At 45.5% G+C, this 53121-nt stretch overlaps 1 protein-coding gene across 5 annotated transcripts; it reads left to right on the top strand.

Annotated features, from left to right (window-relative positions):
• The first annotated feature begins 11215 nt into the window (after positions 1 to 11215).
• FBXO16 (F-box protein 16) lies at positions 11216 to 48991 on the top strand. Of its 5 annotated transcripts, none has more exons than XM_039697652.1 (9): positions 11216 to 11342; positions 17804 to 17839; positions 30222 to 30428; positions 31786 to 31950; positions 34318 to 34523; positions 40773 to 40866; positions 45015 to 45058; positions 45095 to 45222; positions 47429 to 48991. In XM_039697652.1, the coding sequence occupies exons 1-9, from the start codon at positions 11253 to 11255 to the stop codon at positions 47494 to 47496; spliced, it is 1038 nt and encodes a 345-aa protein (XP_039553586.1). In that variant the 5' UTR covers positions 11216 to 11252; the 3' UTR covers positions 47497 to 48991. The 5 variants fall into 5 exon arrangements, with proteins under 5 accessions (XP_039553586.1, XP_039553585.1, XP_039553584.1 ...); XM_039697651.1 differs by having other exon boundaries at positions 40773 to 40878; XM_039697650.1 differs by having other exon boundaries at positions 45015 to 45222.
• Positions 48992 to 53121: the final 4130 nt, after the last annotated feature.

Genomic DNA, 53121 nt, shown 5'->3' with positions numbered 1-53121 from the left:
CAATTCTGGGTTTTTCTGTGAGAGGGGAAAAGGGTTTGGCAGGAGCTTTTTGGAGACAGGCTGGTTAAAAACAAACATGCGAAGAGGTGGTGGGGGGGAAAAAAAAAAGACCAAGCTGCTAAAGAAAACCACGTTAAATTCAGTTTATTGACAGCTTTGCTTTCACAGGCTGCTTCTCCCTCTCAGTGGCTGAAATGAGGGAAAAAATAGAAACAGGAGAAGCTCCAGAGCCAGGAAAAACAAACCAGGAGCCAAAAAAAAAAAAGGGAAAAAAAGAACTACCTACACACGATGATATGAGCTTGAAAAGTTGTGTCCTTCTGATGGAAAAAATGGAATTTTTCAGGTTGAGTTTTCAGTAATTTGGGGGCTCTGGGCTTGAAAAGTTGTGTCCTTCTGATGGAAAAAATGGAATTTTTCAGGTTGAGTTTTCAGTAATTTGAAGAAGAAACAAGGAGCTGAGCTGGCCCCACCTGCCAGGGAGCACATCAGGAGTCACAGAAAAAGCAATTCCTGCTCGGTTTTGTGAAGTTCCCTGGCAGAAAATTTGGAAATAAATGGTCCCTTCCAAGCCAAAGCAGCCCGTGACCCCACGCTGGACAAGGTGCTTAAATCCCCTTGGGATCCATTCCCTTGGGTTTAACATTTTAGTAACAGTCCCCCCCAAAAAAACCCCCCCAAAAAAGTTTTTTGAGTTTGTTGGCATCCTCCAGAACCCTGAATTCACAATTTTTCTTTTGTTTCTCCTAAATTCACTCCAAAGGATTTTATTCCCCATTTTGAGTGAGGTCACCTCCCAGAATGGATGAGCAAGGGATTTTTCTTTTTTCTCTTTCTTTTTTCTCTTTCTTTTTTCTCTTTTTCCTCTTTCTTTTTCCTCTTTTTCCTCTTTCTTTTTTCTCTTTCTTTTTCCTCTTTCTTTTTCCTCTTTCTTTTTCTTTTTTCTTTTTTCTGTAATTGAGGTGTAATGGCAGTGATCTGTAAAAAAACCTGCCCAAAAAACCTTCAGAAGCAACCTAAGAGGAACTGTGCTCACACCACTTAGAGGATGCACCACAAAAATTGGGCCAATCCAGGTCAGGATGTGGAGTTTTGGGAAAAAGTCCAAGAATGCTCCATGGAAATCGTATGAAATGATTTCTCTGACACAGAAAACAGCAGGATCCAAACACATCCAGCTCTCCTGTGCCTCCCCCACAGCCTCAAGCTGAAGAAAACTCGCAAAAATAAAGATTCAATGAGCCACAAAGAAAAAAAAAGCAGAAAAAAATTTCCTATTTAAATAGAGTAGCATAAATAAAATTAAGACTAAGTCCAAGAATGCTCCATGGAAATCATATGAAATGATTTCTCTGACACAGAAAACAGCAGGATCCAAACACATCCAGCTCTCCTCTGCCTCCCCCACAGCCTCAAGCTGAAGAAAACTCGCAAAAATAAAGATTCAATGAGCCACAAAGAAAAAAAAAGCAGAAAAAAAATTTCCTATTTAAATAATTGAGTAGCATAAATAAAATTAAGACAGTATTTTTAGGAGGAGGGAAATCACACCAAAACGGACAACCCGGCCCTGGGCAAACTGCAAAGATTTTGTGTGAAATGAGGCAAAAAGAGGAGGATTCCCTTGCGAGAGGAGCCCGTGCAGGATCCATTAATTGGTGCAGACAGACGGGTGCTGTAACGAGCAGCCCTCGGTGCCAGGAGAGCTCCTCACCACAGATCCAGTTGGTGCACTCTTTGTTCAGCCTCTGCGAGGAGGTTTTGTGGTTGTTTTGGTGTGTGCAGAGAAACAAAACACTCTCGGTGACACGGGTGGTGAAAGGAGGAGGGGAGGCCTCTCCTCCCACCACAAGAAAACGCAGCTTGGTCCTGTGGTTGTGGATTTTTACATTCTTTATCAGCAGGAGAAGCCCATCCAATTCTTGCTGCTTCAACTGTCTTCATTAAGACATGCACAGACAATTATTACAACCAGTGAAAATCATGAGGAGAAAGGGTTGATTCCCACAAGGAGTTGTTTTTTTTTTTCAAATACTAAATATCAAAGTGCCTCGGGGAGCAATGAGGAAAAAGAAAAAAACTCATCGGGCTTTAGAATGAAAGGATGGGATTAATTCCCAGTTATCTATCCCAGGGAAATGGGGAGTTAAAACAAGAAACCAGACTCCTCCTAGAGGAGAGGAAAATGTCCTCTCAGCCATTCCCCACCCAACTCTGACCCTGAGAAAGGAGAGGAACTCATTCATTGCACTTCCCCAGCCACAAAAGGAGAATAAATTATTCTCCCAACTCCATTCTAATGAATTACTCAGAGGGAAGGAAACTCCAGCGCTGTTCCACTCCTGCACCACGCCGTAATCCCCCACATCCCCCACTTCAATTAGGAGCAAATAGGGAGGATGCAAAGGCAGAAACAACCCAGTCATTTTCCCGTGACTGTCATGGAATCGTGCAATGGTTTGGCTCGGAGGGGGCTGTAAAGCCCATCTAACCCGCACCTTGGGCAGGGATGGAGGGACAGGTCTGTCCCCTCTCTCCGCGTGTCCCTATTCCATGGGAAGGGCCTGGAGAGGGAAATGCTGCAGCTCCCCGGCAGGGGAAGCAGCCAGGCTGCCGGAAAGGCTCGAGGAACAAGTGCAGCGGCGGCACCAGCATCCAGCATCCCTCCCTCCATCGCTGCACGGCCGAAGGGGCGGTGAGGCTCCGGCACACCCGAGCCCTTGTGAGGGGCAATTGAGGCACCCGCATCCCCGAGCCCTCAGTAAAGCGCGGTGACACTCCGGCTCCCCTGAGCCCTCAGTGAAAGGCGGTAAGGAACCGGCACCCCCGAGCCCTCAGTGAGGGGCAGTGAGGGGCGGTGAGGGACCGGCACAGGGGGGATCCGGGGAGCGCACGGACAGAGCCCGAGCCCTCAGCGGAGAGCATTGAGGCACCCGCATCCCCGAGCCCTCAGAGAGGGGCGGTGAGGCTCCGGCTCCCCCGAGCCCTCAGCGGAGGGCATTGAGGCTCCAACACCACCGAGCCCTCAGCGAGGGGCGGTGAGGCTCCGGCACACCCGAGCCCTTGTGAGGGGCAATTGAGGCACCCGCATCCCCGAGCCCTCAGTAAAGCGCGGTGAGACTCCGGCTCCCCTGAGCCGAGACTCCGGCTCCCCTGAGCCCTCAGTGAAAGGCGGTAAGGAACCGGCACCCCCGAGCCCTCAGTGAGGGGCGGTGAGGCTCCGGCATCCCCCGAGCCCTCAGCGAGGGGCGGTGAGGCTCCGGCTCCCGCGAGCCCTCAGCGAGAGGCGGTGAGGAACCAGCACACCCGAGCCCTTGTGAGGGGCAATTGAGGCTCCGGCATCCCCGAGCCCTCCAGCAAAGGGCGGTGAAGCTCCAGCATCCCCCGAGCCCTCCAGCAAAGGGCGTTGAGGCTCCGGCACACCCGAGCCCTTGTGAGGGGCAATTGAGGCACCCGCATCCCCTCCCCGGGGCCGCCGTGCCGCACTACGGCACGGGGAGCCCGGGCCAGCATCCCCGCCCTCACGGGGAGCGGATCCGGCCCGTTCCCGGCGCTCAGGGCCGCCATCCCCCCGTCCTCCGCCCGCCCGCCGAGCGCAGCACCCGCATCCCCACGCTGCGCTGCCGGCCGCAGGGCGCTGGGCGGCCGCCCCGCTGCACGGCCGCCGACGGCGGCGGCGGCGGCAGCGCCCGGCCACGCCCCACGCGCGACCACGCCCCCCGCGCCATCGCGCCCCGCCCACTCCCCGCCGCCCAGCCAATCAGAGCGCGGCGGGCTGGTTGCTAGGTAGATCGGAACCCCCGGCCGCTCTAACCCCGCCGGGGGGCTCCGATTGGCTGGCGCCCCCCGCGGTTGCCATGGAGACGGGATGCGGACGGGCGGGGGGGAAGAGGCGGGAGCTGATTGGCTGGCGCCGCCCCCCCCAGCGTTGCCATAGCGACGGGATGCGGACGGGGAGGAGGAGGAGGAGGAGGAGGAAGAGGAGGAAGAGGAGGAAGGTGAGAGGACACGGGGGGACACTGAGGGGCTGGAGCGTGTCCAGGGAAGGGAGCGGAGCTGGGAAGGGGCTGGAGCCCCAGGGATGGCTGAGGGAGCCGGGAAGGGGCTGAGCCCGGAGCAGAGGAGGCTCGGGGGGGACCTGGTTTAAAAATTTCATTTTTAAACAATTTTCAAAATTTCATTTTTAAACAATTTTCAAATCCCAGCTCGTGCCGGAGCCAGGGGAGGCGCTCCCAGTGGTTTCCGAGTGAAATCCTCCTGCTGCTAGAACCATTCCCATCTCCTGCCCTGTGAACCTTCGTGTTTCCTTCACACCCAAATTTCTGGGATCCTCCCATCCCAACTCTGACCCTTTCCTGGGAACTCTGGCCATTTTTCTCTTTTTAACCCTGTACAAACTCACAAAACTTGGGTTGTTTTTAGTGGTTTCCGAGTGAAATCCCCCCCCTGCTCGCACCAATCCCATCTCCTGCCCTGTGAACCTTCGTGTTTCCTTCACACCCAAATTTCTGGGATCCTCCCATCCCAACTCTGACCCTTTCCTGGGAACTCTGGCCAATTTTCTCTTTTTGACCCTGTACAAACTCACAAAACTTGATTTTTTTCCCCCAAATCTCTTTCGCTTTATATTTTCATTCATATTTACCACACCTGCCACCTGCCCCTACATTTCCTTTTCATTTTTTTTTTTACAATGAAAATATAATTTTTAATGACAATGAAATGTCATTTACAACGAAAATTTTTAATTTTAATTTTTTTTTGGCCATCGCGTTCCAATATTTTTTTCCTCCCTGTGCGACAAAACATTTCCCTGGTGTCGGATCCCTGTGATCCTGTCCCTGGCTCCTGGAATGTTTTGGGACCCGAATTTCCAAGAAGGAGCTGGAGCAATCCCTGGAATGTTGTTTTGGGCAGCCAGCCCCAAAATGAGGAATTTTGCAGAAGAAAAGTGAAGATTTGGTGAGCAGCCTCTGGTCCCGGCCCCGCCCAGAATTCCTGCTGCTGTTCCATGGAAAAAGGGGGAGCTGGATGGGTTTAGGTCCCTTCCGTGAAGGAGCTCCTGAGGGAGCAGCGAGCCCCGGCTTTGAGGAATTCCACAAAATATTCCAAAATCCGGATAGTCCAGGCGGTCTGGGGCTTCTGCAGCTTTGTGGGATTATTATGGAGTGATGGAATTGTGGAATTGTGGAGTGATTGAATTATTGAATTAATTATGGGATGGTGGAATGATGGAATTATGGAATTGCGGAATGATTGAATTATGGAAATATGGAAATTTGAGGAATTCCACAAAATATTCCAAAATCCGGATAGTCCAGGCGGTCTGGGGCTTCTGCAGCTTTGTGGGATTATTATGGAGTGATGGAGTGATGGAGTGATGGAATGATGGAGTGATTAAATTAATTATGGGATGGTGGAATGATGGAATGGTGGAATTAATTATGGAATTATGGAATGATGGAATGGTGGAATTATGGAATGATTGAATTGTGGAATTATTGAATTAATTATGGAATGATGGAATGGTGGAATTGTGGAATGATGGAACTATGGAATTATGGAATGATGGAATGATTGGAATTATGGATTTATGGAATGATGGAATGTTGGAATTATGGAATTATGGAATTGCGGAATGATGGAATGATGGAATGGTGGAATGATGGAATTATGGAATTGTGGAATTAATTATGGAATTATGCAATGATTGAATTATGGAAATATGGAACGATGGAATGATGGAATGTTGGAATGATGGAATGATGGAATTGTGGAATTATGGAATGATGGAATTGTGGAATGATTGAATGATGGAATGATGGAATTATGGAATTGTGGAATGATTGAATTATGGAATGATGGAATGATGGAATGATGGAATGATGGAATGATGGAACGATGGAATGATGGAATTATGGAATTGTGGAATTATGGAATTATGGAATGGTGGCATTATGGAATGATGGAACTATGGAATTATGGAATTGTGGAATGATGGAATGATGGAATGATGGAATTGTGGAATTATGGAATGATGGAATTGTGGAATGATTGAATGATGGAATGATGGAATGATTGAATTATGGAATTATGGAATGATTGAATTATGGATTTATGGAATGATGGAATTATGGAATTATGGAATTATGGAATGATTGAATTATGGAAATGTGGAAATATGGAATGATGGAATGATGGAATGATGGAAATATGGAATTATGGAATGGTGGAATTATGGAATTATGGAATTATTGAATTATGGAATGATGGAATGATGGAATGATTGAATTATGGAATTATGGATTTATGGAATTATGGAATTATGGAATGATGGAATTATGGAAATATGGAATGATGGAATGGTGGAATGAAGATTGTCCCCAGATCCTGAACTTTCACACGGACCTCTCCCAGATCCCGAGGTTTCAGATTGTCCCCAGATCCTGAACTTTCACACGGACCTCTCCCAGATCCCGAGGTTTCAGATTGTCCCCAGATCCTGAACTTTCACACGGACCTCTCCCAGATCCCGAGGTTTCAGATTGTCCCCAGATCCTGAACTTTCACACGGACCTCTCCCAGATCCCGAGGTTTCAGATTGTCCCCAGATCCTGAACTTTCACACGGACCTCTCCCAGATCCCGAGGTTTCAGATTGTCCCCAGATCCTGAACTTTCACACGGCCTTCTCCCAGATCCCGAGGTTTCAGATTGTCCCCAGATCCTGAACTTTCACACGGCCTTCTCCCAGATCCCGAGGTTTCAGATTGTCCCCAGATCCTGAACTTTCACACGGACTTCTCCCAGATCCCGAGGTTTCAGATTTTTCCAAGATCCTGAGGCTCCAGACAGAATTTCCCAAATCCTGAAGTTTCACACAGACTTTTGTTAGATCCTAGTGTCAGAATTTTCCCAGATCCTGAAGTTTCAAACAGACTTTTCCCAAATCCTGAACTTTCAGACAAATTTTCCCCAGATCCTGAACTTTCAGACTTTTCCCAATCCTGAACTTTCAGATTTTTCCCAGATCCTGGATTTTCACACCGATTTTTCCCAGATCCTGAAGTTTCAGACTCCTCCCATATCCTGAAGTTTCTCATTTTTCCCAAATCCTGAACTTTCAGACAAATTTTCCCCAGATCCTGAACTTTCAGACTTTTCCCAAATCCCAAAGTATCAGATTTTCCCAGTTCCTGAATTTTCACACAGATTTTTCCCAGATCCTGAAGTTTCAGACTCTTCCCAAACCCTGAAGTTTCTCATTTTTCCCAAAACCTGAGGTTTCACACAGACTTGTCCCAGATCCTGAGGCTTCAGACTTTTCCCAATACCTGAATTTTCAGACAAACTTTTCCCAGATCCTGAACTTTCAGACATTTCCCAGATCCTGAGGTTTCAGATTTTCCCCAAATCCTGAACTTTCACAGAAACTTTTCCCAGATCCTGAACTTTCAGACTTTTCCCAAATTCTGAACTTTGACAGACTTGTCCCAAATCCTGACATTTCAGACTCCTCCCATATCCTGAAGTTTCTCATTTTTCTCAGATCCTGAACTTTCAGACAAACTTTTCCCAGATCCTGAATTTTCAGACTTTTCCCAAATCCCGAAGTTTCAGATTTTCCCAGTTCCTGAACTTTCACACAGATTTTTCCCAGATCCTGAATTTTCAGACTTTTCCCAATACCCGAATTTTCAGACAAACTTTTCCCAAATCCTGAACTTTCAGACTTTTCCCATATCTGAACTTTGACAGACTTTTCCCAGATCCAGAAGTTCCAGATAGAATTTTCCCAGATCCTGAAGTTTCACACAGACTTTTCCCAGATCCTGATCTTTCAGACTTTTCCCAAATCCTGAAGTATCAGATTTTCCCATTTCCTGAATTTTCACACAGACTTTTCCCAGATCCTGAACTTTCAGACTTTTCCAGTTCCTGAGGTTTCAGATTTTCCCCAGATCCTGAACTTTCACAGAAACTTTTCCCAGATCCTGAAGTTTCAGACTTTTCCCAAATTCTGAACTTCGACAGACTTTTTCCCAGATCCAGAAGTTCCAGATAGAATTTTCCCAGATCCTGAAGTTTCACACAGACTTTTCCCAAATCCTGAGATTTCTGACAGACATTTCCCAGATCCTGAAGTTTCAGACATTGATCTAATCCTGAACTTCCAGACTTTTCCCAAATCCCCAAGTATCAGATTTTCCCAGATCCTGAACTTTCACACGAATTTTTCCAAGATTCTGAGGTTTCAGACAGAATTTCCCAAATCCTGAACTTTCAGACATTTCCCAGATCCTGAAGTTTCAGACTTTTCCCAGATCCTGGATTTTCACACAGATTTTTCCCAGATCCTGAAGTCAGACTCTTCCCAAATCCTGAAGTTTCTCATTTTTCCCAGATCCTGAACTTTCAGACAAATTTTCCCCAGATCCTGAACTTTCAGACTTTTCCCAAATCCTGACCTTTCAGACAAACTTTTCCCAGACTCTGAACTTTCAGACTTTCCCCAGTTCCTGAAGTTTCACATTTTCCCAAATCCTGAACTTTTAAACAGACTTTTCCCAGATCCTGAAGTTTCACACAGACCTTTTCCAGATCCTGAGCTTTCAGACTTCTCCCAAATCCTAAAGTTTCTCATTTTTCCCAAATCCTGATTTTTTAATAAATTTATTTCCCAAGCATGGAGAGAAAAATGCAACTTTTTTTTTTTCTTTTTTAAATTATTTTTGGAGGTTTTTTGTGTTTGGTTTTGTGTCTTATTTTTGGGGGTTTTTTTTTGGTAGTTTTTTTGGGGGTTTTTTATGGTTTTTTGGGGTTTTTTTTTGTCTGTGTGTATTTTTTTGTTCCTTTTTTCCCCTCATTTTTCAGGGTTTTTTTGGGTTGTTTGTTTGTCTATTTTAAAAATATTTTACTGACTCCATAATAACTTCAGAAAGGGAGGACAAATTAAGCAGAAAATCGACGTTCCCAGACAAATCCTGCAGTGAATTTTGAATATTAATCCATTGAAATAAAGAGAAATTTTACCTGGGGAAGGAACGGGGGTCTGAGAGCAGCTACAAAAATCCTTTTTTTGGGTGGGTTTTGATGGATTTGGGTTCAGCACGGGCTGGTAACTCAGTATGGGATTTAATTCATGGATTTGCCTTTTTTTGGTCCCAAAAATCCCATTATCCATCCTTCCACTGTGAGGCTTCCGAGTGATTTGAGGTATTTAGAGAAAAAAAAAAAAAAGCAGAATAAATAAATGCAGGAAATGGAGATTTTTTTAATGTGATAAAGAAATTATTTGGTTTTCAGGCAGCTTAAGGTGAGGAATTATCCTGCAGAATCCAACTGCAGAAAAGAAGATTAAAGGGAAAAAAAATTCCTTTTTCCTATTTTTGGGCAGGGATTTGTGGAGAAATTGCTTTGTCTGGACAAAATTCACACATTTGGTGTCCCAAAAATGGGGGATTTTGGGAGGTTTTGGTGAATGTGTGATTTGGGGGATGTCTGATAAATCCATATTTCTGGGGATTTTGGTAAATATCTGATTTATTTGATGGAAATTCCTGCAAAAATCACGGAAAAAACCTTTGGGATCACCAAGTCCAACCGTGGTCTGCAATTTTTTTGGGAAAACTCCCAAGAATTGTGAAAAGAATAATTATTAACACTTGTGATGGGGAAAAACCTTAATGATGAATTAATTATGGATTAATGAGGAATTATTTATGAGGTTCCAGTGGGAAATCCCAAAATCCCAGAAGGGTTTGGGGTCGGAAAAGAATTTAGGGACAATTCCCCCTCTCCAGGTTTTTCCCACTGGTTCTTGGGCATTTTAGGATTAAACTTCACGGATGTTGTGGTTACACAAAATAAAAAAGCTTCAAGCAACCTGAATTTCAGATTGTTTTTCCATTTTGTGTCGTTTAGGTGCTATAAAAGCATTGGATTCCTTGCTAAAATTCTGATTTTTTCCATGCAAATGAAGGAATGGCACAGGGATAACGTTCATATTTCTTCCATAAAATCATTGAATTCCTTGATAAAATTCAAATTTTTTCCATGAAAATGAAGAATGGCACAGGGATAAGGCCCATCTTTGTTCCATTGAATTCCTTGTTTAAATTCTAATTTTTCCCATGAAAACAAAGGAATGGCACAGGGATAACGCCCATCTTTTTTCCATTGAATTCCTTGTTAAAATTCTAATTTTTCCACAAAATGGAGGAATGGCACAGGGATAACATTCACATTTCTTCCATGAAATCATTGAATTCCTTGTTAAAATTCTATTTTTCCATAAGAATGAAGGAATGGCTCAGGGATAACGTCCATCTTTGTTCCATTGAATTCCTTGTTAAAATATTATCATTTTTCCATAAAAATGAAGGAATGGCACAGGAATAACGTTCACATTTCTTCCATGAAATCATTGAATTCCTTGTTAAAATTCTATTTTTTCCCATGAAAACAAAGGAATGGCAGAGGGATAACGCCCTTTTTTTTTCCATTGAATTCCTTGTTAAAATTCTAATTTTTCCATTAAAATGAAGAAATGGCACAGGGATAACGTTCATGTGTCTTCCATGAAATCATTGAATTCCTTGTTAAAATTGTATTTTTTTCCACAAAAATGAAGAATGGCACAGGGATAACGCCCAGCTTTGTTCCATTGAATTCCTCGTTAAAATTCTAATTTTTCCATGGAAATAAAGGAATGGCACAGGGATAACGTTCATGTTTCTTCTATGAACTCATTGGATCCCTCGTTAAAATTCTAATTTTTCCATGAAAATGAAGAATGGCACAGGGATAACGCCCATCTTTGTTCCATTGGATTCCTTGTTTAAATTCTATTTTTTCCCATGAAAATGAAGGAATGGCACAGGGATAACATTCACGTTTCTTCCATTAAATCATTGGATTCCTTGCTAAAATTCTATTTTTTCCATGAAAATAAAGGAATGGCTCAGGAATAACGCTCACATTTCTTCCAGGAAATCATTGAATTCCTTGTTTAAATTCTAATTTTTTTCCATAAGAATGAAGGAAGGGCTCATGAAAAACGCCCACCTTTGTTCCACTGAATTCCTTGTTAAAATATTATCATTTTTCCATAAAAATGAAGGAATGGCCCAGGGATAACGCCCACCTTTGTTCCATTGGATCCCACATTAAAATTCCATTTTAAGGGAATTTAGAGCAAATTCACCTTTTCCTTTTTCCGTTTCCAGGCTCCGGTGAAGGAGGATCCCCCCCATGGCCTTTGCTCCCCCCAAATTCCCGGCTGGCTCCCAGCTCCGCCTGAGCTCCTGGACCCCCCTCAACCACCGGCTCATCAACGACAAGGCAAGCTCCCAAAAAAACCTGAAATTCCCCAAATTCAGGGAATCACAAATCCCTGAAATTCCCCAAATTCAGGGAATCACAAATCCCTGAAATTCCCCAAAATTCAGGGAATCAGGGAATTCCTGAAATTCCCCCAAATTCAGGGAATCACAAATCCCTGAAATTCCCCAAATTCAGGGAATCACAAATCCCTGAATTTCCCCAAAATTCGGGGAATCTCGGAATTCCTGAAATTCCCCCAAATTCAGGGAATCACAAATCCCTGAAATTCCCCCAAATTCAGGAAATCAGAGAATCCCTGAAATTCCCCCAAATTCAGGGAATTACAAATTCCTGAAATTCCCCCAAATTCAGGGAATCACAAACCCCTGAAATTCCCCAAAATTCCCCAAAACGGGAATTTATGGATGGATGGAATGGGAATTCATGGATGGAATGGGAATTCATGGATGGAATGGGAATTCATGGATGGAATGGGAATTCATGGATGGAATGGGAATTTATGGATGGATGGAATGGGAATTCATGGATGGAATGTGAATTTACGGATGGAATGGGAATTTATGGATGGAAGGAAAAGGAATTTACGGATGGAAGGGGTGGGAAAGCAGGGAGAGATGGGATGTGTGGGGAATGAACCGAACAGGGAGTGGTGAGACTCGGAGCTGGTCCAAGGTGGAAACGTCCAAATTCCACGGTTGGGAGCAGAGCTGGGGGTTTGTGGTGCCCTGAATTTGCTGCTTGACGGATTTTGGGTAATTCTGGGGGTGCTGCTTTGGTAGCTCCTGCAGATTTTTCTGGATTTTCGTGGTAGGAGTTCCAGAATTCCAGAACGGTTTGGGTTGGGAGAAGCACAAATCCCACCTCATTCCACGGGCAGGGACACTTCCACTGTCCCAGGCTGGCCTTGGACACTCCCAGGGATCCAGGGGCAGCCAAAACTTCTCTGGGAATTCTATTCCAGGAATTCCACAGCCAGGAATTCCTTCCCAAATCCCATCCATCCCTGCCCTCTGGCAGTGGGAAGCCATTCCCTGTGTCCTGTCCCTCCATTCCTTGTCCCCAGTCCCTCTCCAGCTCTCCTGGAGCCCCTTTCGGCTCTGGCCCAGCTCTCCCAGCCTGGATCCATGGGAATTCTTCTCTCCCGGACACGCAGCCATGGGAGGTGCCCCAAAAACTGAACTTCCCACCTTGTTAATTCATTAATTTCATTAATCCTGAAATCCTGCAGGGATTCAATCCCAACCCAGAGCAGCTGTGGCTGCCCCTGGATCCCTGGAAGTGTCCAAGGCCAGGCTGGACGGGGCCTGGAGCAACCTGGGACAACAAAAGGTGTCGGGGACGGAACTGGATGAGCTTTAAGGTCCCTTCCCACCCAAACCATTCCATGATTCCATGGCTGATTTTAAAGGCAGGATCACCAGGAGGGAAAGGCCAAAGTCAAGGAGGCAGAATCAGGAAATCCCAAATCAGGAAATCCCAGATTCAGGAAATCCCAAATCGGGAAATCCCAGAATCAGGAAATCCCAAATCGGGAAATCCCAGAATCAGGAAATCCCAAATCAGGAAATCCCAGATTCAGGAAATCCCAAATCGTTCACGCTCACAAAACCAGGGATGAAATCCCAGCTACTCCAGAGTGAGGACGAAGCAAGGGCAGGACTGGAATTTGGGAGAGGATTTGGGCAGGAATTCAGGATTTGGGCAGGAATTCAGGTCTGAGGCAGAGGAGCCTCTCTCCAGTGGCACTTGGAGCGAAGGATGGAGGGATTTTCCAGCCACTTGAGCATCTTAAACCCCCTGAAGCCGTGGATGTGAGACAGCAGATCCCAAAACCCTCCCGGAGCACTCCAAGGTGTAGCTCCAAGGCCTTGGAGCAGAGGACATGATCATCACACCAAACTGGGGCCGTTCTGTCGCTAATTAACGCTCCCAAGTGCCTGGAGAGGCAGAACTTTGGGAGAGCCTCGGCTCAGATGTGCCTCCAAGAACGCCGACAGCAAATCCGCGCCTGCCTTTGATCCAAGGCCACAAACAGCTCCCTCCTCCTGGAATCCTCCAGCCCAAATCTCAGATCTCCGACTGCGCATCACCTCCCTGGGGCAAATCCTTTTTCCAAGTTCAGCTTCTTAGCTTCGTTAGGGTTTTTTTTGGGTTTTTTTTTTCCAACGTCCCTCACAAAATAAAACAAATGATAATTGCCAAGGCGCAAATAAAAGAAACGTCATTTCCCAGCCCTCGGCGGAGCCGCTCCTGCTGGTGTTGTGGTGTGTTTCTTACACGTTAGCCTGATGAAGTTGTAAATTGGTTCGTTCTGTGTCCCCCTTTAGCTGTAAGGGTTCTGCCTCGGTTCTCCTTGAGTTTCTTTCCTCCCCGTTGCCATTGACAACAAACGCATCAGTTCCTCAGTCCCTCCCTGGTGCCCTGTCTGTCACTCGTGGCCCATCCTTTCCATCTAGAACCTTCCAGCCAGGGCATCGAGTGATTGGCTCAGGGCCAGGGTCCCGCCCCACACCTTTCCCTATTGTTTTTCCCATTGTGCCTGTCTCTCTCTCTTCACTCCCACCCTCACGTTCATAGGCTGGAGACCAAACTCCGTGTCTGTACCCTCCCCTCTCTATAAGCTCGCGTCGGACCCCAGCTCGGGGTTTTCGTGGGAGTTTCCCCTGGAATAAATCCGGGCTGTACTACAGCTGGAGTCCAACTCTTCCCTCCTGTTGGGCAGCAGCCTTTCCACCGCGGATCCTCGGCTGAGGAGAGCTGAGTCCAACTCTTCCCTCCTGTTGGGCAGCAGCCTTTCCACCGCAGATCCTCGGCCAGCCGCCGCTCCTGCTGGCAGAGGCAGAGCTATTCTGTGATTCTGTGATTCTGTGATTCTGTGATTCTGTGATTCTGTGATCTGCTGCAGCAGGCACCAGCTCTGATCATGTCCCTCTCTGCAGGAGCCACCTCCGCAGAACGTCAGAGCCTGGAGTTCACAACAATCCGGTGTTTTCTGTTTAATCGCCCTTTTATGTGCCGGGCTTTTTGTCCCTTCTCTCTCTCTTTGATCTGGCTGCTGGAAAAATCACTTCCAGTGTTCCCTCGCTTCCCAGGTCACGGTCCCGAGGTGGATTTGTGGTGGTGGGAGCCACGTGTTGGTGCTTCGGGATAAAGGTCGGCACGAGAAATCCTGCTCTGGATTTTGACACCGATCGTCCTCGTGGGAACAAAGGCTGCTCTCGCCAGCCCTTCCTGAAGGTTTTGCTGAGCTGGGATTGAATCCCTGCAGGATTTCAGGATTAGTGGAATTTCTGAAATAAAGAGGTGGGAAGTTCAGCTTTTGGGGCATCTCCCATCTCTGCGTGTCCAGGAGAGAAGAATTCCCATGGATCCAGGCTGGGAGAGCTGGGGGTGCTCACCTGGAGAGGAGAAGGATCCAGGGAGAGCTCAGAGCCCTTCCAGGAGCTTTGGGTGCTCACCTGGAGAGGAGAAGGACCCTCAGAGCCCTTCCAGGGGCTGGGAATGTTCACCTGGAGAGGAGAAGGATCCTCAGAGCCCTTCCAGGACCTTTGGGTGTTCACCTGGAGAAGAAAAGGATCCAGGGAAACCTCAGAGCCATTCCAGGAGCTGGGAATGTTCCCCTGGAGAGGAGAAGGATCCAGGGAGAGCTCAGAGCCCTTCCAGAGCCCAAAGGGGCTCCAGGAGAGCTGGAGAGGGACTGGGGACAAGGCCTGGAGGGACAGGACACAGGGAATGGCTTCCCACTGGAAAAGTGAGATTTAGATGGGACATTGGGCAGGAATTCCTGGCTGTGAGGGTGGGGACACCCTGAGATTTCCCAGAGAGGTCGTGGCCTCCTAATCCCTGGATATTTTGTGTTGGAGGGGACCTTAAAGCTCATCCAATTCCAGCCTTGACACCTCCACTGTCCCAGGCTGCTCCAAGCTCATCCAGCCGGGCCTTGGACACTTCCAGGGATGTGGCATCGGATCCAGGAGTTCCAGGAGTGAGGGGATGAAAAATTCCCAACAGGATCCCCAAGGAACAGTCAAGGGAGGAGTGTAGGAGGCAGGAGAGGAATTCTGGGCCCATTTCTGGGCTCCTTGGTACAAGAAATACACGGATTTATGGAATAAATCCATGTAAAATATGGAAATATCCAAATAAATAAAAATGGATTTATGGAATAAATCCAAATAAAATACAGAAATATCCAAATAAATAAAAATGGATTTATGGAATAAATCCAAATAAAATACAGAAATATCCAAATAAATAAAAATGGATTTATGGAATAAATCCAAATAAAATACAGAAATATCCAAATAAATAAAAATGGATTTATGGAATAAATCCAAATAAAATACAGAAATATCCAAATAAATAAAAATGGATTTATGGAATAAATCCAAATAAAATACAGAAATATCCAAATAAATAAAAATGGATTTATGGAATAAATCCAAATAAAATACAGAAATATCCAAATAAATAAAAATGGATTTATGGAATAAATCCAAATAAAATACAGAAATATCCAAATAAATAAAAATGGATTTATGGAATAAATCCAAATAAAATACAGAAATATCCAAATAAATAAAAATGGATTTATGGAATAAATCCAAATAAAATACAGAAATATCCAAATAAATAAAAATGGATTTATGGAATAAATCCAAATAAAATACAGAAATATCCAAATAAATAAAAATGGATTTATGGAATAAATCCAAATAAAATACAGAAATATCCAAATAAATAAAAATGGATTTATGGAATAAATCCAAATAAAATACAGAAATATCCAAATAAATAAAAATGGATTTATGGAATAAATCCAAATAAAATACAGAAATATCCAAATAAATAAAAATGGATTTATGGAATAAATCCAAATAAAATACAGAAATATCCAAATAAATAAAAATGGATTTATGGAATAAATCCAAATAAAATACAGAAATATCCAAATAAATAAAAATGGATTTATGGAATAAATCCAAATAAAATACAGAAATATCCAAATAAATAAAAATGGATTTATGGAATAAATCCAAATAAAATACAGAAATATCCAAATAAATAAAAATGGATTTATGGAATAAATCCAAATAAAATACAGAAATATCCAAATAAATAAAAATGGATTTATGGAATAAATCCAAATAAAATACAGAAATATCCAAATAAATAAAAATGGATTTATGGAATAAATCCAAATAAAATACAGAAATATCCAAATAAATAAAAATGGATTTATGGAATAAATCCAAATAAAATACAGAAATATCCAAATAAATAAAAATGGATTTATGGAATAAATCCAAATAAAATACAGAAATATCCAAATAAATAAAAATGGATTTATGGAATAAATCCAAATAAAATACAGAAATATCCAAATAAATAAAAATGGATTTATGGAATAAATCCAAATAAAATACAGAAATATCCAAATAAATAAAAATGGATTTATGGAATAAATCCAAATAAAATACAGAAATATCCAAATAAATAAAAATGGATTTATGGAATAAATCCAAATAAAATACAGAAATATCCAAATAAATAAAAATGGATTTATGGAATAAATCCAAATAAAATACAGAAATATCCAAATAAATAAAAATGGATTTATGGAATAAATCCAAATAAAATACAGAAATATCCAAATAAATAAAAATGGATTTATGGAATAAATCCAAATAAAATACAGAAATATCCAAATAAATAAAAATGGATTTATGGAATAAATCCAAATAAAATACAGAAATATCCAAATAAATAAAAATGGATTTATGGAATAAATCCAAATAAAATACAGAAATATCCAAATAAATAAAAATGGATTTATGGAATAAATCCAAATAAAATACAGAAATATCCAAATAAATAAAAATGGATTTATGGAATAAATCCAAATAAAATACAGAAATATCCAAATAAATAAAAATGGATTTATGGAATAAATCCAAATAAAATACAGAAATATCCAAATAAATAAAAATGGATTTATGGAATAAATCCAAATAAAATACAGAAATATCCAAATAAATAAAAATGGATTTATGGAATAAATCCAAATAAAATACAGAAATATCCAAATAAATAAAAATGGATTTATGGAATAAATCCAAATAAAATACAGAAATATCCAAATAAATAAAAATGGATTTATGGAATAAATCCAGCACAGGGCCTCGGGAACGATTAAGGAAATGGAGAACCTGATGTTTAGGGAGGTTCTGGAATCTCCATCCAATAAAATGCACAAAACTCATGGACTTGCCTGAGCTACTCCTTTAGCTGATCCTCTCAGGGAGTTTGGATTAAGGGAACTCCATAATTTTTTTCCAAAATCATCCATTCTGTTGATATTTTGCGGATTGTTTTTCAAGCTGTTTTTTTCTCAGCAGGTACTGAGTCCCCTCTAAATTCTCAATTTTCTTTTTTTTTTTTTTGTCTGTGTTTTATAGGTATTTGAAGAAAGAAGAGCCCTGCTTGGAAAATGGGTAAATTTTCTCTTTAAATAAATATTTGCTAGAGGCAGATTTTGGAAGTGATCAGGCGTTTATCTCATGGGAATGTAAATTTTCTCCTCTTTGCAAAATTGATTCACTTTCCCTGATGTGACTGCTGTGCTTTTGAGGAGAGTAAAGCTATCAATTCCCTCAGTTCCCACATTCTGCAAGTTTTGAAGTTGGGAAATCACATTCCGTCCTTGGAATGAGCTGAAATGAGATAAAAAACCTGGGAAATGTCTGTGAATTCTTCAAAGGAGATGCTGGATGTTCACATGCTTCCATGGCCTGCTGGAGGGTCTTTGAAATCTGTAATAAATGACATTTTATCTACCAAGTGCACACAGAGATTGGTTTGGGTTGGAACTGATGATTCTTTGTGCTTAATAAGTCACTCATGAATTTTTTTTTTTTGCGTCTCAGATGGTCTTTACAGGCAAATATTTTGATTTTATGGATTATTTGTCTTGATAGGAAATAATTTTTTCCGTAATTTGTTGTGTTTTGGTAATAAGGAATTTCAGGGACACCAAGGAAATTAAATAATTTAGTGATTATTGTTCAAAACCCAGCTTTTAATGGGATAGGCAGCAAGTAGAAAACATAAAACCCATCAGCAGCAGACGTCGTAGGCAAGAACCTTCTTTGTCTTCTCGGTCCAGTGGTCGCTTGCAAAACTTGCTTTGGTCCCCACGCACGCCTTCCCTCACCCTACGGGGGGGATTTCAGTCTCAGCCCTTTTGGGAAGAAGCCGGGAGCTTTTCCACGTAGGGGTCGTACGTCCCAGTCCTCGAGGGAGAACCTTCTCCCATCTCAGTCCCTCTGTCACGGTGCTTGGTGCACGGTGAGTGGAGGGTCCTTTAGTGGTGACCTCCTGACACGATCCGTCCCCAGGACGTGATTGGTGAAGGTTCTTTCTCACTGATCTCAGGGTGCAAAAACCGACACGACAAGGGGGTTCGCAGTGAAATCAAAACAGAGATACTTTTATTGAGGAGCCACAGCAGAGATGCGTTAGAGAGAAGGGGAAGGAGAAAAGGGAAGGAATAAAGAAGAGAAGAGAGGAAAGGCAAGGAGGTGTACAGCTACCAGACGTGGATGACAAAGTCCCTCGAAGTGCGGTCGACGAAGAGCCTCTCGTCTTCACGTCAGGGGAGATCTCAGGGTATCAGTCAGCTCTAACCTCTGTTACAGTCCTTTTGGAATGGGGGAAGGGGACACATTTCAAAATAGTCTGTTGATAAAGGGTACAAGGAGTCCATCAGGAGTCCATCAGGAGCAGGTGTCGTCAGCAGCAGATGTCGTAGGCAGGAACCATTGTACGCATACCTTCCCTCACCCTACGGTGGGGATTTCAGTCTCAGTCCTTTTGGGAAAAGAGGGGAGCTTTTCCATGTAGGGGTCGCACGTCTCAGTCCTTGAGGGAGAACCTTCTCCCATCTCAGTCCATCTGTCACGGTGGTTGATGTATGGTGAGTGGAGGGTCCTTTTGTGGTGACCTCCGGGAAGGTCATTCCAGAGAGAAAGTCCAGCCAAGTCAGAAGGGTGGAGAAATTCCAGCACTAGCGTTGCTAGGTGATGCAGGCGAAGGAGAGCACACTGCCCCTTCTTGGGTGCAGTGTTCCATGAGTTGAGCAAACACACCCGTAGGCAATAATCTGGCTTGGTGGACCAGACAGACCTGGATTTTCAGAACAGGATCTTTCCCTTTCCCCGGTGGTCCTGGCTTTCATGACGATCGAGAGGCAAGAAATGAGGGAAGTTTCTGACAGACACTCACAGTTGGTTCCCATGACCTTCTCCAAGTGGTCTCGGGAAATTTGGACTAAATGGAGCTGCTGGAGCTTGGATTTCCTGGCTGGGATCATGCTCAGGGTAGTGCAAGGGATTTATTCTCAAACTGGAAGGCTGTCCCAACTCCTGTTAAGCATTTTCAGCGATATCCAGGCGATGGAACGGAAAACAAATCCTCATTTAATGCTTGCACTCCATGATCCGAGAGCTTTTCCAACCTTGATGATTCCTGGATTCCATCTGCAGATGATTTCCTGAATTTTGGGGGTTTAGAAATCAGGCTGGAAAGGTCTGCAGATGGAAAAGTGCTGCACGAAAGAGCGACACCCAAAAACTTCACATTTGAGAGAATCTGAGGATGCTGCAGCTCTGCAGAAGAAATCACTGGGAATGAGGGCGGGTCACAAACTGAACACAGGCTGGGAGAGTCTTAAACAAAGGGAAATATCCCAAAGGCAGAACCATTCCCAGCTCTGCTCCCTGCGTTTTGGGAAAGCTGGGAACAAGCCAGAGGTGCAGAAAACATGGAAAAACATCCCTGTGCTGCAGGGAAAATGGAGAAGAGGTGTAAAAACACCTTTCAATGAAACACAGAAGATGCCAAAAAAGAGGAAGGGAGTGACCTGACCCCTGTGCTCGCTCTGGAGAGGGCAGGAGATCCTGGGCTCGCGTCGCAGTTACGGAGACACAGTTTAGACACGAGGAAAATCCAGTGCTGCAGAGAATTCCCTGCTGGAACAGCTTTCCTGGGGATTGAGGGTGGAATCTGGAGATTCTGAGGTCCCACAAACACTGCCAGGAGTGGTTTAGGGAGAGCAGATCCTGCCTTGTGGCGGGAGGTGAACCAAATCTGTGTCCTTCAACTTTTTCCACAGAAGGAGCATCCAACCTCCTGGAAAAGCAGGACAGGAAACTCCTCGTGCAGCCTTGCCACGGTGGTTTTCCTTTATTTGGTTTTCTGAATAAAGATTGGGTTAAACGCGGGATGCTCGTTGTTTATTTGATTTTTGCTGATTTTACTTGCGTGCATCCAGGGATTTACATTTTCATTTTGTTATTTTTTTCCCCCGCTGGTGCCACATCTTTGATGTCTCCCAGGGTGTTGTGGTCCGTAAAACAAGGAATGAGGTGACCTGAAGGGATTTAATTTCTGTTTCTGGAGGCTGCAGCCAGGCAGGATTTGTCTTTTCCTTCCAGGGAATAAAAGACAGGACAAGAGGGAACCTTGTCAGGCTGGACAGCAGGAGGAATTTCTCCATGGAAAGGGTGGTCAGGGGCTGATCAGGGAGGTTTGGGGTCCCCAGGGAAGGACTGGACGTGGCACTCAGTGCTCTGGGCTGGTGACAAGGAGGGACTTGATGGTCCTGGAGGTGTTTTCCAACTTTATTTGATTTTTGCTGATTTTACTTGCGTGCATCCAGGGATTTACATTTTCATTTTGTTATTTTTTTCCCCCGCTGGTGCCACATCTTTGATGTCTCCCAGGGTGTTGTGGTCCGTAAAACAAGGAATGAGGTGACCTGAAGGGATTTAATTTCTGTTTCTGGAGGGTGCAGCCAGGCAGGATTTGTCTTTTGCTTCCAGGGAATAAAGGACAGGACAAGAGGGAACCTTGTCATGCTGGACATCAGGAGGAATTTCTCCATGGAAAGGGTGGTCAGGGGCTGATCAGGGAGGTTTGGAGTCCCCAGGGAAGGACTGGACGTGGCACTCAGTGCTCTGGGCTGGTGACAAGGTGGGGATCAGTCAGAGGAGGGACTTGATGGTCCTGGAGGTGTTTTCCAACCCAAATGATTCCGTGATTCTGCGACCGAACCTCTTGTTTCTCCTTGTGTCACCTCTCTGTGTGGCACTGAGCCCTGCCAGGTGAGGGACACTCTTCCAGGGTGGTGGCCATGGACCAGCTTCTTGGGCTGTTGGATTATGCTTTGTGAAAACTGAGAAGAATTTTAAAACATTTTATTCTATTTTCAGCCTCATGTGAAAGGTGAGACAACACAGATGTTATAATTCACGCCATCAAAATTAACTATTTCTTAATTGCAATATATTATAAGCGTTTCTTGGCCTATTGGCTTTTCCTACACTAAAATTACTCTTTGTGAATGCCTTTTTCATAGTTTTATTTCTCTGGATAAAAACTCTCTCCAAATCCATCTCCTGCAGGGGCCATCTCTGTTCACCTTGCAGTAGAGCACAAGAACACCGCCCCTAAATCTGCTGATAAAAATTTCTCTTCCCGTGGCAGGGTTGTTCCTGGTCTAGTTTTCACTTTTATCACCCCATCAAACAAACAAACGTGACATTTTACAGGGGAATCACAAAAAGATTTGGGTTGGAAGGGACCTTAAAGCTCCTCATTCCATCCCCTTCACTGTCCCAGGCTGATCCAAGCCTCATTTCCAAGAGGAAATTCCTGGGAAGGCTCTGAGGAAGGGAAGTGGCCTGGTGACAAAAATGAGCCATTGCATTGTCACCTGCCACGGGCTCAGCTCCTGGATGGACTTTAAGGTCCTTCTAAGCCAAATGTTTTCAGCATTCTCCTGTAAAATATCAGTAATGCCAAATTTTTTTTGTGTAACTACAGAGCTACAGAAGGAAAAGTGAAACCAAACGGATCCCAAGGGAGAGAGTTCCTAACTGCTGACCTTGGCAGCAGAGATATTTGGGATATTTGGGATTTTCTTGGGTGGATTGAGGGTTTTTATGGATATCAGGTGCCTCGTCTGCTCCTCAGCTTCTCTCCCAGCTCCTGGGTGTCCAACAAATCCTTTCAGCAGGACTGGGAGAGGACGGCTGGGGAGGGAGGCTGTGGAAATCTCTCTTGAGGTTCTCTTGGTGGGGAGACTTTTTAAAAAGTTTTGTGTTAGGATTGAGACTTGAATGGGACTTTTGGGATTTTTTTGCTTTTAAGTTGTTGTTTATTTTTTTAATTAACAGTTTAGTACGTTGTTTATATATTAGATTTAGTGTATAAAGAGAAAGGTACCAAAAAAGTCACAAGACACACAGGTTCAAGGTCTTTTAAACCTATTTTGTCTAATTGACTTTTAGAATGCATTTTATTTCTACTTTTCTACTCATAATTAATTATTTATCTGTTTAAGTCATAATTGCATTGCAGCTCTTTGTAACTAATCACTTTGTGCTACTGATACTGTAGAAAACGGAGTAGATGAAGAACAAGGAGATCAGACAACACTCAAAATTTTCCCTCTTGTTTTCTATCTACTTCTAGACTAAAAACCTAAAAAGTTTTTATCACCCCGTGATAAAATATTATTAAATAAATAATATTTAAATTAAATAAAATATCTATTTTATACACTCATAGATTCTAATTTATCCTAAAGTTTTGGAAGTTTTCTCTATGGATAAAAGTTAAAAGCAGTGTTCTCCTGGGATTAGAACTTCTCAGGACAGGCAGAGAAATATTCTCTGTGCCCTGGGTTCCTGTGGGTTTGTTTGTTTGTTTGTTTGTTTTTAATTTTTGTTGGGGTTAGGATTGAAGGTATTTGAGGCAATAGTTTGTGTTTAGATTTAAACAATAAACTATTGTTTATTGTTTTTATTAGTGTTATAGTTTTATCATTGTCAATTTTGTAGTCTTTTATTAGTAAGGTATAAAATGGTTAACTATTTCGTGTTGTAAGATCTTTTAAGATTAAATTATCTAATTAAGAAATGATACTAAGATTATTTTCCCTTTTAACTCAATAATTGATCCTTTGAAGTCCGCACTGCAGACTTTTTTGTCCAATTACAAAATACCACCCAAACCCATGACGAAGAAGGAAGAAGAAGGTGAAGAACAAGGGAAAAGGAAGAAGGTGGTGAAGAAGAAGGAAGAAGATGAAGAAGAAGGAAGAAGAAGGTGAAGAAGAAAGAAGAAGAAGATGAAGAAGAAGGAAGAAGAAGGTGAAGAAGGTGAAGAAGAAGATGAAGAAGAAGATGAAGAAGAAGATGAAGAAGAACGAAGAAGAAGGTGAAGAAGATGAAGAAGGTGAAGAAGAAGGAAGAAGAAGAAGGAAGAAGGCGAAGAAGAAGGAAGATGGTAAAGAAGAACAACCTGTCTCCACCCTAAAACCTCCATCTTGCTTCATCTTTATTCCTATATCCCAAAACCCCAAACTCTAAGTTTTCCACCCTGTGCTATTACACCCCTCTAACCAACTACACACTCGTAATCCCAACGTTATTAATCAATTTTGGAGGTCTTCTCCACAGCCTTCAGTCAAGCGCGGTGTCTTTTGTGGGTCTGTGCCTTTTAGCACACAAAGTTTGAAATTCTCCAGGCTTCCAGCAGGTTCCAAAAAGAGGGAAAAGTTGTTTTTCTTCTGCAGAATCCAGTTTCGCAGAGCCCAGGGATGCCAGCCTGGGCCGTGTCCCCCTCCAGTTGGAGCCAGTAAAACCAGCAGCGCAGGGGCCTCTCCCCGAGGTCGGGCTCCCTCATTTGTGTGTGTGCACTCATGGATTAATTAATTGCAAACCGATCCGGCGCTGCCTGATGTCACCCAGTCCCCGCGGTGACATTGTTGTGGGGAAGGCCCCGGCCGGAGGAAGAGCTGCGGGGAGAGGGAAGGAGAAGCCCGGGGAATCCAGTCCGACTGGTCGGGCTGCTGGAATCGCATCCAAGGGCAGGATCTGTGCAGGATGGGGACTCGTTAATGCTGGAAAAGAGACAAATCCTGACGATTTAACCCCTTGGCTGCTGCTGCTGGGCCTTCCCAGTGCTCCCAGTGCCGCGGCTCTGGTTTAAATGGAGTTTAAGGCAGGATGATGGAAGGAATTCCCCCACGGCGGGGTGGGAAGGGTTAAAAAGGAGCAGCTCTTCCGTCTGCTGGGAAGTGAAGCTGGATTTGTTTTGACTGGTTCACTTAATCTCTTGATGTGGAAGAGACTGAGCCAGCTACTCCCTGCTCTGCGGAGCTCACACAGAAATTCAGCAGCAAATTGGGGATCGGGATTGTTTTAACGAGCAGAAGCTTTCCCCCTTCCTGTGGCACAGATTATTAAATTCAATATTTAATTTCAAGGGGTTTCAAACGGCAAATTGGGGATTGGGATTGTTTTAACGAGCAGAAGCTTTCCCCCTTCCTGTGGCACAGATTATTAAATTCAATATTTAATTTCAAGGGGTTTCAAACTGCAGGTTTCAAGCCAAGGGTGAGAAGGGGGCAGGCAGCCCCCTTCCTGTGACACAGATTATTACATTCAATATTTAATTTCAAGGGGTTTCAAACCGCAGATTGGGGATCGGGATTGTAGAAGCTTTCCCCCTTCCTGTGGCAGGGATTATTACATTCAATCTTTAATTTCAAGAGGTTTCAAACTGCAAATTGGTGATCGGGATTGTTTTAACCAGCAGAAGCTTTCCCCCTTCCTGTGGCACAGATTATTAAATTAAATCTTTAATTTCAAGGGGTTTCAAGCTGCAGATTGGTGATCAGGATTTTTTTAAGGAGCAGAAGCTTTCCCCCTTCCTGTGGCACAGATTATTACATTAAATCTTTAATTTCAAGGCATTTCAAAGCGCCAATTGGTGATCGGGATTGTTTTAACGAGCAGAAGCTTTCCCCCTTCCTGTGACAGATTATTACATTAAATCTTTAATTTCAAGGGGTTTCAAACCTTTCGTTTCAAGCCAAGGGTGAGAAGGGGGCAGGCAGAACCTCCTCTGTCCCCCTCCGGTTCATCTTTGTCGGATTTCATTCTCAGGGAACATTTCTAAGTCCTAAATCCCCAGGTTCTCCTTCAGTTTTCCCTTAACACCCTGCTAATCATCATTAGAATTGAAAGTTATATGAAAAATAGGGATTTAAAAAAGGGGAATATTCCTTATTTCAGTGCGTCTGAAAAGACAGGGAGCTTTTTTTGTTTTAAATTTATTTTTTCATCTCTCCAGAATCTCAGGAATGCCAATCCCACACTCTCTTCATCCTGACCTTCCTGAAGGTCTTGCAGAGGTGTTGGTGAGAAGGAGAAGAGCTTTTTTTGCTTCCTGGAGTTTGTTCTCCAGCACTGGAATTCATCCAAGGGAAAATAAATAAATAAAAAAGGAGTTCTTAAAAAATAGTCAGGAAAGAAAATGCTTCTCAATTACCTTCGTCTGCACAGTGCATTTTAAGCTGTTATTCTGCCAGTTCTCCATTTGAGCACAGATTTGGGGTGGGGAGGAAGCAGAGGAAAAAAAAATCTGCATTTGTTATCTGTCTTTTGAATTATTTTTCTAATTTCATTCTGACAGGGAAAAGAATGGACACTGAATATTAAACTATTTATTTACCCATAATATTGAAAAAAACACTGGGAGAACTTTTTTTTCTTCATTTAAAATCTTAATTTTATATTTATATTTATATTTATATTTATATTTATATTTATATTTATATTTATAGTCTTATTTATATTTGTAGTCTTATTTATAGTATTATTCTTTTTTTTCTTGTTTTTTTTTTTTTTTTACTTTTTTTATATTTAATTTTTGGAGGTCACATTTAACAAAGGATTGAAAGCTCATCCCATTCCACTCCCTGTCATGGCAGGATCACCTTCCACAATCCCAGGAAGCTCCATCCTGGTCTTGGACATTCCAGGGATCCAGGGGCAGCCACAGCTTCTCTGGGAATTCCATTCCAGGGCCTCCCCACCTTACAGGGAAGGATTTCTCCCTAATCTAAACCTCTCCTCTCTGAGTTTAAAACCTTTCAATGCTGGAACTCTGGATATTGAGAATTTTAAATTTTATGCGCTGACAAGCACTGACCCCCAAAAGAACAACACTACATTTGACCTGAGGCTGTGGAGAAAACTTCCAAAATTAAATTATAAAAGTGGGATTATGGGTGTGCAGTTTGAATAGAAGTGTGTAATACCACGTGGTGGAAAACTTATAATTTAAAGTTTTAGAATATAGCAATACACATATAGCAAGATAGAGGTTTTAGGGTGGAAACTAATCCTTCTTCACCTTCTTCTTAATGGATTTGGGTGGTATTTCTTATAATTTAAAGTTTTAGAATATAGCAATACACATATAGCAAGATAGAGGTTTTAGGGTGGAAACTAATCCTTCTTCACCTTCTTCTTCATGGGTTTGGTGTGTATGGTGTAATTAGATAAAAAAGTCCACATTGCAGGCCATAGGTAGTTATTAAGTTAAAAGTAAAAATAATTTAAGTGTCATTTCATAATGAAACAGTTTATCGTTAAAAAGCCTTGTAGAGAGAGATCTAAAACCTCCTTTTTTAGTTTGTTAAAGCATAGTGCTGTAGAACTCCCAGTTTGTGAGATTAACATAAATAATAACTAAAAAAATCTGAGTCTGAACAAGAAATACCACCTCACACATTTAATCCTGACCTTAATAATAAAAAATAAAGAATTTAAAACACTCTGGTAAGACAGGATGAAGCAAAATCCAAATTTCCCCTCAGGAAAACCCTCTCCATAAAAAATAAAGAATTTAAAACACTCTGGTAAGACAGGATGAAGCAAAATCCACGTTTCCCTCAGGAAAACCCTCTCCAACCACCCCGCCATTCCCACTGGGAATTCCTGCTGGGCTGGCCACAACCATGCCAGGGCTTTTCCTCCCTGCAGGTTTGGAGCCAGATTTGAACCATTTGAGACATCCGTGGGCACAATTTGAATCATTTGTGGGGAGAATTTGAGTCATTTGTGGGGACAATTTGAGCAATTTGCGGGGCCTCCTCCCAGGAGATGGCTGCTGACAGGCCCTTGTTGTCACTCCCACCCTGTTTGCCCAGCTCTGCAGAGCTTCCCTGAGTTCCTCCCACACAGATTCAATCCCTGAGGATTCAATCCTCCTCTTTAGCTACCTGCCATCAGCTGTGGAAAAATCTTTCTGACTCTGCCGCCACCGTGGATTTTTCCTTGTTTGGTTTTTCTCTGCGCCGCTCTGCGTAGCCTGTGCGGGGGGGTTGTGAGGAAAAAATACTTCACAAATTGTGAGGCACTCTGAGATGGCAGCAGTGGGAGCTGTGGAAGTGTCAGGGGAGAAGGAATCAGCAATGAATTCATAACTGGGGCCTGCTCAAATGGGTAAAAACCATGAATAAAACCCATCTGAGGCTCGTCCTTTCCGTGCAGGAAGCCAGTCCCAGCAGCATGAGTGAGTCCTGGTCTTGGCTGTCCTGGATCCTTCGAGGGTTAGAAAGTGTCAGGGAGAAGGAATCAGCAATGAATTCATAACTGGGGCCTGCTCAGCTTGGTAAAAACCCATCTGAGTCTCCTTTCTGTGAGGGAAGCCAGTCCCAGCAGCATGAGTGAGTCCTGGCCTAGGCCGTCCTGGATCCTTCAAGGGTTTGAAAGTGTCAGGGAAGGAATCATCGATGAATTCATCACTGGGGCCTGCTCAAATGGGTAAAAACCCATCTGAGTCTCCTCCTTTCCGTGCGGGAAGCCGGTCCCAGGAGCCTGAGTGTGTCCTCGCCTAGGCCATCCTGGATCCTTTGAGGGTTAGAAAGTGTCAGAGAAGGATGCAGGAATGAATTCATCACTGGGGCCTGCTCAAATGGGTAAAAACCCATCTGAGTCTCCTCCTTTCCGTGGGAAGCCAATCCCAGGAGCCTGAGTTCATCCTGGCCTAGGCCATCCTGGATCCTTTGAGGGTTAGAAAGCGTCAGGGAGAAGGATTCAGCAATGAATTCATCACTGGGGCCTGTTCAAATGAGTAAAACCCATCTGAGTTTCCTCCTTTCTGTGAGGGAAGCCGGACCCAGGAGCATGAGTAAGTCCTGGAGCCTAGGCCATCCTGGATCCTTTGAGGGTTAGAAAGCGTCAGGGAGAAGGATTCAGCAATGAATTCATCACTGGGGCCTGCTCAAATGGGTAAAAACCCATCTGAGTCTCCTCATTCTGTAAGGGAAGCCAGTCCCAGCAGCATGAGTGAGTCCTGGCCTAGGCCATCCTGGATCCTTTGAGGGTTAGAAAGCGTCAGGGAGAAGGATTCAGCAATGAATTCATCACTGGGGCCTGCTCAAATGGGTAAAAACCCATCTGAGTCTCCTCATTCTGTAAGGGAAGCCAGTCCCAGCAGCATGAGTGAGTCCTGGCCTAGGCCATCCTGGATCCTTTGAGGGTTAGAAGATGTCAGAGAAGGAATCAGCAATGAATTCATCACTAGGGCCTGCTCCTATAAAAACATATCTGAGTCTCCTCCTTTCTGTGAGGGAAGCCAGTCCCAGGAGCCTGACTGAGTCCAGGCCCAGGCTGTCCTGGATCCTTTGAGTATTAGGAAGCATCAGGGAAGAAGGATTCAGCAATGAATTCATCACTGGGGCCTGTTCAAATGAGTAAAACCCATCTGAGTTTCCTCCTTTCTGTGAGGGAAGCCGGACCCAGGAGCATGAGTAAGTCCTGGAGCCTAGGCCATCCTGGATCCTTTGAGGGTTAGAAGATGTCAGAGAAGGAATCAGCAATGAATTCATCACTGGGGCCTGCTCAAATGGGTAAAAACCCATCTGAGTCTCCTGATTTCCATGAGGGAAGCCAAGGCTCGGAGCTGGTCCCAAGAGCATGAGTTAATCCTGGCCTAGGCTAGAAAGTGTCAGAGAAGGAATCAGCAATGAATTCATCACTGGGGCCTGCTCCTGTAAAAACCCATCTGAGTTTCCTCCTTTCTGTGAGGGAAGCCAGTCCCAGGAGCCTGACTGAGTCCAGGCCCAGGCTGTCCTGGATTCTTTGAGGGTTAGGAAGCATCAGAGGAGAAGGATTCAGCAATGAATTCATCACTGGGGCCTGCTCAGATTGGTAAAAACCCATCAGAGTCTCCTCCTTTCTGAGGGGGAAGCCAGTCCCAGGAGCCTGACTGAGTCCAGGCCCAGGCTGTCCTGGATCCTTTGAGTATTAGGAAGCATCAGGGAAATCCTGGCCTAGGCTGTCCTGGATCCTTTGAGGGTTAGAAAGTGTCAGAGAAGGATTCAGGAATGAATTCATCACTGGGGCCTGCTCAGATTGGTAAAAACCCATCTGAGTCTCCTCCTTTCTGTGAGGGAAGCCAGTCCCAGGAGACTCAGTTATTCCTGGCCTAGGCCATCCTGGATCCTTTGAGAATTAGGAAGCATCAGAGGAGAAGGAATCATCGATGAATTCATCACTGGGGCCTGCTCAAATGGGTAAAACCCTTCTGAGTTTCCTCCTTTCTGTGCGGGAAGCCAGTCCCAGGAGCCTGAGTTAATCCTGGCCTAGGTTGTCCTGGATCCTTTGAGGATTAGAAAGTGTCAGGGAGAAGGAATCAGACATTAATTCATCATTGGGACCTGCTCCTGTAAAAACCCATCCGAGTCTCTTCCTTTCTGTGAGGGAAGCCGGTCCCAGGAGCGTGACTGAGTCCTGGCCCAGGCTGTTCTGGATCCTTTGAGGATTATAAATAATTCTGTGGCTTCAGAGTTTCTTTTCATGTAGCCTCTCCATTTGCTCCCAACGCTCTGCTCCCTCAGAGTGAGTCACCAGAAGCTGCTCCTGTGCTTTCCCTCGCCTCGTTTTATTTTAAGAAGCTGAATCTCCGGTTTCTCTTCACCTGAAACTCCTAATTTTTTTTTTTTTTTCCCTTCAGTTTGACAAGTGGACAGATGGCCAGAGGAGGAAGATCCTGGTGGACCTGCTGGAACGCTGCTCCCTGTCCCAGCAGAAATTCTGTGCCAAGCAGCTCCAGGCCCGAGTCCCCACCGAGGCCGTCGATTTTACCACGAGGCTCCCTCGAGTCCTGTCCTTGTACATCTTTTCTTTCCTGGATCCGCGGAGCCTCTGTCGATGTGCACAGGTAAAAAAAGCCAGCACCTGCCTGGGCTTCAGAAAGGCAGGACAAAGCAGTTAAAAAACCAAAACAAAAAGCAAAAAACCAAAAAACAAACAAAAAAACAACCCAAAAACCCCACTGATTTTTAGTGAAGACAAAAGGTCTTCTGACTTGGCCAAATGCTTAGTGATGCTCATTCCTCAGATCCTAAATTAAGCCAGATTGTTCAAGATTTACAGAACTGATGAGTAATTTTAAATGCTCAGTTCTAAAGTATTTTAAAAGTGGCATTTTCAAGGCTAATTATTCCCAGAAAGGAAGCCTGGTACCTCCTAAAAATCACATTCCTCTAAAATACCTTGCACTGTGTGCAGAGCCCTTAATTCTTTGAGAGATATTGGCTTGTGCTTTTGCGAAGAACACTTGATCCTGAAAGGAAAACAGATCCTTTAAAATGCCTGAAGGTCAAGTGTTGCATGTGGAGAAGCAGAAAATTACAGATGGGCTTTGGAGCAAAAGGATTAAGACTCCAAAAATCTGTTTGCATGCCATAAAATGCTCTGAGATGCTGCCCACAGTGGTTTTAAATTAGTAAGTCAGTTTTCAGTGACATTATTACTGTGCTAATGAAATATTCAATTTTATTTAAGAATATATAATAATCTCAGCATGGCTAAGCCTTGCATTAGTAACTTGCTTTAGCATTTCATGTGGATGCAACTCAAACTCTCCATGACAACAGGTTAGAAAATTCCTCAGAATCACAGAATATCTTGAGTTGGAAGGGCCCCACATCATGAAGGCCTTGAAAGGTCTAAATCCTTTAATCAAAGTTTTAAATGGAGCATTAAAGAAGAATTCAATTCATTTAAGGATATGTGGGAATTATATCCCCGGCACAGAAATCCAAACCCTCAAACTCTTTAAACCACCAAGTTTCCAAGTGGCTGGGAATCCACAGGTGAGCTGGCACTGGAAGTACCTGTCGGAGCTGGACCAGCTGTCGATTCTGAAATGAAATTAGTAAGTCAGTTTTCAGTGACATTATTACTGTGCTAATGAAATATTCCATTTTATTTAAGAATATATAATAATCTCAGCATGGCTACGCCTTGCTTTAGTAACTTGCTTTAGCATTTCATGTGGATGCAACTCAAACTCTCCATGACAACAGGTTAGAAAATTCCTCAGAATCACAAAATATCTTGAGTTGGAAGATATAGGCCACATCATGAAGGCCTTTAAATCCTTTAATCAAAGTTTTAAATGGAGCATTAACAGCACAGAAGAATTCAATTCATTTAAGAATATTCCCGGCACAGAAACCCAAACCCTCAAACTCTTTAAACCACCAAGTTTCCAAGTGGCTGGGAATCCACAGGTGAGCTGGCACTGGAAGTACCTGTCGGAGCTGGACCAGCTGTGGATGCTGAAGTGCCTGCGTTTCGGGTGGCTGCTCAACTTCTGCCCCACGCCCTTGGAGCAGGGCGTCTGGAAGAGACACTACGTCCAGATGGTGAAGGAGCTGCGCCTCACCAGGCCCCAGGTACGCTGCTGCCTGCAGCCCCAGCTCGCAGGTTTTGCACATTCTGCACTGGTTTTGTGTGCTGCTCTTTCCTCTGCCTCTGTTGGGGTTGAAGCACTCAAGAGTTTATTTCGTGTCCAGGCTCAAATGTTTATTTTTTATTGTCTGTGTTGTGTCTCGCAAGAAGTGAGTTCTGCAGTGTCTCACTGACAAGCCACAAAATGGCTGTCTTCCTCTGCAAGGTCTTTTAAGGCTAAACGATCCAATTAAGAAATGACACCTACATGATTTTCACCTTTAACCCAATAACGAATCACTCAAATCCCACAGTGTGGACTTTTCTGTCCAATTACAAAATTGGACAGAAACCCCTGGAGAAGAAGGATCAGCCACCACCCTAAAACCTCCATCTTATTTATATACATTACATATTCTAAAACCTTAAACTCTTAAGTTTTCCACCCTGTGATATTACACACTTTTATTCAAACTCCACACCCACAATCCCAGTTCTATCATTCAATTTTTAAATTCTAAAACCTTAAACTCTAGGTTTCCCACCCTGTGAAATTACACACTTTTATTCAAACTCCACACCCACAATCCCAGTTCTATCATTCAATTTTTGAAGCCTTCTGCACGGCCTCAGGTCAAGTGCAGTGCTGTCTTGTGGGTCTGTGATTTTCAGCATAGAAAGTCTAAAATTCTCAGCATCCATCTTGTTTATATATATTACTATGTTCTAAAACTCCAAACTCTAAATTTTCCACCCTGTGAAATTACACACTTTTATTCAAACTCCACACCCACAATCCCAGTTCTATCATTCAATTTTTGAAGCCTTCTGCATGGCCTCAGGTCAAGTGCAGTGCTGTCTTGTGGGTCTGTGCTTTTCAGCACAGAAAGTCTAAAATTCTCAGCATCCATCTTGTTTATATATATTACTATATTCTAAAACCTTAAAATCTTACGTTTCCCACCCTGTGAAATTACACACTTTTATTCAAACTCCACACCCACGGTCCCAGTTCTATCATTCAATATTTGAAGCCTTCTCCACGGCCTCAGGTCAAGTGCAGCGTTCTCTTGTGGCTCTGTGATTTTCAGCACAGAAAATCTAAAATTCTCAGCACCCAGGGCTCCAACGGTGTGTAATTCTGAACTTCATATAAAGTGTTAGCAAGTTCTCCTCACAGATTAGTTAGACAAAACAACCATTTTCCAACCCAAGAACCAAGGACACCATTGTAGCTTCAAGCCCCAAAAGTGTCAATTGATGGGAGCAAACTGGGAGGATGTGACTTCGTTACCTGAAGCTGTAATTGAATAATTAACCCCCAATATGCAAATGCACCAGAACTTATAGAAGTGTGAAAACTCGTGAGCTGTGGGAAATGGCTTTGTAGAGAATTCTCCAAGCCTGGCAGAAGGCTCACACATCTGTGTGCAAACTTTGAGCCAGGAAATGCTGACTTAGAAATGCCATGGAGCAGGACAGGCATTGTTGAGAGAGAAATGGAGCTAGAAACAAGTTTCAAAGGATGCAAATAAGACTGGATACTTCAGAGAAATTAAACTGTGAAAGGTGCATTGTAGTAAGACCCATGAAGGGTAATTTTACATGATTGCTTTTGAGGTATTTACAGCATGGTGAGGTAAAAGTCGATAGGTTAAGGAACACTTAAAATGTATTTTGATTAAGAAATAGTTGGCTTCTGATTGTGATGGCGTGAATTATAACATCTGCATTGTCTCACCCCTCACACGAGGCTGAAAACAGAATAAAAGTTTTTTAAAAGGCCCCATCCCTGGGTCAGCAAAGAGCTTAATCCAACAGTGACATCCATCAGCAGTGACATCCATCCTCCATCTTGGGTGTAGCCTTGGCCAGGCCCTTGCACTGCCCAAGGTGTATCCTTGGAAGGCCTTTTTAATGAATTCTTCTTTTATTTCTCTAACTCTGTCTATTTCTATGTCTTGTTTTATTTCTCTTGTTTTATTTCTCTAACTCTGTTCTAGGTAGCCTCTCCAGCCACCACACCTCCTCCACTGGGACAACTGTGGGGTCTGGCTCCCAGCCCCTCTGCCTCGTGATCTTTTTGGGGATCCTCCTGGCTTAAATTCAAAGCTCAGCCCTTTAATTTAATTCAAAGCAAAGTCTGGCTTTAAATCAGGCTCTCTGTAGTTGATAGAGAGAAGCTGATGCAGCTCAACAGCAGCTCAGCTCATTTTAATATGGATGGCAGGGCTTGGGTGGTGACAAGCCCTGCCAAGGTGCCTCTTTCTGTCCAGAGACCAACTTTGAGTCAATCCCCAATTACTGTAACTCTAAATCTGATTTTCATCTCCGTCTCAAACTCATTTTCTCCTTTCCACCTCTCCAATTAGACTCCTTCCAAGGACGAGTTCATCGTTATCGACGTGCAGCCGGTACAAAGCAACGTCCCAGAGAGGAAACCTTCTGTGGCAGGACTGGGGACAAGCAGGGGGAAAAAGGAGCTCCCTCCCTGGCGCTCCTCCGACAGGAACCCCACGGACACCATCCGCTACAACTACCTGGACAACTGGGACCCCATCGAGCAGGCCAGGCAGGCGTAAGAGCTTCACCTCCTTTCCTTTTTCCCCTGTGCAACCAGATTTTCCATATCCTTCCACCTTTTCTGGTTGCAAACCCACTTTCCTGCTCTTTTTTTGGCTTTTTTTGGCCCAAAGCCGCCGCTGCTTTGTGTCCTTTCTGCACAACTCGATTTTTGGTGTAATTGTATCTCAGTTTTCAGAGCCGAGTTCGGGGTGGAACTCCTGGGGGATGTTCCAGAGCTGGAGCAGGAGGAATCAGGCCAAGGGATTGTTGGAGAGTTTTTAAAACCAAGCTGCCAGGCTGAGAGGAATGCGTGGGTTTCGCAGGGGCAGAGGCAGAATGAATGAATTGTGATGAAATGTAATTCTATCTCTCGGAGGATCTGCTGGCTGAGAGGAGGTTGGGATGATTGAATTGCGGGGCAGGTGTAAGAGGATGTCAGAGCATGGAAGTGATGAATGGTATTTGTGTCTGCTCTGCCTGGATCCAGCACTTCCTGGGCTCCCAGGATTATCCACATGGGAAAAAAAAAAAAAAAAGGCATTTCCCTCCCAGAGCAGAGCTTTGCACATGGATCTGTGTTAGAACTGCCACAGGTGTTCCTTTGTCACCTCTGGCATCAGAGATTTTCCAAATCTTAGATCCAGGGTCAGTTTTCTGGGCATGAACAAGCCCAGGGAGGGTGTGGGGTGACCTGTGGGAAGAGCTCACCCTTCTCTTGTGTAAATCCTTGGAAATGCCACCTCTGACTTTCCCAGGGGTCACCTCAGCCCGGCTGGCGTGACAAGGGTGCCACTGCCATTAATCCAAGCCTGGCAAAGAGGCACTGGATCCTCCTGAGCATTCCCTGTTTTCTGTGGGAATCCACGGGCTCGCCGCGCCGAGCAGGAGATTCCTCTGGGCCGTGCCAACAAAAACCTTGGGAGCCGACAGAGCCACGACAAAAAGCACCCAGGTTTTGTTTAAATAAACACCCAACAGAGCCCAGATCATCCCTGCACTCAGGAGTTACCCCAGCCAGGGATTGTTTGGGAGCTCTTTCCCAAACCCACCGCTCCTCCGGGGTGTTCCGCGGAGCTCCCCGAGCAAAAGCCTTGGATGAATCACGTTTTAATCCGCGTCCCCCGGCCCTTGGATGTTGCACTACTTCAAAGAGCTTCCCAGTTTCCACCTCACCCTCTTTCTGTGGGGTGTTTCCCAACTCCAACACCGCTTTTGGGTCGTGTTCTTTGAGGTTTTTAAGGGAATATTTTCACCGAACGTTTCCTGCTGCAAACAAAATATTATTTTCCAGCTGCTCTCAATGGTTTTCTGTAGCAGCTCCCAGAGGTTTCTGTGAGGTTTAGGATTTTCTTGTGCCATTTTTGTGAGGTTTAGGATTCTTCTGTGCCATGAAAAAGTGGGACAGGCCTTGTCTGAAGAGTTTAAAAGTCGCCCTGTCCCAGCGTTGAGCTGGGGAACCAGGTGAAAACAATTCACCTGAAACAATGAAACAGCAAATAACTGAAACAGCAAATAAATACACTCCCTGTTTGCCTCTCCCCAGTGAGATCCCAGCCTGTCTCCATCTGTGGGGAATGTTCTAATGCAAAGTGCTCCTGCAAATCTGCCATTTATCCTCAATTACAGAGGATTATTGCCAGGAGAGAGAGGAATTCTGTGAGATTTGCCTGTTCATTGAGGATCTGCCTTTAATATCCCTTAAGCTGCAGGTAATTGCTGCTGCTCAGGCTCATCTGTGCTGATTATTCAGCAGCACAGGTGCCACATTTCAGGTGCTGACCCAGCCTCCCACTCCCACAAGGATGTTCTGGTGCTTCTTTTCCAGGGACACGTTGCTGTGCCTTCCCAAAAAATCCTCCACTGATGCTGTTGTGTTCTCCACCTTTTGGGAATGGGAATTCAGCTCCTCAGCTGGACCCCTGGAGCAGGGGGACACCACCTTGATGACCCCCAAATTTTGGTGGGGGTGGCAGGAAAATGTCACCGTGGTCCTGGTGTCCCTCCAAGCCTTGGTTTGGAGTCTCCCAGGAATCCACCTGCCTGACCAGGGCTCGGCTTGGAAGGCAGAAGAGAATCCCGAGATAAAAATCTCCCACCCCGCCGGCGATCCCAGCTTCTCCTTCAGAGGAGCCGGATTCCAGGAGCTCAAGGGCAAAACAACCTCTCCTCAGGTAAAATGGATGTCGGGAGGAAGGAGATCGGTGTAAAACGAGACCCTGCAACAACAGAAGCGATTTCCAGGCGTTTGCCAAAGGGAATCTGGGAGGGGAAATGGCTTTTTCTGCGGTCTGGGTTTCGCAGAAACCCAAATGAGAGTGCAGAGAAAAGGACTGGAGGGAGCTCTTCCAGCCCAGCACCTTGCCTGGGAGTCCCTGAGCCAACAAAACCTTTTTTTCCCCATTTGAGTGCCGAGGAAGCTGCGGAGAATTCCTTGTGAATAAACAGGATCACATCAAAGGAATACCTGACGCCACCATCAAAGCGAGGTGTGAGACCAGTCACTGGCTACTGCCTCGACTCCGAGTTAATCTGTCTAATTCCAGCTTGGATTTTGCAGAATTTAAGAGGTAATCAACCAAAAAAAAAAAAGAAAAAAGCTTTTTGGGCCTGGTTAAAATCTCCTCGAGCTCAACCTTGCTCTGCAGTTGTTTTCTGGCCCAAAGGGAGAGGAGGACTGTGCTGCTCATCACATCAAGGTGAAATATTGATGTTTAAATGGCAGAGTTCATGGAATTCCAGAATGGTTTGGGTGGAAAAAGGCATTAAAATTCACCCAGTTCCAACTCTGACACCTTCCACTATCCCAGGCTGCTCCAAGCCCCGTCCAGCCTGGCCTTGGACACTTCCAGGGGCATCCACAGCTTCCCTGGGAGTTCCTGCTCCTCACAGGGAAGGATTTTTTTCCTAATATTTAATCGAAATCTCTTTCAGTTTAAAACTGCTCATGGAAAAAGTCACTTGTTGTCATCTGTGATGCCGCAGAGTTTCCATCAGTTTCTTGGCTGGCCTTTTTGAGTCATCAGCTGCCTTCTCCCTCCCACAGCAGCACCAAAACAACACTGCTGAGAATTCCTAGCAGGGTACTCATCCTTGTTTAGCCAAAAAAAAAAAAAAGGGAAATATGGGAAGCAGAAGCAGAGCGAGCTGCAGTCAATTCTCAATTAGGCAGCGCGGTGGAAATGGAGTCCTCTAAGTGGAAACACAAAACACATTCTGCAGGCTGTGAGACCGTAATTGGCTCTTTAGCTTTGAAAAACAGATCGATAAATCTCCAGACAGTGCTCACTGGGGAGAACAACAGCACTGGGCCACAGCTGGGGAGTGCCCAAAAAACGGGGTTCATTTGGAGTCTGGGTGATCGCTGAAACATATTTTTTGTTTCTGCTGGATTTCTTTGCTGGTTACTCAGAAACGCAGGAGTTTGTACCCTAAAAACTGTGCCCAGGAGCTCAGTGAAAACCCCTCTGAGGGAGTGAAGGAGGTGGGACAGAGATCCCCCAGTAATTTCCATGGGAGGTTTTGGGTTTAGCTGGGACAGTGTGGGAAAAGCTTCCCAGTCACTGAGCAGGGAAATGAAGAATAGCAAGGATCAGACGCGCAGCCAAGGGAGTGGCGAGGTGATAGAGAAGAGATACAGACAGGCTTGGATTACAAATTGCCTGGAAGGGGTTATCAAAATCCCTCAATAGAATTATAGCTGTGACTATCGGTGGTGTAATTTATCACAGCGATGATTTCTGGTAGGTCTGGTTTGTTTTCTGCCTGAATTGTCCACGCAGCTTTTTGCTGTAGACAAAAAAAAACCCAAAAAACAACCCAACAAAAACCCTCCAGAGATCAGCAAGGAAGGATCTGCCTCTCTGGGCACAAAGAAATATTACATAGGGGAAGTGAAAGATTTTTATCTGCAGCGAGTTAGGAAATTTTTCTGTGCGGCTCTGATCTGCCTACAGAGGCCCAGGAGGGCGTTTCTGTCAGGCCCACTTCTGCTGGAAGGCATCTGCTGTTTGTGCTTCTGGTTGCCAATAAATCAAAAGATTTGCCTCCCACTTGATGATGAATAATGAATTCCGATTCCAGCGAGCGCTGGAGCCGCGCCAAGGCCGCGGCCTTGTGCCTCAAGACAGGGCCCTGCTCCTTCTCACGGCCACGTCCTTCCCCCCTCCCCGGCCCGGCGTAATTTATGGCCACGGGCTGGCTCTAAAAAACAGTTGCATATTGTCCTGGAGTGTTTACCCGAGGAGAAAATAATTATTTGGGTAATTGTTGTGCCGGCGGCGCAGGCCGCGTCTCTGACAAAGAGGGGCTCGCTCGCGTGAGAAGGACTCGGAGCGGCCTCCCTCAGCCCCTCGCTCCTCTCTCCCTCTCCGTGCTGCTCAAAAGCCAGCCCAGCTCCCTGGGGGAATCAAAAATATTCCTTAAGGGGTGAGAAACAGCGAGTTCAGCACTGGGAGTGAGACCTTCCCTCCTTTTTCCTCGTCCTCGCTCCGTGCGTTTTCCCGACCTGGAGCTGGGGCTGTGGGGCTGACCTGACACCACGATTTGGACACCAGAACAGAGCTGCAGATACCTAAATTTGCACTAATAATTTACACTAACAATTTACACTAACAATTTACAATTATATTTTACAATTATATTTTACAATAATATTTACAGTCACAAGGCCAGGGCTGCCTTCTGCCCAAAGGTCACAGCGTGATTTAGGATGGAAAACACCTTTAAGATCACTGAGTCCAACCATAACATGGACGCTGCCAGGTCCACCAAAATGACCAGTTCATTCCCAGCTGGAATATTTTGGATGGAGTTTTCTCCCTTGTGGTTTTTTTTTTTTTTGTTTTTTTTTTTTTGGTTGGTTGGTTGGTTGGTTGGTTGGTTGGTTGGTTGGTTGGTTGGTTGGTTGGTTGGTTGGTTGGTTGGTTGGTTGGTTGGTTGGTTGGTTGGTTGGTTGGTTGGTTGGTTGGTTGGTTGGTTGGTTGGTTGGTTGGTTGTTTTTGTTTTTTTTTTGTTTTGGTTTGATTTGGTTTGGTTTGGTGGTTTTTTTGGTTTTTGTTTTTTTTTTGGTTTTTTTTTTTTGGTTTTGGTGTTTTTTTGGTTTTTGGGGTTTTTTTTAATTTTTTTGGTTTTTTGTGTTTGGTTGTTTGTTTTTTTTTTTTTGTTTTGGTTTGATTTGGTTTGGTTTGGTGTTTTTTTGGTTTTTGGGGTTTTTTTTAATTTTTTTGGTTTTTTGTGTTTGGTTGTTTGTTTTTTTTTTTGGTTTGGTTTGGTTTGGTTTGGTGGGGTTTTTTGGGTTTTTTTGTGGGTTTTTTTTTTTTGGTTTTTTAAAATTTTTTTTGGTTTTTTGTGTTTATAAACAGGTTGTGCTTTTCCTCAGTTCCCTATTTGAAATAATGCTGGATTTGACTTTATGATCCTGAACTGGGATGAGGGAATGCTGGACATGTGCTGGTGGTGGGATCCTGTTTTTTTCCAGGATTAAAGCTGTTTTAGAGTCCATTTCCACCCTTTATATCCATGGTTTTGTATTTCTGCTGTGTTTTTTTAGCTGCCCACAGACACTGGGAAAACTCCTCAAAGGTTCTACTTTAAATTCCCAGATCCCATATCATGGAATTTGCATGTGGAATGAATGCCTTTGGATAATGAACCTGCCTGAGTGCTTAGAAATAATAATGCCTCAGAGTCTGGATTTTACTCCTGATATTGGAAAAAAATGTGGCTGCTGGCCATATTCCAGTGCAATTCACTTAATTTTCACACTCTGGAATATTCCTGTTCTGCCAGTTCATTGTGTTGAATTTCACAGCAGCTGCATATATAATAGCAAAAATACACAAATTCATGTGTAGAATTATTTGGCTACAGAAAACACTGAATAAACCTTGCTGGAGGGGCAGCCCCCAGCCCTTTTTTACACTTCAGGTCACACAGACTTCACTGAAAACTCCCAAATTGATTCAGCTCAACTTCTTTTCTGTGAATTTCCCCAAGGAGCTGTAACATCTTAGGCAGTCTTAGCTTAAATCACTGAGTCCTGAGCTTGTGTTCGAGTGCCAGAATTTATCACAACTTCAAAAAAAATCAAGTTCCACCTTCCCCTGAGCCCTGCTGGCTGATTGTGCTCTTCGGGGCAAGATAAAAAACTCGTTATCTCAAGGCACGTCTTTTCAGGTGGCAACACCCCAAAGGATTTGACTTTTATCACCCCCAGGGCAGCAAGTGCACGGCATTTATTGGAATTATTGTGTCTGCTCTGCAGGAGGAGGAAGGGAGGAGGGCACACCCCGGACCTGAGCAGGCAGGCGGCCGAGAGGAAGAAGAGAGGAGGTCGTGGATCCACTCAGCTGCGGAAGGTGACATCCCTGGCAAGTGTCCCCAGGGGGGGATTCCAGCACCTGGGGAGGCGTCAGGCACCCCCAGGGATGGTGGAGCTCGGAGATTTTCCCTCAGGGAAAAGCCTGGGAAGGAGGAGGACACCAAACCCCTCCCTGTGGGTGGCTGCTCCGAGGGGATCTCGCTGCATCCCAGACGTCGCTGTGGGTGGGAAAGGGACAGCACTGAGAGCACTGCAGTGACCCTGTTATTTATCCTCTTCTCTGCCCCCAAAAATCCCTTTCCATGCTTTTTACAAAGTGCTGCCACAGCTCTTTTATGACTCTTGCATCTCTTCCCAAAATTTCACAACTTTGGATCGCCGCGGTTCGAAGTTTGTTCGTCCCACGCGCCCTGAGCTGAGCAAAGCAGCCCCAAACCTTAACACTGAGGGCTCTTTGTGCTTGGGGCTGCTAAAATAGGACATCCTCCCATGAAAGGAGCCCGGGGAAGTCACTCCAGAAAGTTCCACGGGCTGTGTGGCTCTTCCCAAAATTTCACAACCTCGGATCGCCGCGGTTCGAAGTTCGTTCGTCCTGTGCACCCTGAGCTGAGCAAATCAGCCCCAAACCTTAACACTGAGGGCTCTTTGTGCTCGGGGCTGCTAAAATAGGACATCCTCCCATGAAAGGAGCCCGGGGAAGTCACTCCAGAAAGTTCCATGGGCTGTGTGGCTCTGGAAACAAAGGAGTGCCAGGATTCGGCCGCGCTCAGCAGCGTGTCGGGTGCTGGGAGCAGACCCGGCGCTCCCCGAGCACGGAGGGCAGGGAAGGGCTGGGAGCTGTGCTAAAAAAGGGTTACACAAAAGAGAGGCTTTGTCTCCCAGATGGGGAGGCATCCTCCTGACCCAAATACAGCCTCGCGTGCAAGGAAATAGATTCTGGCACCGTTAGAGCACGGAAAATGTCATCATTCAGCCTCTGTCTTGGGGCTTGCACTCTCTGCAGATCAGTGTCCTCACACTCTGGGTCTCAACTTCTTTTTGCCAGGCTCAGGATTAAATGCTCGAGATGTTATTTCTTGTTTGGACTCAGAACTTTATTAGTTCTTATCTGTTTTACAATCTCACACGCAGTGAGTTCTGCAGCACTTCAACAAATTAAAAATTGAGCCCTATCTCTCTCTCTCTCTCTACAAGGCCTTTTAAGGATAAACTGTCCAAAGGCCTTTTAAGGATAAAATGTCCAATTAAGGAGCGACACCAAAATGATTTTCTTTTAACCCAATAACTTTTTTTAACCCTATTAACTTTTCACCCAATAACCAACCACACACGGCCTGCAGTGTGGACTTTTTTATCCAATTGCACAAACCCATGAAGAAAAAGTCAAGAAGCCTCCTCCCTAAAACCTCCATCTTGCTTTATATATATCATTTTATTCTAAATCCTTTAAGTTTCCCACCCTGTGATATTACACACTTCTATTCAGACTGCACTCCCACAATCCCAGTTCAGTAATTCAGTTTTGGAAACTTCCTCAACAGCCCCAGGTCAAGTGCAGTGTTCTCTTGGGGGTCAGTGCCAAAAAGTCACAGAAAATGTAAAATTCTCAGCAGCCAGGGTTCCAACAGCCCAGCACAACTTCCCAATTTCGAGTTGTTTTATGGCCAGGCCAGCAGTGGAAGGATCTCAGCTCAGAGTAAAAAAAATAAAAGAATTTGGTTTTCTTTCTGGATTTTAGGAAAGTTATGTGATCTTCAAGTTAATTAATCTGCAACCCAAATCAGGAAGAATTTAAGTAACAAAGAATCAGAGAATCACAGAATTGTTGAAGTTCAAAAAGGTGTTTAAGATCATCCAGTCCAACCATTCCCTGCCACCACTGATCTGTGTCCCCAGGTGTCACTTCCATATGGATTTTTAACCCTCCAGAGATGGGGACTCCACTGGAGCCCTGGGCAGCTGTGCCAGGGCTGGGCAGCCATAAATGAGCACTAAAACCAATAAAACCGAGGTTAAACCAGGCTGATGCATGCGGAAAAAAATAAAAATATAAATATAATTCTCCAGGAATAATCCAAAATTAATTTCCATCTCTTATTAAAGGTAGCATTGGGAAACCTGGTTGAAATGAAAGGCCTTTGAAAAGGCTCCTATTTAATCAAGTCTAAATAAAGAAGCTTAATATGCAAATCTTTCAGCAAATCCTTAGAAGAAGAATAGCCTGGGATGAAAGAATAAATGCCCAAGGCGAGCAAACACTGAGTCAAATGAAAATGGAACCCTCCAACAGATCAGTGATCCAAGTGCAGAGGGCAGGTGAGAGTAAAGAATATTCCAGCCAGCAATGAAGATGTAAAAAGGGGTTTTCAGGTGGAGCTCCCAGCTCAGGAGGCTCAGCCAAAATCAGAATAAACACTTAATTAATTAAGGGCACATCCACTGGCTCCACGTGGTCAATGAGAAAACCTGGGAGGGTTTGGAGGTTGTTACTCATCGTGGAAAGCTGAAAATGTGTCCAGGCTCACTCTTCATTTGGGATAAATTAAAGTCAATTGGCCCAATTAGAATAAGGAGTAAATTAGAGTGCATGGAGTTAATTAGGTTTCCAATGAGGAACCCCCAAGCTGTGCAGGGGGCAGGGAATTCCTGCCCCCTCTTTATCCAGGAAAGGCTTTGGGGACACCCCAAGGGTGACCTGGAGCTGGGATTCCTGAGCCCTTCCCAGGAAATTCCCAGATATTTTATAGGGAAGTCAAACTGGGGGGGTCAAAGTCAGCAACGCGGGGCTGGCTCTGCCTCTGCCCCACCCTCACAGCTGCTCCCAAATCATTTTAGCCTCTAAAAATTATTTTTAGTCCATAAATAATTTCTTTTTGATAGGATCAGTCGTCCCTGTCTCCCTGCCTGTGTCCTAAGGTAATGAGATTGTAGGATTTGAAGGCAGGAGTGCATTTTTTCCATGGTATTTTGATGGGGAATTGATGTTCTGAGTCAAAATTCCATTTCCAGGAGGTGGGAAAAGCTGACGGGCAAATCCAGGATTCCCAGCACATGGTCCTGTGCAATGTATGTTTGTACTTTATAAACCTTACTTTGAATTTTCTTTATTCAACACAATTATGTTTGTTCTCTATTCTTACCAAATAACTTGGGTCAGTCAAAAAAACCCCAAAAAAACAAACCAAACCAAAAAACAAACAAACAAACAACCAAACTACTACTACAAAAAAAACCCAAAACAAAAAACAAAACAACAAAACCCAAAAAAACCCTCAAGCTGTTCTTTTCCAGAATCTAGGAGATTTTTTAAAAAATTTTTACGATTTTTCTCAAGGAATAAACTGGGTTATTAAGATTTTTTCCCCTTGGCTTACTTTTTAGATGAAATAAAAGTTAAAATAGACTTTGTCCTTTACACTTTTGAGTTTTTGAACCCTGAGCAAGATTGGGGACATCCACAGGGGAGAATTTGGGCATTAACATATTAATTGGTGTGGAGAATTAATTAATGTGGGTTTAGCTTTACTGGCACCGATTTCTAATTGGGTCCTTCTGTCCTTAAGGCACCACAGCACAGCTCAAATAAAGCAAATTATGGCTTTATGTTTTAGGAATATCATTAAGGGATATCATTTAGGAATACAATTTATAGAATAGATATTTATTGATATTATTCTATAGAATCAATAGAATAGAATTTGGGAACAAAATTTATGGAATGTATAGAATTTCCCAGTGGATTCCAATGTTTTCATTGGAATCAAATGAAATTTCAGTCCCTCTGAAGCTGCTGGGAATGATTTTCCCCTTCTATTTTTCCCTTTCCCTTCCCTTTTCCCTTTCCCTTTCCCCTTTCCCATCTCCCCTTCCCCTTTCTCTTTCCCCTTTCCCCTTCCCCATTTTCCTCTTCCCTTTCCCTTTTCCCCTTCCCCATGTGCCCTTTCCCTTTCCCCTTCTCTTTTCCCCTTCCCTTTCCCCATCTCCCCTTCCCTTTTTCCTTCCCTCTTCCCTCTTCTTCCCTCTTTCCCTTCCCCTTTCCCTTTCCCCTTCCCCATTTTCCTTTCCCTTTCCCTTTCCCTTTCCCCTTCCCTTTCCCCATTCCCCATCTCCCCATTCCCCATCCCCATTCCCTTTCCCCATTCCCCATCTCCCATTCCCCATCCCCATCCCCATTCCCCATCCCAGTCCTCCCTCCCTGCAGCCCCCGAGCCCGTCCCAAAGCCCCCGCTCCGTCCCGGCTGGGCCCGGCCTGCCGGGAGCGGGGCCCGTCCCGCCGGGGCGCTGGCCCGGAGCTCCCGCTGGAACGGCACCATCCGCCCGGGACCCGCCCGAGCGCCAGGGCTGCGGCACCGGGGAGCCGGAGACGGCACCGGGGGGGACGCCAGGAGCCCGTGTGAGTCCTCTGGAGAGCTCCCAGATCCTGGAATCGGGGAGTCATGGAATGGTTTGGGTGGGAAGGGACCTTAAATCCATCCAGTTCCACCCCCTGCCACGGGAGCTCCAAGCCCTTCCAGCCTTTCCCTGGACACTTCCAGGGACCCCAATCCTGGAATCGGGGAGTCATGGAATGGTTTGGGTGGGAAGGGACCTTAAATCCCATCCAGTTCCACCTCCTGTCCTGGGGTGCTCCAAGCCCTTCCAGCCTTTCCCTGGACACTTCCAGGGACCCAAATCCCGGAATCAGGGAATCATGGAACGGTTTGGGTGGGAAATCCCATCCAGTTCCACCTCCTGCCATCTTCCGCTGTCCTGGGGTCTCCAAGCCCTTCCAGCCTTTCCCTGGACACTTCCATGGATCCAGGGGCAGCCACAGCTTCTCTGGGAATTCCAGCCCAGCCAGGAATTCCTTCCCAAATCCCACCCCAATCTCTCCTTTCCCAGCGGGAAGCCATTCCCTGTTTCCTGCCTCTCCATGCCGTGTCCCAAGTCCCTCTCCAGCTCTCCTGGAGCTGCTCCTGGGGGTGGAGAACAAGGTGGGAACCCCGGGAATCCAGAGCACAGGGTTTCCAAAAACAAGGAGACAAAGTGACACGATCCCAAACAATCCGATGCCATTCCAGTCTGGGCTGGCTTTGGAAGCTCCTCCTGGTGCATCCCGAAGCTGCTCAGGGCCAGCAGCCTGCTGGGAAAGCCTTTTTGGGGTCTTTGGGAAGTCCTGGTGGCTCACAGTTGTCACTGTGGGGGTTTCAATCCTTGACCTCTGGTGGTTTTTTGTACCAAAATGGTGAAGAACCCGGAGGGAGCAAAGGAAAAGAGGATTTTGATGGAATGCTGTTGGGATTTTTGGGGTAGAGTGACGGGAGATCCAGGATTATCCAGTAATTACTGGTGATCCCATCTAGATGGGAGATGCTGGAGCACCTGGAGACCTCCAGGATCCCTTTGGATCTCCCAAACCTTGCTTTCTTAGCAGATCCATGGGTTGATCTCCAGGAGGAGGATCCACAGTGCAAACAGAGATCCCAAATCCTCGTGACGAGAGAAAGGATCCAAGAAAGAGATCAGGAAAGCTCTGGAATGCTTGGATTGGGCTGGATCGGGGATTGGATTTAAAAAATTCCTTCACTGGAAGGGTTGTCCAGCCCTGGCACAGCTGCCAGGTGGAGTCCCCATCCCTGGAGGGATTTAAAATCCATGTGGATGTGGCACTTGGGGACATGGATCCATGGTGGCCATGGCAGTGCTGGGGAACAAATGGACTTGGTGGTCTTGGAGAACTTTTCCAGAATTTCACGATTCCATGAATGATGCCAAGGGAAAACATGAATGGGAAGCAGAACATAAACACATCCTGGCCATAAAAACAGCAGGATCAGGCTGGAAAATCCCATTCCCTCATGGTGCCGAAGCCATACAAGGTTTCCATAAAAAAGGGAATTCCACAATCCTGGAATCCCACGGCCTGGATAAAGCTGGGAATGGGGAGAAGGTGTTTGAGTCTCTCTGAACTTTTCCATGAGGAGAATTCCAGTGCTGTCAGAGAGGATGTGGGAGAACAGGGGATTCCTGCAGGGATGTGATTGATGTCCCAGGGGATGGGACAAGGAGGACACTGGGACAGGCTGGGATGTGCCAAATCCCATCCCAGCTGCATCCAGGAAAAATGAAAAGCTGTGGAAAGGGAAGGGGTTAGGAGGGAAAGGATCCACCCACACCACAGCTGAAGTAAATGATCCTGCACCTGGATTCGGGGCAGTTTTGCAAGGAAAATCTGTATTTTTGGGTTTTTTTGTGTCAAAGAGAGACAAATCCTATCGTAATTCCCTCAGTGACCTCTCCCCGACCTCTGTGAACTCCACCAGGCTCTTCCCAAAGTAAACATCCCAATTTTGGATCCTGCTCCAGCTGGGCTTTGCCAGGTTGTCAGGAAGGGACAGAAAAAGGAAAAACGTTTTGATTTGTGATTGTTTTCCCTATAATGAGACCACGAGCAGGAAAAATCTTCCCACAAAATCCAGATTTGGAAAGATATTTGAGGTATTAAATGCCACAAAATCCCAGGACTGGCTGAGCACTTAAATGCATTTAGAACCTGAATTCTCTGAGTTAATCTGAATTCTCTAAATTGCTCTGATTTTTATCATTTCTCTCTCATGCAGCACCTCCTCGGTTTGAGGCTCAGCCCTGGCACATCCCTTCATCCAACCAAGGATCCGACACGGAATGAGGGAGGATCCACAGCACAAAAATTTATCCCCCTGGCACTGGGGAAATGAAGGAAAGTTCCTGCTGGTTTGGGATCTGAACCTGTCTTCCTGCAGCTGGTGCTACATTCCCTTTTCCTTTTCCTGGAATTTTGACCTTGGAGAAGCTTCCTTAGATCCTGGAGCTGCTTGGATCTCGTGGGAGGTTTCCTGTGGATCATTTCCTGGGGCACATCCCGTGGAAAACTTGGAGGAAGAATTCCTTTCTCACGTTAAAGCAATTCCATCTTTTCCGTTGTGGCAGTGAGAAGGAAATCGAATCCAACGCTCTGGATTTGCACGTGGATCCACAAGGAGCTGGAATTTAAGAAACTGGGAATCCCATGCTCTCTCTCTCTGTCTCATTGGTCTTCTCTGAAGTTTGGGAAATTCCCAGAGAATGCAACAAAGAGCAGTTTTTGAGGATAAGGGGGTTGAAAGCACAGTGACTTTAATTTACCCCAGAGAGCTGGGACAAAACTGAACCTTTCCACACATCAGGAAAGATCATGGCAAGCACACGGATCCTCAGCATTTATGGACAAAAATCACATTTGAGAGGAAATTCCAACCACCACTCACAGAGTCACAGAACTATTAAGGATGAAAAAGTCCTTTTAGATCACCACACCCCTGCCCATTTCCTCAAACCATGTCCACAGCTTTTCCAGGCGCTCCCAGGAATTCTGTGGAATGAAGATTCCATCCTTTCCATGAAGAAATTCTCCTAATACCCAACCTGATCCTCCCCTGGTGCAGCTCAAGGACGTCTCAGTGTGGACTGAGAGGAAACCTCTGCTCTGTGAGCAGATTAATCTGTGTCACCCGAGGGTTTCACGGATTTTGGGAACACCACGGCGTTCCACGGACTGAGAGCACCCAAATCATTGATTTACAACTCACTGCAGTTCCCTCTCCCACACTTTGGGGTTTTTTCCTGGTTTTCCTGGGTGCTTGGAAGGATGAGTTCATCCCAAACCAACACAAAGGCCTAAAACCTGACAAATCTGAGCTGCCACCTCCCAAAAAACCCAGCCAGGAACTTGAAGATGGGAATAATCTCCTGTAACTTCAGATCTGTTAATTATACAGGAAAACGGACTGGTGGATTTTGATGAAGAAAGTGAAATTTAGAGGATTTAAAGTGAGGTGGAACAAACCAAAGCATTCACCAGCATCGTTCCCTGGAATTGCCAATGTCTCTTCACCGGCCTTTTTTAAAATTTTTTCCTCCCAAAATTCCCTAAACCAGGAATTTTGGAAACCAAATTAAACCAATCACTCCACAGGTGCTTCCTTGGCTTCCTAAATCCAGGATTATTTTTGTTTCCATTAGGCAGCAGTTGAGGGTCAGCTCCACGTCCCAAACATGATAATTATGTCACTCATTTATCTTTTCCCATCAATATTCCCTGGAATTGTACAATTCCCAGGATCCGAGTGGTCTTGGACAAGCTCTGTGCCTTTACTGAATCTTAAGTGCCCACTGCACATCTTAAAGCTTAAACCTTCTCTGATTTATAAATTTTTAAAATTTGTTTTTGTATTTTATTAAAAAGAAGTTATAAATCAGAGAAGGTTTAAGCTTTAAAATGATGCTGTAAAATAACAAACAGAACTGTCCAGGAATGTGTTGAGCCAAGTCAATTATCCTTGGAATAGCAGCAGACCTACAGAAATTAATCAGAATAAAATCAGATGTACTTATGCTGCCTGTAAACATCTTTTACATCATTCCTGAGGTCTGGAATTTGAAATGGAGAGGGGAAAAAAAAAATAAAGCTCCCATCAGCTGCTTGGGGCCAAACACCTCGAGTGCCTGGAGCTGCAGATGTCCCTGCCCACTGCAGAGTTCCCAGATCAGGAATTCCAAAGTGCAGAGCGGGGTTTGGGGTGAGCATTTCCCGGCCCTGCTCGGCGTTTCCAGGCCCTGCCCGACCGGAACGGGCTCCGGCCCGGGATGAAAGGCACCCCTGAAAGCCCGGGGGCAGCGGAATGCAGAGACCAGGATGCCAGCCCTGGGCTCAGGTGTGGGCAACAGAGCCGAACGCGCCGGGCTCCCTCCGGCTGCACCCCAAAACTGCGCCTGTGCCTCTCCGGCTGCATCCCAAAACTCCGCCTGTGCCTCTCCGGCTGCACCCCAAAACTGCGCCTGTGCCTCTCCGGCTGCACCCCAAAACTCCGCCTGCACCTCCCTCCAACTGCATCCCAAAACTCCGCCTGCCCTTCCCTGACTGCATCCCAAAACTCCGCCTGCGCCTCCCCGGCTGCACCCCAAAACTCCGCCTGCGCTTCCCCGACTCCATCCCAAAACTCCGCCTGCGCTTCCCCGACTCCATCCCAAAACTCCGCCTGCGCCTCCCCGGCTGCATCCCAAAATTCCGCCTGCGCCTCTCCGGCTGCACCCCAAAACTCCGCCTGCGCTTCCCCGACTCCATCCCAAAACTCCGCCTGCCCTTCCCCGACTCCATCCCAAAACTCCACCTGCACCCATCCCAAAACTGCGCCTGCGCCTCCCCCGCGTTCCTGGCCCCGGAGGAACGGCACAGCTTCGTCCTTGGGAGCCAAAACGAATCTTTCCTGATGATTCCGAGCTAAAGAAAGAGAAATTTTGGGGAAAAATGTGTGGGGCACCCCAAACCCCCGCCTGCCCTTCCCCGACTGCATCCCAAAACTCCGCCTGCCCTTCCCCGCGTTCCTGGCCCCGGAGGAACGGCACAGCTTCGTCCTTCGGAAGCCAAAATGAAGCTTTCCTGATGATTCCGAGCTAAAGAAAGAGAAATTTTGGGGAAAAATGTGTGGGGCAGCAGGGAATGAGGAGGATTTTTGGGAATGCCCGGTTTGTGGAGGTGAGGGAAGGCGAGCTGCTGCCGGGAGGATTTTTGGGAATTCCTGGTTTGTGGAGGTGAGGGAAGGCGAGCTGCTGCCGGGAGGATTTTTGGGAATTCCTGGTTTGTGGAGGTCAGGGAAGGCGAGCTGCTGCCGGGAGGATTTTTGGGCATTCCCAGTTTGTGGAGGTGAGGGAAGGCAAGCTGCTGCCGGGAGGATTTTTGGGAATTCCTGGTTTGTGGAGGTCAGGGAAGGCGAGCTGCTGCCGGAAGGATTTTTGGGAATTCCCGGTTTGTGGAGGTGAGGGAAGGCGAGCTGCTGCCGGGAGGATTTTTGGGAATTCCTGGTTTGTGGAGGCCAGGGAAGGCGAGCTGCTGCCGGGAGGATTTTTGGGCATTCCCGGTTTGTGGAGGTGAGGGAAGGCGAGCTGCTGCCGGGAGGATTTTTGGGAATTCCCGGTTTGTGGAGGTGAGGGAAGGCGAGCTGCTGCCGGGAGGATTTTTGGGAATTCCTGGTTTGTGGAGGCCAGGGAAGGCGAGCTGCTGCCGGGAGGATTTTTGGGCATTCCCAGTTTGTGGAGGTGAGGGAAGGCGAGCTGCCGCCAGGGAAGAGGGAGCAGGAGGGGCGCAGAGCCTCAGCACTCAGTGGGGAGTGAAGGGTTAATGGATGGTTCTGGAAGAGCCCTCGTGGCGAAGGGAGAGCAGCCAGCAGAGGAAATAAATGCGAGATAAAAAGTTGCTGTGATCAGTGGATGAAGCTGATAACGAGCAGGGAGCACAGCTCCGCTCCAGGGCTGAGCCAGGAGCTGTTTTTAGGGAGGCACAAGGATATGGGAATGTTGGAAATCCACCACCTTGTGCCTGCTGGAGGAGGATTTAAACTCTACTTCAACCTGTCCCACCCCGGGATCTGACTTCCAAACACCCTCGTGCCAACCTCAGGCACCAGAGCGGGCTCTGGCTGCTTTTTAAAACATCCCTGGTGGGAACGTCCTGCCAAAAATCCTCACAGCAGCCCCTGGAGCTGGAAATTTCCCAAGAAAGTTTTTGACCACCCCACACATCCCCACAGCAGGTCGTGTGGCCACTGCCAGCATCTCCCTGCAGTTTGATCTGTCATTTAGTGGTTTTTTCCCTTGCTGCCTGTTCTCTGCTCCTCCACACTCCCGTGTTTCCATCCAGGCAGGTTTGTGACCCACCACAATCCAGGATTGTCCAGGATCCACCAGGGAGGAGATTTGGGAGCTGCTGCCATCATCAAGGACCTGTCAAACAGCAAAATCAAATAGTTGCCAATTCCCCAAACAGGAACCGAGGAAATCCCTGTCTCCAGAATCTCAAATATTTTAGAAATTGCTGGATATTCACAGAACAATCCCGAGCTGATTTTGTAGGATTGATGCAGAATTTGGGACGCAAGAGACCCCAGATCCAACCTCCTGCTTTAAGCAGAGTCAGATCTGGGACCATCCCAGGCTGCTGATGGCTTTTAAGGCTTCCAAATCCTCCCAAGGAGGAGAGGGCACAACCGCTGTGTGTGGGACATCGTGAATTTTGGGAATCACGGAAAATCCTGAGCTGGAAGGATCATCAAATCCAACTTCTGCACAGACACCCCAAAATCCCTCCCTGGGAGCGTTGACCTGGAGCCTTGGGAATGTCACCATTCCCTGGGGATCTTGTTCAGTGCTCCACCCTTTAGGGAAGAACCTTTTCCCAATAAACCTTTTCCAAATAAACCTTTTTTCCAATATCCAGCCTCCCCTCGGCTGTGCTGGGTTTGCATCCCGGGACCCCCTCAGCCTCTCCCCCCTCAAACTTCCCCTTCCCCTTCCCTGCTCCCTTCTCCGAGCACTCCCCGGGAACCCGCGGGTCTCCAGGAGGGATTTTTCTCTTTTTTTTTTTCAGGAAAACCCAGGCGGTTTTTCCCTCCTGGAGTCGATGTTTTGCTACCATCTAGCGCTGAGGGGTGCGGCCTCCTCAGGCCCGCGTGGTTCCCTCAGGGCGGATCCCAGCACCGGCGGGAATTTGGGAACGAGACCCCAGGAAAAACTGGATTTTAACGGGGAAATAGGATGATCCCACTATTCGGGATTTCAGAAATTGTCCCTTTTTTAATAGTTTTTTTCCCTCCTAGAGTCGATGTTTTGCTACCATCTAGCGCTGAGGGGTGCGGCCTCCTCAGGCCCGCGTGGTTCCCTCAGGGCGGATCCCAGCACCGGCGGGAATTTGGGAACGAGACCCCAGGAAAAACTGGATTTTAACGGAGAAATAGGATGATCCCACTATCGGGAATTTCAGAAATTGTCCCTTTTAAACTGATTTTTCCCTCCTGGAATCGATGTTTTGCTACCATCTAGCGCTGACGGGGCGCGGCCTCCTCAGGCCCCCTGGTTCCCCTCAGAAAGGATCCCAGCACCGGTGGGAATTTGGGAAGGAGACCCTGGGGAAAACTGGATTTTAAGGGGGAAATAGGATGATCCCACTACTGGGAATTTCAGAAATTGACCCTTTAAAATTGGTTTTCCCCTCCTGGAGTTGATGTTTTGCTACCATCTAGCGCTGATGGGGCACGGCCTCCTCATCCCCCATGGTTCCCCTGATCACCACACCAGCAAGAGTTTGGGAACGAGACCCCAGGGAAAAACTGGATATTAACGGGGAAATAGGATGATCCCACTATTGGGAATTTCAGAAATTGTCCCTTTTCAGTCGTTTTTTTCCCTCCTGCAGTCGATGTTTTGCTACCATGTAGTGCTGAGGGGACGCAGCCTCCTCATG

Source organism: Passer montanus, unplaced genomic scaffold (assembly GCF_014805655.1).
Source record: "Passer montanus isolate IOZ18808 unplaced genomic scaffold, ASM1480565v1 scaffold119, whole genome shotgun sequence".
Lineage (NCBI taxonomy): Eukaryota > Metazoa > Chordata > Aves > Passeriformes > Passeridae > Passer > Passer montanus.
This window is presented reverse-complemented; position numbering and strand designations above follow the sequence as displayed.

Bases quoted from the DNA above. Each gene is read 5' to 3' on its own strand.
- FBXO16 (XM_039697649.1), top strand. From the start codon at position 11,253: ATGGCCTTTGCTCCCCCCAAATTCCCGGCTGGCTCCCAGCTCCGCCTG. The intron at 17,840-30,221 runs GTAAATTTTCTC...TTTTCCCTTCAG, and splicing joins GAGCCCTGCTTGGAAAATGG to TTTGACAAGTGGACAGATGG. The intron at 31,951-34,317 runs GTACGCTGCTGC...CTCTCCAATTAG, and splicing joins TGCGCCTCACCAGGCCCCAG to ACTCCTTCCAAGGACGAGTT.